This window comes from Zea mays, chromosome 8, assembly GCF_902167145.1.
Source record: "Zea mays cultivar B73 chromosome 8, Zm-B73-REFERENCE-NAM-5.0, whole genome shotgun sequence".
In the NCBI taxonomy this organism is placed as follows: Eukaryota; Viridiplantae; Streptophyta; class Magnoliopsida; order Poales; family Poaceae; genus Zea; species Zea mays.
The window spans coordinates 146,000,904-146,072,992 of NC_050103.1; the positions used below are offsets into that span (position 1 = coordinate 146,000,904).

The 72,089-nt window shown below is 43.6% G+C and overlaps 3 protein-coding genes and 2 long non-coding RNA genes across 6 annotated transcripts in view; 1 reads left to right on the plus strand and 4 right to left on the minus strand.

The window, feature by feature from the left end:
• The first annotated feature begins 14,646 nt into the window (after positions 1 to 14,646).
• LOC542589 (mitochondrial F1F0 ATP synthase epsilon subunit) lies at positions 14,647 to 18,409 on the plus strand. Its single transcript, NM_001112125.2, has 2 exons — positions 14,647 to 14,907; positions 18,184 to 18,409. The coding sequence occupies exons 1-2, from the start codon at positions 14,721 to 14,723 to the stop codon at positions 18,207 to 18,209; spliced, it is 213 nt and encodes a 70-aa protein (NP_001105595.1). The 5' UTR covers positions 14,647 to 14,720; the 3' UTR covers positions 18,210 to 18,409.
• Positions 18,410 to 37,570: 19,161 nt separating this feature from the next.
• LOC103636060 (ABC transporter G family member 36) lies at positions 37,571 to 45,055 on the minus strand. The gene is made up of 22 exons (XM_008658418.3): positions 44,360 to 45,055; positions 44,118 to 44,238; positions 43,927 to 44,015; positions 43,649 to 43,733; positions 43,275 to 43,434; positions 43,068 to 43,144; positions 42,900 to 42,953; positions 42,718 to 42,808; positions 42,327 to 42,628; positions 41,964 to 42,245; positions 41,554 to 41,870; positions 41,298 to 41,458; positions 40,948 to 41,214; positions 40,627 to 40,853; positions 40,211 to 40,543; positions 39,842 to 40,132; positions 39,611 to 39,694; positions 39,391 to 39,524; positions 38,786 to 39,013; positions 38,524 to 38,695; positions 38,176 to 38,430; positions 37,571 to 38,086 (listed from the first exon to the last, which is right to left on the minus strand). The coding sequence occupies exons 1-22, from the start codon at positions 44,704 to 44,706 to the stop codon at positions 37,829 to 37,831; spliced, it is 4,335 nt and encodes a 1,444-aa protein (XP_008656640.1). The 5' UTR covers positions 44,707 to 45,055; the 3' UTR covers positions 37,571 to 37,828.
• Positions 45,056 to 45,688: 633 nt separating this feature from the next.
• LOC103636061 (uncharacterized) lies at positions 45,689 to 46,507 on the minus strand. Of its 2 annotated transcripts, none has more exons than XR_002263980.2 (4): positions 46,380 to 46,507; positions 46,136 to 46,226; positions 45,893 to 45,925; positions 45,689 to 45,735 (listed from the first exon to the last, which is right to left on the minus strand). It is a non-coding gene; the product is annotated as an uncharacterized lncRNA (long non-coding RNA). The 2 variants fall into 2 exon arrangements; XR_002263979.2 differs by having other exon boundaries at positions 46,136 to 46,252.
• A 1,329-nt stretch (positions 46,508 to 47,836) lies between these two features.
• On the minus strand, positions 47,837 to 52,844 carry LOC111589995 (uncharacterized). The gene is made up of 3 exons (XR_002749084.1): positions 49,104 to 52,844; positions 47,928 to 48,996; positions 47,837 to 47,862 (listed from the first exon to the last, which is right to left on the minus strand). It is a non-coding gene; the product is annotated as an uncharacterized lncRNA (long non-coding RNA).
• Positions 52,845 to 71,519: 18,675 nt separating this feature from the next.
• LOC103636062 (ABC transporter G family member 37) overlaps positions 71,520 to 72,089 on the minus strand; it is a 7,217-nt gene continuing 6,647 nt past the window's right edge. Inside the window, exon 20 of the mRNA XM_008658419.2 lies at positions 71,520 to 72,089. This exon is cut by the window's right edge and continues 34 nt beyond it. Within this exon, the coding sequence (XP_008656641.1) occupies positions 71,857 to 72,089 (233 nt within the window). The 3' untranslated portion in view covers positions 71,520 to 71,856.

Genomic DNA, 72,089 nt, shown 5'->3' on the forward strand with positions numbered 1-72,089 from the left:
AACCTCGAGATAAATTCCTGCGTCTGTGTGCTTCGCTCTGTATTGTGTGCTGACTCTCTGTCTTACTCACTTTTTATATCTGCACTTCAACACTTATCTGTGGTACAAGTTATATTTGAAGTGCAGGGCATTTTGAGACAGGATCTTCTATTCCGCTGCAACCTACTCGAAGGATCTTTCATTCCACTGCGATCTGGTCTTTGAGTAGAGTAAGAACTAAAGTTTTAAAGTGATAATTTTTTATTCGCCTATTCACCCCCCCCTCTAGGCGACATCCAGATCCTGTTCCGGGCAAAGGGAACTTTCACAACCACTGTTCATGTCCGGTGTGCGATCTTCTTCCATATCGGGCGCAGCCGACCGTTGGTCCTCGGGACTGGTTGGCACACCGGTGAGAGCACCTAGAGGGGGGTGAATAGGTGATCCTGTGAAACTTAAACTTATAGCCACAAAAACTTGTTAAGTGTTAGCACAATAATCGCCAAGTGGCTAGAGATGAGTCTCAACAAAACACAATACCACAAAAGATCAACACAGAGAAGACACAGTGGTTTATCCCGTGGTTCGGCCAAGTACAAAACTTGCCTACTCCACGTTGTGGCGTCCCAACGGACGAGAGTTGCACTCAACTCCTCTCAAGTGATCCAATGATCAACTTGAATACCACAGTGTTATGCTTTTCCTTTCAATATCCCGTTTGTGAGGAATCTCCACAACTTGGAGTCTCTCGCCCTTACACTTGAGATTCACAAAGAAATACGGAGTAAGGGAGGGAAGCAACACACACAAATCCCCAGCAAAATGCGCACACACACGGCCAAGAATCGAGCTCAAAAGACTATCTCAAAGTTCTCACTAGAACGGAGCTCGAATCACTGCAAATGACAAACGAATGCGCAAAGACTGAGTGTGGATGATCAAGAATGCTCTAAGGTTGCTTGGTGTACTCCTCCATGTGCCTAGGGGTCCCTTTTATAGCCCCAAGGCAGCTAGGAGCCGTTGAGAGCAAATCTGGAAGGCCTTTCTTGCCTTCTGTCGTCGGGTGCACTGGACAGTCGGGTGCACACCGGACACTGTCCGGTGCCCGATCTCCTTCCTAAAATGTCGCAACCGACCGTTGCCCGCCAGAGAGCCGTTGGCGCACCGGACATGTCCGGTGCACACCGGACAGTCCGGTGCCCCCTTCTAGCCGTTGGCTCGGCCATATGTCACGCGCAGATCGCGCGGCCGACCGTTGGCCCGGCCGGACAGTCCGGTGCACACCGGACAGTCCGGTGAATTTTAGCCGTACGCCGTCGGCGAATTCCCGAGAGCGTCGAGTTCACGCCAAGTCAGCCTGGCGCACCGGACACTGTCCGGTGCACCACCGGACAGTCCGGTGCTCCCAGACTCAGCAGATTCTTGGCTGCTCGAGCCAAGACATTTCCAATTGGATTTTTCCTGTTTCCAGCACTTAGACACAATACATTAGTCCATAAAACAATGTACTAAGTCTGAGAAACATACCTTAATTCTTGATTTGTACTTTGTCCACCTTTTTACACTTAGGCACTTGTGTTGGACACTAAATCACCAAAACACTTAGAAATGGCCCAAAGGCACATTTCCCTTTCAATCTCCCCCTTTTTGGTGATTTATGCCAACACAACATAAAGCAAGTAGAACAAGTACAAAATCAAATCAAATAAGAACTCAAAATTGTTTTGATTCAATTTTGACATATATGGATCATCCTTTGCCACCACTTGGTTTGTTTTTGCAAATCAAACTCAAATCTCTATCTCTAAGTCAAACACACATGTTGAAGCATAAAGAGAGTCATTCCAAAAGAGATTGATTAAAGATTTCAAAAAACTCCCCCCTTTTTTCCATAATCAACACTTCTCCCCACAAGAGACCAACTTTTGACAAAAGAGACAACAAAAATGATTTGACAAACCAAAAGCTCTATTCTACTGTTTTCAAAATCTCTCAAGTGGTAGCTGATCCATTTATCACTTTGGCCTTTATTTTCTCCCCCTTTGGCATCAAGCACCAAAACGGGATCAATCTTGGCCCCTTAACCCCATTGCCTCACCAAAATCTTCAACTAAGAGCAAATAGGCAATAAGAGTATAAAGATGAACTTGGAAGAGTTACTCTTTTCATCGGAGTGCAGTGGAAGTCTTGCATGGTCCAAGTCCACCTTTTTCCCTTTCAATTCTCCTTGGAGACTAAAACAACCGAACTCAAGTACATGGTTAGTCTCAAAGGGTCAAGTTGTAGCACAGCTCCCCCTAAATATGTGCTTCACTTGCAAACAGGACTTGCGAGGTCCAGGGAGTGTTTGTACAACTTGAGCACCATTATTAAGCAACAAAATGCATAAGGAATATGATCAAAGGCATAAACACATGTATGCTACAAATCAATCCAGGTTCCGCGAATCTAAGACATTTAGCTCACTACGCAACCTGCAAAAGGTCTTCTCATCTAGAGGCTTGGTAAAGATATCGGCTAGCTGGTTCCCGGTGCTAACATGAAACACTTCGATATCTCCCTTTTGCTGGTGGTCTCTCAAAAAGTGATGTCGGATGTCTATGTGCTTTGTGCGGCTATGTTCAACAGGATTTTCCGCCATGCGGATAGCACTCTCATTATCACATAGGAGTGGGACTTTGCTCAGATTGTAGCCAAAGTCCCGGAGGGTTTGCCTCATCCAAAGTAGTTGCGCGCAACACTGTCCTGCGGCAACATACTCGGCCTCAGCGGTGGATAGGGCAACGGAGGTTTGTTTCTTAGAGTTCCACGATACCAGGGACCTTCCTAAGAATTGGCACGTCCCTGATGTACTCTTCCTATCGACCTTACATCCAGCATAGTCGGAATCTGAGTATCCAACCAAGTCAAAGGTCGACCCTTTTGGATACCAGAGCCCGAAACAAGGCGTAGCAACCAAATATCTTAAAATTCGCTTCACCGCCACTAAGTGACACTCCTTAGGATCGGATTCAAATCTAGCACACATGCATACGCTAAGCATAATATCCGGTCTACTAGCACATAAATAAAGTAAAGACCCTATCATTGACCGGTATGCTTTTTGATTAACGGACTTACCTCCTTTGTTGAGGTCGGTGTGTCCGTTGGTTCCCATCGGAGTCTTTGCGGGCTTGGCATCCTTCATCCCAAACCGCTTTAGCAGATCTTGCGTGTACTTCGTTTGGGAGATGAAGGTGCCGTCCTTGAGTTGCTTCACTTGGAACCCAAGGAAGTAGTTCAACTCGCCCATCATCGACATCTCGAATTTCTGCGTCATCACCCTGCTAAACTCTTCACAAGACTTTTGGTTAGTAGAACCAAATATTATGTCATCGACATAAATTTGGCACACAAACAAATCACCATCACATGTCTTAGTAAAGAGAGTTGGATCGGCTTTCCCAACCTTGAAAGCATTAACAATTAGAAAGTCTCTAAGGCATTCATACCATGCTCTTGGGGCTTGCTTAAGTCCATAGAGCGCCTTAGAGAGCTTACACACGTGGTCGGGGTACCGTTCATCCTCGAAGCCAGGGGGTTGCTCCACGTACACCTCCTCCTTGATCGGCCCGTTGAGGAAAGCGCTCTTCACATCCATTTGGTACAACCTGAAAGAATGGTGAGCGGCATATGCTAGCAAGATGCGAATTGACTCTAGCCTAGCCACAGGAGCAAACGTCTCCTCAAAGTCCAAACCTGCGACTTGGGCATAACCTTTTGCCACAAGTCGAGCCTTGTTCCTCGTCACCACCCCGTGCTCGTCCTGTTTGTTGCGGAACACCCACTTGGTTCCCACAACATTTTGCTTGGGACGAGGCACCAGTGTCCAAACTTCATTGCACTTGAAGTTGTTGAGTTCCTCCTGCATGGCCAATACCCAATCCGGATCTAGCAAGGCCTCCTCTACCCTGAAAGGCTCAATAGAAGAGACAAAGGAGTAATGCTCACAAAAATTAACTAATTGAGATCGAGTAGTTACTCCCTTGCTAATATCACCCAGAATTTGGTCGACGGGATGATCCCGTTGAATCATCGCTCGAACTTGGGTTGGAGGTGCCGGTCGTGCTTCTTCCTCCATCACATGATCATCTTGTGCTCCCCCTTGATCACACTCCTCTTGATGAACCTGTTCATCGTTTTGAGTTGGGGAATGCACCATTGTTGAGGAAGAAGGTTGTTCTTGCTCCAATTGTTCCTGTGGTCGCACATCACCAATCGCCATGGTGCGCATAGCGGCCGTTGGAACGTCTTCTTCATCTACATCATCACAATCAACAACTTGCTCTCTTGGAGAGCCATTAGTCTCATCAAATACAACGTCGCTAGAGACTTCAACCAAACCCGATGATTTGTTGAAGACTCTATATGCCTTTGTATTTGAGTCATAACCTAACAAAAACCCTTCTACTGCTTTGGGAGCAAACTTAGAATTTCTACCCTTCTTTACTAGAATGTAGCACTTGCTCCCAAATACACGAAAGTAAGATACATTGGGTTTGTTACCGGTTAGTAGCTCGTACGAAGTCTTCTTGAGGAGGCGATGAAGGTAGACCCTGTTGATGGCGTGGCAAGCCGTGTTCACGGCTTCCGACCAGAAACACTCGGGGGTCTTGAATTCTCCAAGCATCGTCCTCGCCATATCGATTAGCGTCCTGTTCTTCCTCTCTACCACACCATTTTGCTGTGGTGTGTAGGGAGCGGAGAACTCGTGCTTGATCCCTTCCTCCTCAAGGAACTCCTCCACTTGAAGGTTCTTGAACTCGGACCCGTTGTCGCTCCTTATCTTCTTCACCTTGAGCTCAAACTCATTTTGAGCTCTCCTGAGGAAGCGCTTGAGGGTTCCTTGGGTTTCAGACTTATCCTGCAAAAATAACACCCAAGTGAAGCGGGAAAAGTCATCAACAATAACTAGACCATACTTACTCCCTCCTCTGCTCAGATAGGCGACATGTCCGAAGAGGTCCATATGCACCAGCTCCAGGGGTCTTGAAGTGGTCATCACATTCTTGCTGTGATGCGCTCCTCCCACTTGTTTACCTGCTTGACAAGCTGCACAAGGTCTATCTTTTTCGAATTGCACGTTAGTCAAACCTATCACGTGTTCTCCCTTTAGAAGCTTGTGAAGGTTCTTCATCCCCACATGTGCTAAGCGGCGATGCCACAGCCAGCCCATGCTAGTCTTAGCTATTAAGCATGCATCTAGACCGGCCTCTTCTTTTGCAAAATCAACTAAATAAAGTTTGCCGTCTAATACACCCTTAAAAGCTAGTGAACCATCACTTCTTCTAAAGACAGACACATCTACATTTGTAAATAGACAGTTATACCCCATGTTGCATAATTGACTAACAGATAGCAAATTATATCCAAGAGACTCTACTAAAAACACATTAGATATGGAGTGCTCATTAGAAATTGCAATTTTACCTAACCCTTTTACCTTGCCTTGATTCCCATCACCGAATATAATTGAATCTTGGGAATCCTTATTCTTGACGTAGGAGGTGAACATCTTCTTCTCCCCCGTCATATGGTTTGTGCATCCGCTGTCGATAATCCAGCTTGAACCCCCGGATGCATAAACCTGCAAGGCAAATTTAGGCTTGGGTCTTAGGTACCCAACTCATGTTGGGTCCTACAAGGTTAGTGCAAATATCCTTAGGGACCCAAATGCAAGTTTTGTCTCCCTTGCATTTTGCCCCTAACTTCCTAGCAACTATTTTCCTATCCTTTCTACAAATTGCAAAAGAAACATTCAAAGCATGATATATTGTAGAAGGCTCATTAACTATCCTAGGAGTATTAACAACATCTCTTCTAGGCATATTATGAACAACATTCCTTCTACCAACATTTCTATCATGCACATATGAAGAACTAGAAGCAAACATAGCATGAGAAAAATTATCGTAAGCATTATAATTCCTATAAGCATTTCTAGTTTGTCTCCTATCATGATACATAAAAGCATGGTTCCTTTTAGTACTACTTGCCATAGGGGCCTTCCCTTTCTCCTTGGCGGAGATGGGAGCCTTATGGCTTGTTAAGTTCTTGGCTTCCCTCTTGAAACCAAGTCCATCCTTAATTGAGGGGTGTCTACCAATCGTGTAGGCATCCCTTGCAAATTTTAGCTTATCAAAATCATTCTTGCTAGTCTTAAGTTGAGCATTAAGACTAGCCAATTCATCATTAAGCTTGGAAATTGAAACTAGGTGTTCACTACACGCATCAATGTCAAAATCTTTACACCTAGTACAAATTACAACATGTTCTACACAAGAATTAGATTTATTTGCCACTTCTAATTTAGCATTTAAATCATTGTTGACACCTTCTAAAGTAGAAATGGTTTTATGACAAGTAGATAATTCACCAGAGAGCATTTCATTCCTTTTAATTTCTAGAGCAAGAGAATTTTGTGCACTAACAAATTTATCATGCTCCTCATATAAAAGATCTTCTTGTTTTTCTAGTAATCTATTTTTGTCATTCAAAGCATCAATCAACTCATTAATCTTGTCTATCTTAGATCTATCTAAGCCCTTGAATAAGCATGAATAGTCTATGTCATCATCATCACTAGACTCATTATCACTAGAAGAATCATAAGTGGAGTCTCGAGTACTCACCTTCTTCTCCCTTGCCATAAGGCATGTGTGACGCTCGTTGGGGAAGAGGGATGACTTGTTGAAGGCGGTGGCGGCGAGTCCTTCATTGTCGGAGTCGGAAGAGGAGCAGTCCGAGTCCCACTCCTTGCCTAGATGCGCCTCGCCCTTTGCCTTCTTATAGTTCTTCTTCTTCTCCCTCTTGTTCCCTTGATCCTGATCACTATCATTGTCGGGACAGTTAGCAATAAAATGACCAAGCTTACCACATTTGAAGCATGAGCGCTTCCCCTTTGTCTTGGTCTTGCTTGGTTGCCCCTTGCGGTCTTTTAGTGCCGTCTTGAATCTCTTGATGATGAGAGCCATCTCTTCATCATTAAGTCCGGCCGCCTCAATTTGTGCCACCTTGCTAGGTAGCATTTCCTTGCTTCTTGTTGCCTTGAGAGCAAGAGGTTGAGGCTCATTGATTGGACCGTTTAGAGCGTCGTCGATGTATCTCGCCTCCTTGATCATCATCCGCCCGCTTACGAATTTTCCGAGTACCTCTTCGGGCGTCATCATCGTGTACCTGGGATTCTCACGAATATTGTTTACGAGATGAGGATCAAGAACGGTAAAGGACCTTAGCATTAGGCGGACGACGTCGTGGTCCGTCCATCGCGTGCTTACGTAGCTCCTTATTTTGTTGATAAGGGTCTTGAGCCGGTTGTAAGTTTGGGTTGGCTCCTCTCCCCTTATCATTGCGAATCGTCCAAGCTCGCCCTCCACCAACTCCATTTTAGTGAGCATGGTGATGTCGTTCCCCTCGTGAGAGATCTTGAGGGTGTCCCATATCTGCTTGGCGTTGTCCAGGCCGCTCACCTTATTATACTCTTCCCTGCACAAAGATGCTAATAGAACAGTAGTAGCTTGTGCATTTCTATGGATTTGTTCATTTATAAGCATAGGGCTATCCGAGCTATCAAATTTCATTCCATTCTCTACAATCTCCCATATGCTTGGATGGAGAGAGAATAAGTGACTACGCATTTTGTGACTCCAAAATCCGTAGTCTTCCCCATCGAAGTGTGGAGGTTTGCCAAGAGGAATGGAAAGCAAATGCGAATTCGAACTATGTGGAATACGAGAATAATCAAATGAAAAGTTCGAATTGACCGTCTTCCTGTAGTCGTTGTCGTCGTCTTTTTGGGAAGAAGTAGACTCATCGCTATCATCGTAGTAGACGATCTCCTTGATGCGCCTTGTCTTCTTCTTCTTCCCATCTTTACGCTTGTGGCCCGAGCCCGAGTCAGTAGGCTTGTCATCCTTCGGCTCGTTGACAAAGGACTCCTTCTCCTTGTCGTTGATCATGATTCCCTTCCCCTTAGGATCCATCTCTTCGGGCGATTAGTCCCTTCTTGAAGAGAACGGCTTTGATACCAATTGAGAGCACCTAGAGGGGGGGTGAATAGGTGATCCTGTGAAACTTAAACTTATAGCCACAAAAACTTGTTAAGTGTTAGCACAATAATCGCCAAGTGGCTAGAGATGAGTCTCAACAAAACACAATACCACAAAAGATCAACACAGAGAAGACACAGTGGTTTATCCCGTGGTTCGGCCAAGTACAAAACTTGCCTACTCCACGTTGTGGCGTCCCAACGGACGAGAGTTGCACTCAACTCCTCTCAAGTGATCCAATGATCAACTTGAATACCACAGTGTTATGCTTTTCCTTTCAATATCCCGTTTGTGAGGAATCTCCACAACTTGGAGTCTCTCGCCCTTACACTTGAGATTCACAAAGAAATACGGAGTAAGGGAGGGAAGCAACACACACAAATCCCTAGCAAAATGCGCACACACACGGCCAAGAATCGAGCTCAAAAGACTATCTCAAAGTTCTCACTAGAACGGAGCTCGAATCACTGCAAATGACAAACGAATGCGCAAAGACTGAGTGTGGATGATCAAGAATGCTCTAAGGTTGCTTGGTGTACTCCTCCATGTGCCTAGGGGTCCCTTTTATAGCCCCAAGGCAGCTAGGAGCCGTTGAGAGCAAATCTGGAAGGCCTTTCTTGCCTTCTGTCGTTGGGTGCACCGGACAGTCCGGTGCACACCGGACACTGTCCGGTGCCCGATCTCCTTCCTAAAATGTCGCAGCCGACCGTTGCCCGCCAGAGAGCCGTTGGTGCACCAGACATGTCCGGTGCACACCGGACAGTCCGGTGCCCCCTTCTAGCCGTTGGCTCGGCCACGTGTCACGCGCAGATCGCGCGGCCGACCGTTGGCCCGGCCGACCGTTGGCTCACCGGACAGTCCGGTGCACACCGGACAGTCCGGTGCACACCGGACAGTCCGGTGAATTTTAGCCGTACGCCGTCGGCGAATTCCCGAGAGCGCCGAGTTCACGCCAAGTCAGCCTGGCGCACCGGACACTGTCCGGTGCACCACCGGACAGTCCGGTGACCCACCGGACAGTCCGGTGCTCCCAGACTCAGCAGATTCTTGGCTGCTCGAGCCAAGACATTTCCAATTGGATTTTTCCTGTTTCCAGCACTTAGACACAATACATTAGTCCATAAAACAATGTACTAAGTCTGAGAAACATACCTTAATTCTTGATTTGTACTTTGTCCACCTTTTTACACTTAGGCACTTGTGTTGGACACTAAATCACCAAAACACTTAGAAATGGCCCAAAGGCACATTTCCCTTTCAACCGGACACTATCCGGTGCACACCGGACAGTCCGGTGCACCCAGCCGACCATTGGAACTGGCCACGTGTCGCGCGTTGATCGCGCGGACGACCGTTGGCCGCTGACGCAGTTGGCTCACCGGACAGTCTGGTGCACCACCGGACAGTCCGGTGAATTTTAGCCGTACTCCTCTATCATTTTCCCGAGAGCAGCCGGTTCACCGTCGGCCAGCCTGGCGCACAGGACACTGTCCGGTGCACCACCGGACAGTCCGGTGTGCCAAGCCCGAGCTGATGTTGGTTGCTCACAGCCAATCCTTTTCCAAATTCATTTTCTCTTTTCTCTGCACTATTTCTAGCACTTGGACAAACATGTTAGTACTTAAAAACAATTCACTAAGTCTAGAAACGTACCTCGTCTTCGATTTGCACTTCTTGCTCACTTAACATATACAAGTTCAAAACATTTGTGTTGGGCATCTAATCACCAAAACAATTATAGAAATGGCCCAAGGGCACATTTCCCTTTCACTTATAACCCTAAATTCTTTGATCGATGGACTTACCTCCCTTGTCGAGGTCCAAGTGTTCGTCGGTTCCCATTGGCGTCTTATCAGGATTTGCGTCATTCATCCCAAACCTTTTGAGCAAGTCTTGAGTGTACTTCGTTTGGGAGATGAATGGTCCTTCCTTGAGTTGCTTCACTTGAAATCCAAGGAAGTAGTTCAATTCACCCATCATTGACATCTCAAATTTCTGCATCATTACCCTGCTAAACTCCTCACAAGACTTTTGGTTAGTAGAACCAAATAATATGTCATCGACATATATTTGACACACAAACAAATCAGCATTGCAATTCTTAGTAAAAAGAGCAGGATCAACTTTCCCGACCTTGAAAGCATTAGAAATAAGAAAATATCTAAGACAATCATAACATGCTCTTAGAGCTTTCTTAAGCCCATAGAGCGCCTTAGAGAGCTTATAGACATAGTCGGGATACCTGTCATCCTCAAAGCCAGTGGGTTGCTCCATGTATACCTCCTCCTAGATTGGCCCATTGAGAAAGGCGCTTTTCACGTCCATTTGAAACAGCTTAAAGGAATGGTGAGCAACAAGGCCAATAAAATGTGAGCCTAGCTACAGGAGCGAAAGTCTCCTCAAATCCAAACCTGCGACTTGGGCATATCCTTTTGCCACAAGTCGAGCCTTGTTTCTTGTCACCACCTCATGCTCATCTTGCTTGTTGTGGAACACCTACTTGGTTCCCACAACGTTTTGCTTCGGACGTGACACTAGGCTCCACACTTCATTTCTTTTGAAGTTGTTGAGCTCCTGCTGCATGGCCAACACCCAGTCCGGATCCTGCAAGGCTTCTTCTACCCTGAAAGGCTCAATAGAAGAAACAAAGGAGTATTGCTCACAAAAATTAGCCAATCATGAACGAGTAGTTACTCCCTTGCCGATGGCACCAAGGATTTGATCCACCGTATGATTCCTTTGAATGGTGGCCCAGACTTGAGTTGGAGGTGCATGTGGTACTTCTTCCTCCTTGTCTTTTTCTTCATGTGCTCTCCATTGATTCATGCCTTCTTCTTAAGGTACATATTCCTCATCTTGAGTTGGGGGTTGCACCATTGTTGAGGAAGAGGGTTCATCTTTTTCTTGTTGTTCATGTGGTCGCACATCACTTATCGCTATAGTCCTTATTGCGGCCGTTAGAACTTCATATTCATCTACATCATCAAGATCAACTTGCTCTCATGGAGAGCCATTAGTCTCATCAAATACAACGTCACTAGTGACTTCAACTAAACCCGAAGATTTGTTGAAGACCCTATATGCCTTTATATTTGAATCATAGCCTAGTAAAAACCTTCTATAACTTTTGGAGCAAACTTTGAATGTCTACCTCTCTTAACCAAGATGTAGCATTTGCTTCCAAATACATGAAAGTATGAAACATTGGGTTTGTTACTGGTTAGGAGCTCATATACCGTCTTCTTGAGGAGACAATGAAGTTAGAGGCGATTTATGGCATGGTAAGCTGTATTCACGGCTTCCGACCAAAACCGCTCCGGCATCTTGTATTCTGCCAGCATTGTCCTTGCCATGTCGATGAGCGTCCTGCTCTTCCTCTCTACTACACCATTTTGTTGTGGCGTGTAGGGAGCGAAGAACTCATGCTTGATACATTCCTCTTCAAGATACTCCTCTACTTGAAGATTCTTGAATTCAGATCCATTGTCGCTCTAACTAGGTAGAAAACACCCAATTCGTAGTCCTTAGAACTCACTACGCATAAGAGACTTGGGAGCTCCTCCCTCTCTCGTCGGCTTGCAACCACTACTACAAGCATTGAACAACAAGGTGCCAATAGCGCAGGTCACCGAAGACTAGAAGTAGAGACGTTCTACCTGAACCTGTATAAATCTTGCGTCCGCTGAGCACACCATTCGAATAAATTTTGCGCCCACTGAGCACACCATTCGAATCCAGAATGCACACAAACAAATTTACTTGTCGGAGCTAGTTCGAAACACTGACATGATACATTGAAGCTATGGAAGTTAGAGAAGGGAATTGGATTAGTTGCATTAATTAGGACAGAGAAGATCTATACTAATCTATTAAGAACCTAATGTGAGCACCTGATGATACCACAACTTCACCTTCCGCGCTACCACACCGTGCAAAAAATAGTGCAAAGCAAGCACTCAAACCCGCACCCCCTTGTTACAAACATTTGGGGGTAACCACCAGACTACACATACCTTAGTGTTTATAAACAAACACTAATTATATTTGAATAAATATCTCAATACCTATTTATCTATAATACTCTATTAAAAACCTAATGTGGGCACCTGGTGCTCGCTGATCTGTGGATCCCAGCGTCCATATAGCCAGCTATTGCGTCTGCTTAGCACCCGACCCCACCCACGCACTACCACACCGCACAAAAAAGTACAGAGCAAGCATTCGAACCCACACCCAGCTCTAGAAATTTAGGACTAACCACCAGACCACATATACCTTAGTGTTTAGAAATAAATAATAATTATATTTGAATATCTGTTTATATGACATATAAAAACCGTAGTAAAGCACGAGCAACATGCTAACGATTAATAAAAAGAAGAAGCATGAACATGTGGAGGTTTGCCTCGCAAGAACAAAAAAACAAACTTGATGTACTACAAAACCTAGCATGATCAGAGTGCATTGAGACAATCGATTATACAACCCTGTTGTTTCCTGGACAAAAGGTTCATCTGCTCAAGCTCAAGCATGGAAGCAAGTCAAAACTCTACCCCGCATACACAATGGGCTACCGAACTAATATAATACGGGGGCACAGGCCAATTCATCACTATCCTTATGAAAAAACAATCTTGTGACGCCAAATAGAGGAAAACCTAATAGAACCCCAAAAGAAGAGCCTTTTGAAATCAACGTGATTACCGATTAGTGAGGACATTAGAGACTCGATAACCAGCACTGACAATGTAGCTAGAATCCAGAGCATGGGCCTCCATCTCCTAGGCGGCTAGGTCCAACCGGCAGCCAGCCTCTCGCTCAGACCGCCGCCACGCGTGGTGGAGAGGGAGGGGACGACGTGCCCGCTGGAGAGTGGAGAGGGAGGGGCACCGCCACAGCGGACAGGAAAGACAGGGCGCGCGTGGAGAGGGAGGGGCGCCGCTGCCATCGAGTGTCATGGAGAGGGAGGGGATATGGGGAGTGCCACGTAGCGCTTCTGAGAGGATGACATTGATCACAACTCGACAGTAAGGCACGTTGGGAACACAAGCCATTATGCAGGTTTGGGATGTTCGGAAGCGTAATACCTTACGTCATGTGATTTCTATATGTGGCATCGTTCAAGCTTCTCTGTATGGTTATAAGTTACCTGCTGAGGTTGAAGATGAGTGCTATGTGTGTATCGTTTTTCGTAGGGTCCTCTCTTCAGCCTTATTCCCAACTGAATATGAGTTACAGAGAATGACCCGGGTGCATGATCTCCACGTTCCTTCTTGTCCACGCCACGTCGTGTCCAGTCGCAGTTAACCAGTAGTCCGCCGACTTTCATGCGCGTCGCATGCACGGGACACGATTGAGCTCTTTCGCATCCACACATAGTGGTTCCCATCCGATTGAGGACAACTGACCCACGAGATGTAACCAGGCCGCGGTTACCCGGGGATATCTATCTCCCATAGGGACGCCGCCATGTCCAAGATGTGGGATGCCCAGGTTGCAACGACACGTTTATATTCTACAAATTCGGCATGCGAGCGATGCGAGGTGGACGCCCGTGAACACGGTGTGCGGTTGGATGACGTCCTTGTCCACACCACTACACACACCTCACCACACGCACACACACGCGTGCGCATCCATAACACACACATAAATACATTGAGAGATCTAGACCTTTAGTGCGTGGCAACACACAACACCGTTGAACGCGCACGCGCGTGTGTACCCTAAAACCTGAGAAAATTCTCAGGTAGGTGGGAAAGTCCTGGGACGAGCAGGGCTCTAACTCAGACACACACGCGTGCGCGTCCATAACACACAGAAATATATTGAGAGGTCTAGACCTCTAGTGCGTGGGAACATGCACTACCGCTGAATACGTACGTGTGTGTATCCTAAAATCTGAGAAAAATCTCAGGCAGGTGAGAAAACTCTGGGACCAAATCCATAACCATCTGCTCTACAACAGGGAGGCAGACAAAGCGAGCTACGGTACTATTGAAAGTGCTGTATTGTAAATAGTAGAGATAGAGATTTTCTATTTTACACGATCGGATGTAGAAACCCTTGCTGTCAAACACCTTGATGGGTAGGGATGAAAGTGGTAATCCGAACTGTTAGAACAAATTTAATATTTTGAAATAGATATGTATAAAATTTGATGTTGATCTTTTCTTATGTTATCAAGCACATTAGTACAAATATGAATAAAATATTACATAAATTGTTTTATGTATTATTTGCTCCCTACGACACAAAAAGTTAAAAAAAATACCGAATTTGTTTCCGAATCCATACCGAAGTTTATATCTATTATTTGAGAAAATATAGGATGAATTTGAGGTTTACCTTTTATGAATCTTAACAAGCTAGATGTTAAAAACAAGAATACAAATTTGTATTGTATATTCTATATCACAATCAAAGGAAAACGACTAAAAAACTGATTACCGAATAAATACCGTTTCCGACCGTTTTCATCCCTATTGATGGGCTGGTATCCTTATTGGACCGTTGTTGGATTTGATCCTACAAATCCGACACCCGGCGACCCGGGCCGCACCACGCTGTGAGTGACTCGGTCGCATCTTCCCCATTCTCCATCGACCCACCGGCGGCGGCGCAAGTGAAGCGAAGAGGAAAGGAAGCTACGAGATGTCGGCGACCACTGCAGCGGTGCCCTTCTGGCGGGCGGCGGGGATGACCTACATCGGCTACTCCAACATCTGCGCTGCGCTGGTCCGGAACTGCCTCAAGGAGCCCTTCAAGTCTGAGGCCGCGTCCCGCGAGAAGGTTCATTTCTCCATTTCCAAGTGGACGGATGGCAAGCAGGAGAAGCCAAGTGAGTGATCTGCCCTTTCCTTCACCCGATCGTTCATGTCCCACTGTCCTTGATTAGATTCGACGCGATCTGCCTGGATGTTATGCGATACGATGCCGTCATTAGGGGCATGGATCTAGGTCTAGGTTTGTCTAGTGGTTCACTGATCCTTTGCGCTTCACGGCTAGTCGTAGTTGCTGATGGTGTAAATCTGATCTAATGTGGTGATTGATGGAGTTGGTCAGAATGTGATGAGTAGAGGCTAAATAATTAATTCGCGCATATGATGCCACCGTAGACGTCACTACTCAAGAATCACATTTTCAGGTTTTGTGAAGGTGGGAAACTCGGTAAATCGTTTATCAATTCTTCTAATTGTTTGTATTTATGTTCTGTTTGAACTTTGAAACTTTGAATGGCATGATCCAAGGTGAAAGCATTGTAACAAATGCCAACGTTCTGTAAAAGACAACCACCTGTAGAAATCCCTAATTGATAGTGAAGTTGACGATTGTAGTGCTTAACAATGTAGCACTGAAATGTGGATTATTTATCAAACCTGAATGCATCCCACGATGAATCATATATAAGTGCATCTTTGGATCCAACTTTAGAGAATATGACATATAAAGAGACTTTTGCACATTCAACTGTGTAATCTGGATTTGGAGATGAAACAGTTTGTCATCATAAGTAATTAAGGATGAAGTGTGATGTTAAAACTACTGAAACTGCCATGACATGTTTCAGTAGCATTACTGTTATGTTTAGAATGGGGATGCACTTCCTTGAAGAAATTGTGATCCTACAGCAAATAACCTACTGATGATAACTTAGAGGAAATGATTGATATGTATATATTGTTTAATTGTGCCAGAAATCCAGCTGAAGGATGGTGATTGATCATGACATCGTGTTTCCTGATCCGTGTGATCATGTTCCTTCCCTGACCTTGTTGTTATTCTGTTTCTGTTTTGTAATATAACAACAAGTAACAACCATTTAATAAGTTAAACTTGTCATTGCTCATACATACCGGTATTTTCTTAAACGATAGACGAATGATGAGGCTCTTTTTAGTGTTTAGACATGTTTAAATGGAATTAAACAGTTTGGTACTTTAGCAACATTTCAACAATATTAAATAGCTTTTTACTAATCTTTTGTGAAGTAAACATGAAGCTTCTGATGTCCTCTCCATCTGAGTCATGTACCTACAAAAGAAGGGATAATTGTTAGTATGTAGTATATAAATTTCAGCAAGAGTAAATCCATAAATATATTCGCTTCAGCGATAGAAATAGCAATAAAATGACACATTAGAGATCATCCACAAACATAGCCACATATAGTTCTTACAAAGTACAAACAAAGCACCACAAACATATCATAGTTCTTAGTTTCTTACAAACAAAGCAATGGTTCATAAATTGATAAATCGATGGATGAATCGATCGTTCTGCTACCTGCAAACATGCTTTCATTGAAGCGGCTGAGCCCTACTGAAATGGGTTTGGAGAGGTTGGAGACATCGACGAACCTGAGCTCCGGCAGGGAGAAGTCCGGCAGCAGGCCCTTGAAGCGGTTGTTGGCGAGCGATAGCTCCAGCAGTCGTGACAAGGTGATCGACTCTGGGACGGTGCTGGAGAACCTGTTGGAGGTGAGGTGCAGCTTGCGGAGGCTGCACATGGGCTCGAATGTGCCCTCGGGGATGGCACCGGACAGTCGGTTCCACAACAGCTAGAGCATCTTGAGCATGATGAGCGTAGACACGTTGAGGAACACGTCGGTGAGCGCGTTGTCAGAGGCTGAGCATGCGCAGGCCTGGAAACACTGCGAGGGCATCGTGGTGGAGCAGGGTTGGGCGTGGAGGAAGGAGCAGGGGGGCGGCGCCATGGTGGAGCAGCGGGGCGACGCCGTGGATGAGCTGGGTGGCCGTCAGAACTCCCAGACCTGGATGATGGTGACTTTGTGACCTAGAGTTTGGAGATGGGTGGCTACAGCTGGGTCGGGGCATACATTGCCCTAGTTACGACCTAGCCTGGCACATTTTGGCCCAATCAAGAAAACAGCCTGATAAACGGGCTAAACGCCGTTTAGCTCTATCCAGGACATGTTCCGTTTTGGCCATTTAGACCGATGGTTGACCGTTTAGACGGGTCAACCATTTAGGGGACTGCCGGCCCTAAATAACTTGGTGTTCCTCCGTTCACCGTTTGGACAGGTTTGAACGACTGCCTGAAACCGTTTAGGAAAGCACTAATTACATACAAGCATGCGTGCTCACCACACAAATGTTTGCAAAAGAAAATCATGCATAATATGAGGAAAATGCATCCTTGTATAATAGACAATCAATTATTATATGAAATTTGATGCTTTGTGTTTACGGTAGTTCCATGAAATTCAATGCCTTGCATTTAAGGTAATTCCATGAAGTTTTCTTATGTTTCTAGTAGTGATAAATCATAACCAGTTGCATGATGATTGGAGAATGCTTGTCCTCACTGTTTCAGTGCTTAATGCTTATGTGAAAACCTTGTTTTTTTTTGTCTTTGTGATGTAGAACTTGAACAATGGTAGTAGAGGGATGCATACAACTTTACATTTGTATATTGAACACTTCAGTAAAGCAGCTGACAGATCGCAGTACAATTTAACGGATGATACTTGATGCCTCAGTTTCATATAAGCATCATCCATAGCAATTACTGTTTGCAGTTTGCATATCCAAAGCAACAATTGTCAGTTGTCATATCTCTGTTAATGGATTGCATATAATGCGATTGCGTCTATGATCTATTTTATCCAAGTAAGGTTCTATTTGGAACACAGCAACACAAAAACACAAGAACAGGAAAAACATAGGAATTCGTCAGGAATATAAAACATATGAATGTTGAAGAAATGATCGTTTGGGTAGGCTGTAGGAAAAACATAGCAATTGTACCAAGAGGTTTGAGTGGATGCAAAGTTCTACATTTTCCCTCCAAAATAGAAAAAAATACATTATTCCTATGCTCCATTCTGTGAACCAAAGGCATGAATTAGCTGCCATGTAGAGCTGATGAGTTTTCTTTCATTGGCGCAGATATTTTTACCGGTATCGTAGAGTATGAACCTGAAGGGCTAGTTTGGGAGCCACAAAATCGGAGGGGATTGGAGGAGCTAGAATGGATGATTCTAGCTCCTCCAACCCCCTCCGGTTTTGTGGCTCCCAAACTAACCCGAATTGTGCTCAGTTTGCATGCATAGCTTTTGTATGTTTCTTCAACGCTAACATGGTTATTTCTGCAGCTGTCCGCACAGAATCGGATGACTAAGGGCTGGCGCCATGGCGACATAGTCCTTCCTACAGATGATTTGAAGCGTCGTTGCAAGTTTCTGGGACTTGTTATTTAGTTGGCTTGATTTGTAATCAATGCTGAAGAATAAATACTTTTTGCGACAATGGTCTTTTTACAATGTCGTGTTGTTTTCGTTGCTAATTGCACTTGCCCTACCCTAATCAAGCATGTGAACTAATGGAATGCTTCAGTTTTGTGCAGTTTGGTATATTGTGCTGTGCGGCAGATTCTGCCTAGTCCTTAAAAATAAAGGAATAGAGAATGTACTCGGGTGTTTTTGAAGCCACTTAGGGCTTGTTCGGTTCTACTCCAATCCATATGGATTGAGAAGGATTGAAGGGTTTTAATCCCTAGTATATGGATTGAGAAGGATTGAAGGGTTTTAATCCCTAGTAAGTCAAAATCCCTCCCAATCCGTATCAATCCCTTCCAATCCATATGGATTGAAAATAACCGAACAAGCCCTTACCTGATTTTTTCCACCGTTCGATCAAAGCATCTAAAATCCATCATCTTCCTCAAGTCACCTCTCTCTTCCCTATCTTCACCAATACGGTTGAAAATGGGCGGAGTCAAATCTCGTATTTTGAGGAATCTAGGATAGATCCAATATGAATCACTGCTCACGCAAACCTGTCTAAGTGCAAGGTTAGTAATACATTTGCTGCTGGCTGTATAGAAACTTACATCTATCTAAGTGCAAGGTTAGTAATACAGCTGCTTGTATAGAAACTTGCAAATCTATCAGCAAGTCACTCGTATAGTCAATCTACCAACAACTCACTCGGTATAGTAGTTAATTCATCGGTGGACTATTTGTTTGTCTCGTTTTTTTTTTGGTTTTTATGCATAAGTTTACGATTTACTATTTCTCTGTCTCTTCATCTTATCATATTACACTCTCTAAGCTGTGCTGCTACCGGTTCAAGATTCTTGCTCAGCAGATCGTGCATACGATGATACAAAATATTACTTTATAAATTGTTCACTAAGTTTGAAATAAGTGATAGGATAAAAAAACCGCTGGAGATAGTTTAACATGCTACATGTAGCTCACTCTCAACATGACCCGTGTGGACGTGTAGCCTAGTAGTTAGGTAAAAGCCATGCCCTTGCAAACGCAATAAGTGGGTAAGGCGTATGTTTTGTGCCTTTATATATGAGAACCTCAGGGGAGGGGCTAGAGGTGGTGTCACGAGAGAGCAGGGGTGATAATAGGCTCTAAATATTTTTACTAAAATTTAAGGATCAGATCAGATTAGGATCGAACACTTTTTAATCATTTTGAACTAAAATAGTTAATGGCTCAAACAAATTGTGAATAAACATTTAGATCGTGATCCATTACCACCCGTACTAGGGAGATGACGGTAGCGGCGACGCGAGTGAGAGGGAGGGGGAGAGGGAGGAGGAAGGATGATCCAAATGACATTAACTATTTGATTTGAGTAAGAGAGGAGAATTATCCAACGACCTGAACTGTTTGTTTTGAGGGTATGATATGTGTGGGTGCAATTCGTTTGGTGGATTTAGGGGATATTACAGGTGTAGGGGTGATTTGATTGAGTGGGTTTAACAAAGTTAAAACTGGTGGGTTATATATGGGTATAGATAAAAGGCAAAGGGATTCTTTGCTTTGTGCTATTGTAGACTGGGAACCTTGTCTAGTCTAGCGATCCGTCTGATTTAGCCATAAACAAAATAAGACAAGTGTATACTCCTTCCGTTCCAATTTATAATTCACTTGACTTTTGAAAAGGAAGGGGAAATTAGGCCATTTCTATAAGTTTTGGTGATTGAATGTCCAACACATTTTTGACTAACTGGTTTGCTAAGTGTATGAGCATATGTTCACTCAAGTGCAATTTGAAGATTCCAGGTCCAAATGAGCTAAAGCGAGGCCAGAAAGTGCAACATTATTAAAAGGGTAAAACATCAAGGTTTGAACCTTTGAATATGTTGCATTCACTTATTAGAATGCTTTTAGCACTTTGGTTTGCTCTCTAACCTAGTTTCTAGCAAAAAGTGCCTTTTGGACTTGTTTTGAGTTGGAACAGGAAATATGAAAGGTAGATGAGCACAAGGTATGAACCTATGGCTGAGGCATGTCGAACATAATTTAAATATGTTTGTCTAAGTCATAGAATAGCTCCCAAGACCAGCCTATGCAAAGTGGAGAAGATTTTCTCAAAAGAACAAAGTCTGGGCTGATCTACGGCTCATCGGATTGTCTATCCACGGATCCCCTTCAAAGAACTTTTATCTGAGGCATCAAACCTAGGTCTGGTGCATCGAACCCCCTCATATAGAACTACTCAGCTTCGGGAAAATCCATAAAATCAATGGATCGTCTATGTACCACCGGACCTCGCGGCAACGACCACTTCGGGCATGTAACAGTTACTTCAATGGTCGAGCGACACGTGGCAGTCCGGTGGTGGATGGGACCGGTCCGGTGCTAGCTCGAGATGGAAGGGCCCAATCAGGATCAAGATTGTGTGCTCCTGTTCCCGGTCCGGTTGTCGATGTTTAGAGTCCGACCGCACGCCCAGGGTTACCCCTTGCGGTGCTTTTGGGTAGGACGGTGCTGTCGATTGTAGCTGAATGGTTCGTGCTAGATGCACGGGAGAGGGACAGGCAATTTTCTACAGGTTCGGGCCACTTGGAGAGGCGTAATACCCTACTTCCTAGAGTGGATCTTTATGTGGTGGGTTACAAGTGAAGTCTCCTGAATGGAGAAAAGCTAATGAGATGGGTAGATGGTCGATGGAAATGATGGGGTACCCCCTAGGCCTTATATACTCGACCGTGGGGCACTCTATGCGTACATGAGGATCACATAGCTCCTAAATAATAATGAACCGACTGAACTGATCTTCCTACAATCTTGCCGACTTATCCCTAATCCACCTCGATATTCAAGGACGCCATGTGCGAGAAAGTCGAGCGGTTGCTGTGGATAGCGCATAAGCTGACGGGTTGCCTAGGCCTGAGTCTGCTGCTTTCTCAGGTTGGCCCACTCCGCCAGTAGTTCTAGCCTGGCCCACGAAGGGATGACCTTGCGAGGTAACTGACTCAAGGCCCCGCGCGAGGCCTTCTTGCCTTCTAGTGGACCCGGGGGATATCTGTCCCCCACACTGATGGTGTACCGGACTGGTCCGGTGTGCCACTGCGTAGAGCAATTTTTGGAGGAAACTTCAACGACTATTTTGAGGCTTGGGGATATAAATAGCTCCCTATCTCAACCTCCACAGTACACCAAGTTACTCAAAAGCAAGTACTTTATTTCTACGCATTAGTAAAACACACCATAGTGATCCGAGCGCCCTTTATAGTGAAATAGAGCTATGTTGCTGTTGCGCGCTTGTGTTCTTGATTTGTGGTGTTGTTCTTGTGCTCTTGTGTGCATTCTACTCCTCCCTCTTGCCGTTCTTTGGAGTTGTAACTCCGATCAACTTGTGTACGATTGCAAGAGACCGGGATATGTAGAGATACTTGTGAGGAGATATTGGTAAGGAAAATTTGTGGCCTCAAGTTGATCATTGGATCATTTGAGAAGCGTTGGCTACAACCCTTGTCCTTTAGGACACCACAACGTGGATGTAAGCAAACATTTGGGGCTTAGCCGAACTACGATAAAAATCATCATGTCTTGTGTGCTTTACTTTGCTCACGATTTATTCTTCCTCTCTTATTCTAAGTTCTTGATTTCACTTGTGATATTTCTCTAAGTTAATTCCGCATCTAAAAGAGCAATCAAGTGAAAGAATTTCTCTTCTCTCTCACTCTCATTTGATCTATATTTTTGCACTAACATCTAGTTTAGATTAGGTCTATTTTTAAATTGTGAATTTCAAGTATCACCTATCAACCCCAAGTTTGATCTATATTTTTTGCGCTAACATCTAATTTAGATAATCTAGGTGACTATCAACTTTTTACCCTAAGTTTGACTAGTTCTCCTTATTAAAAAATCATCATTATTATTAAGTTTTATTGTGATATCGTTTAACATTTAAAAAATGAAAACATCAAAGCCATACTCTAGTGACCCAAAAATATCTCTGCATAGTTTTTGAAAACCACCAGATCAATCAAATGTGATTAATTCGATGCTCATCAGGCTATACATTGTAAGTAAATTTTACTGTTGGACTCCAATGATCAGTTTCAATTTATGAATGTTGGGAAGTCATCGAATTGATTCGATGACAATAATAGAGAAGCACCAAACTATGTGTTGGCAAGATGTTTATAGGTAATCTAGTGGACATTGGACTAATTGGATGCCTACACATACTGCCCATTAAGGAGCACCCAATGTCTAGCTCTCAAGGGGCAAAGTTATAAATAGAAGTTGGTCATTTGGTGGCCAACTCTATTTGCACTCTAAGCACTATGACATCCTTGTGAGCAACTAAGAACACCTCACTCATCTCTGTCTTATGCTCATTCAAATTGAGATTATGAGAGATCTATTACATTTGCATTGGGTTGTTGCATATAATGGCACTAGTTGATCAATAAATCTACAGTTTTTTTGTTATTCTTAGTGGTTTCCACCACCTGTATGTCTTGAAGCAGCTTGTCATTGAGGAAGATTAGTGACTATTCTTCACATCTAACTAGTTGATTATTGTGAGAGGTTTTGATCCCACCTCCTAGAGTGTAAAGGGATATTCTATTGGAAAACACTTGGCTAGTTGGAGTGGACCATTTGATTGATTCTTGAGGCACCCAAGGTGTGGGTATAGCTTTCCATGCTAGTTAGCACTCGAGTCATCACCTGGTGACTCACCATAACATGGACTAAGTTGTCGGCAAGCAACCAAACCACATGGATAAATCATATGTTGTATCTTTCCCTTGCTAGATTGATCACCACTCTCACTTATATTTACATTCATATCTTTCTTATGAGTGTTAGCTTTTTGCCTAGCTGGCTAGAATAGCTTAGTAGTAGTTATAGTGATAGCTACCTTGCTTAGTAGTTCTCTACTATAGTTCTTTCTAATAGTAGACTGTTTGTTGTTGGGATTTAAAGTAGAAACCAATCTCTTAGAATTGGGTAGGAGCTTGCATTAGGTGAATTATATATATTGCAAAGTATTTGCTAGTAGGGCTTTATATTATACTAACCAACCTTAGCTCTAGTGATGTGTTTTTGTAGGTAAATTTTTATAGTATATTGCACACACCTCTAACCATCTAGATCCTTTAAAGTGGTAGCAGAGCCAAGCCATTATCAATTTCAAGGTGTAATCGACTATGGTGTAAATATGACCACAATAAACCATGTGGGTAAGACACTACACTTTGATGATTAGTTGAAGAGTAGAATGTGCTTGGACCTCAAGGCTATGAATATAAAAATTTGGGAGTTGTATCAGAGTTTGTGGTGCTTGACATCAATCATGGAGCACTCAATGTTATCTATGAAGCACTTGATCCCAAAGTGTTTAAGTCAATCAAGGATCTTTAGTTTGCATTTTAAGTGTGGAAGAGGCTTAAGGATTCATATGAGGGCACTTTGACAGTCAAAGAAGTCAAAGAAGCAAAGATCTACATCTTTAAAGACTAATTGCAAAGTTCAAGATGTTGGATAGTGATAGTGTGCCGAAGATGTTCCATAGTATCAATGTGATTGTGAATGACCTTAGGAACTTAGGACACAAGGTGAATTATGAGGATTTCTCCCATTAGTTATTGAGATTCTTGCCTCACCGACTTGACATAATAGGTCACAATTATTGTGAGAGGAGGCTTAAAAGAAATCACCCCTACCTAAGTACTAAGTGATGTGATCGCTGAGGACACGTATCATGAGTAAAGGGTGGAGGAGCAAAATGAGGAGACAAGAAGAAGATTATGGCATTCAAAGCCAGGAAAGATTAATCAAGTGATGATGAAGCTTGGCTCAATCTCAAATGAGGATGATGAAGAAATGACTCTTTTTGTGAGAAGATTTGGAAAATGCTTGAAGAAAAAGGGTTATGTTTGTAGGAGAAGCAGATCATCTTCGAAGAGAAAAGAGGAAGTTAGATGCTACAAGTGTGGTAGCCAAGACCACCTTATAGCAGATGGTCCTAAAATGATGATAATGACAAGAAGGAAAATTAAGGAGAAGAAGGGTGATAAGGAAGGCAAGAATATGACCTTTAATAAGAAGAAGGGCCATGCTTATTATGTTTAGTGGGACTATGATGCTTCAAGTGAGTGATGATAGTGATGATGACAAGAAGAGCACAAAGAAGGGAAAACACTTCCAAGTATCACCATCAATAAGATGCCTTCTATCTTTGATAGTAATACCTTTTCATAATGATTCATGAACATGTATCCAAAGGTTCAATTAGTGGCGGAGCTCCATAAAATTAATGCCCCGGGCCACTCTACAAATGTAATGATGTACTACTCCATCTTTTCATTTTTCACGCTTTAGTTCAAAAATAAACTAGCAGACGATAAATATTTACGAACGGGGTAGTAACATTTAAAACAATCTAGTGGAACTATGGCAGGTAGGGAAAGGGGATCCGACATTCGGGAATAATTACTCACAATAGGGGAGAATCACGAGCACATGGCAGCAGACAGTCAGCACACAGCGCTTGGCGCTCAGGTGGTCGCTACCCATTGGCTAGTGAGGCTCCGCCCTCGCCTATGAATAAGAAAAGAAAGGGAATTTGAGGAAGTTGTATAGCTTAGGAGAAGATGTAATGACAGAGGTGGATTTGAGCAGTGGCATGGCGCTAGTGCAGGCCACACGCGACATTGCTACAGGGTCGTAGGGAGGCTGGAGGCGGACTAGCGGAGGACTAGCGGTGGTGGATGCCTGAGTCAGAGCCCGCCTGGCCATCTCGGTGGTTGTTGTCTTGTGCCCTTGCCGGATCCGTGGAGCTTGAAGGCGTGGAGAGCGATAGAGGACTGGAGGGAGGCGGCCGCGCCGCTGGCAACATAGGAAGCGCAGACGCGCAGGTTTGCGAAATAATTGAAAGAGCCTATGTTCTCGTGACTTGAGCGACTGAGAGAGGTTGCCAGCGTCAGGCTCAATCACTGCAAGCAGGAGGTCTTTTGGGCCACATTTTTGGTCTGAAATGTATTTTGGGCTGAAAACATATATACAAGAGGACTTTTGGGCTACACCCTGGGCCACGGCCCAGGTGGCCTGAGGCCCAAATTTGCCCCTAGGTACAATATGATGAGTACTAGTGATAGTGATAGTGAGGATGAGGATCCCAATAAGGATAAACTCATTGGGCTATTGCAAGAGGCTTATTCCCTCATGAATAAGAAGAGGGAAGAATTCAAAGAGTTGCACAAGAGACACACAACTCTTGACAAAACCTTTGAGGAGCATTTAGCTACTCATGAGGCTCTTACTATAGATTCATGAGAAGTTAACGGGAGCTCATTCCTCTCTCCATGTTCAAAAGAAGAAGTCTATTAAAATAGCTAATGTAGGGGGTCACTTGTGATATTATAGATGAATATATACCCCTATTATTGCTGCTCCCACTAACCCTTGTAGCACAAACACATCTCCTATAATTTATGGTTTCTGAAAGTCGCCTAGAGTGGGGGTGAATAGGCGGAATCGGAAAATTATAAACTTAAGCACAACTACAAGCCGGGGTTAGCGTTAGAAACTTAAGCGAGTCCAAAAGAGAGAGCGAAAACAAATCACAAGCAAATAAGAATAGATGACGCGGTGATTTGTTTTACTGAGGTTCGGTTCTTGCAAACCTACTCCCCGTTGAGGTGGTCACAAAGACCGGGTCTCTTTCAACCCTTTCCCTCTCTCAAACGGTCACTTAGACCGAGTGAGCTTCTCTTCTCAATCAAATGGGACACTAAGTCCACTACAAGGACCACCACACAATTGGTGTCTCTTGTTTTGATTACAAGTGTTGTGGAAACAAGAATGAGGAAGAAGAAAAGCAATCCAAGCGCAAGAGCTCAAAAGAACACAAATGTCTCTCTCTCTAGTCACTAATTTGTTTGGAGTGATTCAGGACTTGGGAGAGGATTTGATCTCTTTGTTTGTGTCTTGTATTGAATGCTATAGCTCTTGTATGAGGTGTGAAGGCTGAAAACTTGGATGCCATGAATGTGGGGTGGTTGGGGATATTTATAGCCCCAACCACCAAAATGGCCGTTGGGGATGGCTTCTGTCGACGGGCGCACCAGATAGTCCGGTGCACCACCGGACACTGTCTGGTGCGCCAGCCACGTCACCCAACCGTTAGGATTCGACCGTTGGAGCTCTGACTTGTGGGGCCACCGGATAGTCCGGTGGTGCACCGGACAGGTCCTGTAGACTGTCCGGTGCGCCTTCTGGCGCCTACTCTGACTTCTGCGTGCGCAGGCGCACACTATAGCGCATTTAATGCCTTCACAGACGATCGTTGGCGCGAAGTAGCCGTTGCTCCGCTGGCACACCGGACAGTCCGGTGTTACATCAAACAGTCCGGTGAATTATAGCGGAGCGGTCTCCCAAATTCCCGAAGCTGGCAAGTTCAGCGTCGATCTCCCTGGTGCACCGGACACTGTCCGATGGCACACCAGACAGTCCGGTGCGCCAGACCAGGGCTGCCTTCGGTATACTTTGCTCCTTTGTTTTGAACCCTTTCTTTTGACTTTGTATTGGTTTGTTATGAACCTTTGACACCTGTAGAACATAATTTCTAGAGCAAACTAGTTCGTCCAATAATTTGTGTTGGGCAATTCAACCACCAAAATTCATATTGGAAAAGGGTTGACCCTATTTCCCTTTCAATCTCCCCTTTTTTGGCGATTGATGCCAACACAAACCAAAGCAAATATAAAAGTGCAAAATTGAACTAGTTTGCATAATGTAAGTGCAAAGGTTGCTTGGAATTGAAACCAATATACTTATTTCAATGGATATGCATGGATGGTTTTTCTTCTTATTAAAATTTTGGACCACATATGCACCACGAGTTTTGTTTTTGCAAATCCTTTGTAAAATTCTTTTCAAAATCATTTTGCAAATAGTCAAAGGTATATGAATAAGATTTGAAGAAAGCATTTACAAGATTTGAACTTTTCTCCCCCTGTCTCAAATGCTTTTCCTTTGACTTAAACAAAACTCCCCCTAAATAAAATTCTCCTCTTAGTGTTCAAGAGGGTTTTGCAATTTTTGAAGATACTACTTTCTCCCCCTTTTGAACACAATAAGATATCAAATTAAAAACATTATTTTAAAATTCGGTGATGGTGCGGTCCTTTTGCTTTGGGATCATACTTTCTCCCCCTTTGGCATGAATCGCCAAAAACGGATACTTGTGAGTGAGATATAAGCCCTTTCATTAAACTTTCTCCCCCTTTGGCAAACACATACATAAAAGTGAAGATTATACCAAAGTGGATATCGACAAATGTTGATAGAGTTGAGTGGAAGCGCCTTCTTTGCCGAATACTCCATTTCCCTTTCAATATCTATGACTAAGCATAATAATACACTTGAAAACACATTAGTCATAGACATAAAAGAGATATGATCAAAGATATATAAATGAGCAATGTGTGCAAAGTATCAATCAAAATTCCGAGAATCAAGAATATTTAGCTCATTCCTAAGTTTGGTAAAGGTTTTCTCATCTAAAGGCTTGGTAAAGATATCGGCCAATTGATCTTTGGTGTTTATATAGGCTATCTCGATATCCCCTTTTGTTGGTGATCTCTCAGAAAGTGATACCGAATGGCTATGTGCTTAGTGCGGCTGTGTTCAACGGGATTATCCGCCATGCGGATAGCACTCTCATTATCACATAGGAGAGGGACTTTACTAAATTTGTAGCCATAGTCCCTAATGGTTTGCCTCATCCAAAGCAATTGCGCGCAACAATGGCCTGCGGCAATGTACTCGGCTTCGGCGGTAGAAAGAGCTACGGAGTTTTGTTTCTTTGACGCCCAAGACACCAGGGATCTTCCTAGAAACTGACAAGTCCCTGATATGCTCTTCCTATCAATCTTACACCCTGCCCAATCAGCATCGGAATATCCTAATAACTCAAATGAGGATCCCTTGGGGTACCAAAGGCCAAACTTAGGTGTATAAACTAAATATCTCATGATTCGCTTCATGGCCCTAAGGTGAACTTCCTTAGGGTCGGCTTGGAACCTTGCACACATGCATACAGAAAGCATAATGTCCGGTCGAGATGCACATAAATAGAGTAAAGATCCTATCATCGACCGGTATACCTTTTGATTTACGGATTTACCTCCCGTGTCGAGGTCGAGATGTCCATTAGTTCCCATGGGTGTCTTGATGGGCTTGGCATCCTTCATTCCAAACTTGGTGAGAATATCTTGAATATACTTCGTTTGGCTGATGAAGGTGCCCTCTTGGAGTTGCTTCACTTGAAAGTCTAGAAAATACTTCAACTCCCCCATCATAGACATCTCGAATTTTTGAATCATGATCCTACTAAACTCTTCAAAAATAGATTTGTTAGTAGACCCAAATATGATATCATCAACATAAATTTGGCATACAAACAAATCATTGGCAATAGTTTTCGTGAATAAAGTAGGATCGACTTTACCGATTTTGAATCCATTAGTGATAAGAAAATCTCTTAGGCATTCATACCATGCTCTTGGGGCTTGCTTGAGCCCATAAAGCGCCTTAGAGAGTTTATACATGTGGTTAGGATACTTACTATCTTCAAAGCCAGGAGGTTGCTCAACATAGACCTCTTCCTTGATAGGTCTGTTGAGGAAAGCACTCTTCACGTCCATTTGATAGAGCTTAAAGCCATGGTAAGTAGCATAGGCTAATAATATATGAATAGACTCAAGCCTAGCTACGGATGCATAGGTTTCACCAAAATCCAAACCTTCGACTTGTGAATACCCTTTGGCCACAAGTCATGCCTTGTTCCTTGTCACCACACCATGCTCATCTTGTTTGTTGCGGAAGATCCACTTGGTTCCTACAATATTTTGGTTAGGACGTGGAACTAAATGTCATACCTCATTCCTTGTGAAATTGTTAAGCTCCTCTTGCATCGCCAGCACCCAATCCGAATCTTGAAGTGCTTCCTCTACCCTGTGTGGCTCAATAGAGGAAACAAAAGAGTAGTGTTCACAAAAATGAGCAACACGAGATCGAGTAGTTACCCCCTTATGAATATCTCCTAGGATGGTGTTCACGGGGTGATCTTGTTGGATTGCTTGGTGGACTCTTGAGTGTGGCGGTCTTGGATTTTGTTCATCCTCCTTATCTTGATCATTTGCATCTCCCCCTTGATTATTGCCGTCTTCTTGAGGTGGCTCATCTTCTTGATCTTCTTCTTCATTGTATTGAGCCTCATCCTCTTCTTGAGTTGGTAGAGATGCTTGCATGGAGGAGGATGGTTGATCTTGTGCTTGTGAAGGCTCTTCGGATTCCTTTAGACACACATCCCCAATGGACATGTTCCTTAACGCGATGCACGGAGCCTCTTCATCATCTAATTCAAGATCAACTTGCTCTACTTGAGAGCCGTTAGTCTCATCAAACACAATGTCACAAGAAACTTCAACTAGTCCAGTGGACTTGTTAAAGACTCTATATGCCCTTGTGTTTGAATCATATCCTAGTAAAAAGCCTTCTACAGCCTTAGGAGCAAATTTAGATTTTCTTCCTCTTTTAACAAGAATGAAACATTTGCTACCAAAGACTCTAAAATATGAAACATTGGGATTTTTACCGGTGAGGAGTTCATAAGATGTCTTCTTGAGGATTCGGTGTAGATATAACCGGTTGATGGCGTAGCAAGCGGTGTTGACCGCCTCAGCCCAAAACCGATCCGAAGTCTTGTATTCAACAAGCATGGTCCTTGCCATGTCCAATAGAGTCCTATTCTTTCTCTCCACTACACCATTTTGTTGTGGCGTGTAGGGAGAAGAGAACTCATGCTTGATTCCCTCCTCCTCAAGGAAGCCTTCAATTTGTGAATTCTTAAACTCCGTCCCATTGTCGCTTCTTATCTTCTTGATCCTTAAGCCGAACTCATTTTGAGCCCGTCTCAAGAATCCCTTCAAAGTTTCTTGGGTCTGAGATTTATCCTGTAGAAAGAATACCCAAGTGAAGCGAGAATAATTATCCACAATAACTAGACAGTACTTACTCCCGCTGATGCTTATGTAAGCTATCGGGCCGAATAGGTCCATGTGGAGGAGCTCAAATGGCCTATCAGTTGTCATGATGTTCTTATGTGGATGATGAACACCAACTTGCTTCCCTGCTTGGCATGCGCTACAAATCCTGTCTTTCTCAAAATAAACATTTGTTAGTCCCAAAATGTGCTCTCCCTTTAAAAGCTTGTGAAGATTCTTCATCCCAACATGGGCTAGTCGGTGGTGCCAGAGCCAACCCATGTTAGTCTTAGCAATTAAGCAAGTGTTGAGTTCATCTCTATTGAAATCAACTAAGTATAGCTGACCCTCTAACACTCCCTTAAAAGCTACTGAATCATCACTTCTTCTAAAGACAGTAACACCTGTATCCGTAAAAAGACAGTTGTAACCCATTTTGCATAATTGAGAAACAGAGAGCAAGTTGTAATGTAAAGAATCTACAAGAAAAATATTGGAAATAGAGTGGTCAGGTGATATAGCAATTTTACCCAATCCTTTGACCTTGATTTCCATCCCCGAATGTGATAGCTCATTGGGGATCTTGATTTTTCTTGTAGGAGGAGAACATCTTTTTCTCCCCAGTCATATGGTTTGTGCACCCGCTGTCGATGATCCAACTTGAGCCCCCGGATGCATAAACCTACAAAACAAATTTAGTTCTTGATTTTAGGTACCCAAACAGTTTTGGGTCCTTTGACATTAGATACAAGAACTTTGGATACCCAAACACAAGTCTTTGATCCCTTGTGTTTGCCCCCAACATACTTGGCAACTACCTTGCTGGATTTGTTAGTAAGCACATAAGAAGCATCAAAAGTTTTGAATGAAACATTATGATCATTTGATGCTTTAGGAGTTTTCTTCTTAGGCAATTTAGCATGGGTTGATTGCCTAGAACTAGATGCCTCACTCTTATACATAAAAGCATGATTAGGGCCAGAGTGAGACTTCCTAGAGTGAATTCTCCTAATTTTGTGTTCGGGATAACCGACAGGGTATAAAATGTAACCCTCGTTATCCTGAACCATGGGAGCCTTGCCCTTAACAAAATTAGACAATCTTTTAGGCGGGGCATTAAGCTTGACATTGTCTCCCTGTTGGAAGCCAATGCCATCCTTAATACCAGGGTGTCTCCCACTATAGAGCATACTTCTAGCAAATTTAAATTTCTTATTTTCTAAGTCATGCTCATTGATTTTAGCAGTTAATGTAGCTATGTGATCATTTTTTGTTTAATTAAAGCAAGGTGATCATGAATAGCATCTACATTAACATCTCTACATCTAGTGCAAATAGAAACATGTTCAATGGAAGATGTAAAGGGTTTGCAAGTATTTAATTCAACAATCTTAGCATGCAAAATATCATTCTCATCTCTAAGATTGGAAATAGAAGCATTGCAAACATCTAAATCCTTAGCCTTAGCAATTAATTTTTCATTTTCAGTTTTAAGGCTAGAAAAAGAAGCATTCAAATTCTCAATCTTAGTAATTAAGTTGGCATTATCATTTCTAAGACTAACAATTGAATCATCACAAACATCAAACTTTTCAACCTTAGCAATTAGTTTTGCATTCTCATTTCTAAGGTTGGAAACAATGTCATGGCAAGTGCTTAGCTCACTAGTTAATTTTTTATTTTTCTCTACCTCCTGAGCATAAGCATTTTTAACTTTAACATGCTTCTTGTTTTCTTTAATTAGGAAATCCTCTTGGCTATCCAAGAGTTCATCCTTATCATGAGTAGTGCTAATCAATTTATTTAATTTTTCCTTTTGTTGCATGTTTAAGTTGGCAAAAAGAGTAAACAAGTCATCCTCATCATCACTAGAATTAGCCTCATCGCTAGATGTTGCACATTTAGTTGAGGATCTTGATTTTACCTTCTTCTTCTTGCCATCCTTCGCCATAAGACACTTGTGGCCGATGTTGGGGAAGAGGAGCCCTTTGTTGATGGCGATGTTGGCGGCGTCCTCGTCGGAGAAGGAGTCGGTGGAGCTCTCGTCGGAGTCCCACTCCCGGCAAACATGGGCATCGCCGCCCTTCTTCTTGTAGTACCTCTTCTTTTCTCTCCTCTTTCCCTTCTTGTCGTCGCCCCTGTCACTATCACTAGATAATGGACATTTAGTAATGAAATGACCGGGCTTACCACACTTGTAGCACACCTTCTTGTAACGGGGCTTGTAATCTTTCCCCTTCCTTTGTTTGAGGATTTGACGGAAGCTCTTGATGATGAGCGCCATCTCCTCATTGTCGAGCTTGGAGGCGTCGATGGGGATTCTACTTGGAGTAGAGTCTTCTTTCTTCTCCTCCATTGCTTTGAATGCAACGGGTTGTGCTTCAGGTACGGAGGAGGATGCGCCTTGCTCGATGATCTTTTTGGAGCCTTTGATCATTAGTTCAAAGCTCACAAATGTACCTATCACTTCCTTGGGAGACATTAGTTTATATCTTGTATCACCACGAATTAATTGAACTTGAGTGGGATTAAGAAATACGAGTGATCTAAGAATAACCTTGACCATTTCATGGTCATCCCACTTGGTACTCCCGAGGTTGCGCACTTGGTTTACCAAGGTTTTTAGTCGGTTGTACATGGCTTGAGGGTCTTCTCCTTGGTTGAGCATGAAGCGACCGTGCTCCCCCTCGATCGTTTCCCTTTTGGTGATCTTGGTCACCTCGTCTCCTTCGTGCGCCATTTTGAGCACGTCCCAAATCTCTTTGGTGCTCTTCAATCCTTGCACCTTATTATACTCCTCTCGACTTAGAGAGGCGAGGAGTATTGTGGTGGCTTGTGAGTTGAAGTGCCGGATTTGGGCAACTTCGTCCGAATCATAGTCCTCATCCCCTATAGATGGTACCTGTACACCAAACTCAACAACGTTCGAAATACTAGTGTGGAGTGAGGTTAGGTGATGCCTCATTTTATCACTCCACATGTTATAATCTTCACCATAAAAAACCGGTGGTTTGCCTAATGGAACGGAAAGTAATGGAGTACATTTAGAAATGCGAGGGTAGTGTAGGGGAATCTTACTAAACTTCTTGCGCTCATGGCGCTTAGAAGTTACGGACGACGCGTCGGAGCCGGAGGTGGATGGCGAAGAAGAGTCGGTCTCGTAGTAGACCACCTTCCACATCTTCTTTTTTCTTTTCGCCACTCCGATGCGATTTGTGTGAAGGGGATTCCTTCTCCTCCCCCTTGTTGCGGGACTCTCCCGATGGAGCCTTCCCGTGGCTTGTAACGGGCTTGTCGCCAGTCACCATCTCCTTCTTGGCGTGTTCTCCCGACATTACTTCGAGCGGTTAGACTCTAATGAAGCACCGGGCTCTGATACCAATTGAAAGTCGCCTAGAGGGGAGTGAATAGGCGGAATCTGAAAATTATAAACTTAAGCACAACTACAAGTCGGGGTTAGCGTTAGAAACTTAAGCGAGTCCAAAAGAGAGGGCAAAAACAAATCACAAACAAATAAGAATGGATGATGCGGTGATTTATTTTACCGAGGTTCGGTTCTTGCAAACCTACTCCCCGTTGAGGTGGTCACAAAGACCGGGTCTCTTTCAACCCTTTCCCTCTCTCAAACGGTCACTTAGACCGAGTGAGCTTCTCTTCTCAATAAAATGGGACACTAAGTCCACTACAAGGACCACCACACAATTGGTGTCTCTTGTTTTGATTACAAGTGTTGTGGAAACAAGAATGAGGAAGAAGAAAAGCAATCCAAGCGCAAGAGCTCAAAAGAACACAAATGTCTCTCTCTCTCTAGTCACTAATTTATTTGGAGTGATTCCGGACTTGGGAGAGGATTTGATCTCTTTGTTTGTGTCTTGTATTGAATGCTATAGCTCTTGTATGAGGTGTGAAGGCTGAAAACTTGGATGCCATGAATGTGGGGTGGTTGGGGGTATTTATAGCCCCAATCACCAAAATGGCCGTTGGGGATGGCTTCTGTCGACAGGCGCACCGGACAGTGTCCGGTGCGCCAGCCACGTCACCCAACCGTTAGGGTTCGACCGTTGGAGCTCTGACTTGTGAGGCCACCGGATAGGTCCTGTAGACTGTCCGGTGCGCCTTCTGGCGCCTACTCTGACTTCTGCGCAGGCGCGCACTGTAGCGCATTTAATGCCTTCGCAGACGACCGTTGGCGCGAAGTAGCCGTTGCTCCGCTGGCACACCGGACTGTCCGGTGAATTATAGCGGAGCGGCCTCCCAAATTCCCAAAGCTGGCAAGTTCAGCGTCGATCTCCCTGGCACACCCGACACTGTCCGGTGGCACACCGGACAGTCCAGTGCGCCAGACCAGGGCTGCCTTCAGTATACTTTGCTCCTTTGTTTTGAACTCTTTCTTTTGACTTTGTATTGGTTTGTTATGAACCTTTGACACCTGTAGAACATAATTTCTAGAGCAAACTAGTTAGTCCAATAATTTGTGTTGGGCAATTCAACCACCAAAATTCATATTGGAAAAGGTTTGACCCCATTTCCCTTTCAGTTTCACTTATGATTTCACTCTTATTGTTGAGAATGAGACTTTCAAGAAGGAGGTAAATGAGCTCACATATATGCTTTGAAAGGCATATGGTGGAGATGCCCACCTGTTTAAGTGCCTAAGTAGCCAAAGGTTCTCCCTTAATAAATTTGGCTTATGATATGTTCCAAAGTGTGGCAAGAAGGCATGTGCTTCTCACAAGACTCAATTTGTGAGGAGTAATGGTACCTATTACAACAAGTGCAAGCAAGCGAGGTATTTGGAAATAAATTTCAAGAACAAGAACACTACCATATCCTCCATTAAGTTTGATTCTTGCTATTTACTTTACAAGGGTGCTAATAGTGTTCATGCTAAGTTCATTGGTGTATCGATTGTGGGTTCAATGAATAAGGCTATTTTGGTGCCCAAATGCTTAGTAACTAACTATAAAATTTTTGACCTTGACAATACATGATCAACATATCACACTATAAATAAAATTGACTGAGGCTCATTTGATTATAGAGTTTTGGTGTTTGATGATCAACATAACCATTTGGACAAACATTATTTGGTATTGTTTTTTGTTATAGTTCAAAGGGTGTAACGTGGACTTGGACGAAGGTGAAGTGATGATCGAGAAAATCAACACCTCAAGCAAGACATTAGAAGACTCATCGAAGACCTATAAAGATAATTCAAGATTCCAAGGCACAAGATGAAAGAAGCCTAGATGAAGGGATATGAAGAAACAAAGAAAACATGCTACACATTAGACGTGTCCAATGATGCACTGAATAACATATTTGATATTGAGTTGCACTATATAAAAAAGGCTATAGAAATAGAGTATACTAAGCATGCAGGTGTGCACCAGACATGTAGGTGTGCACCAGATGGACACCAACTAGAAACTCAGAGGTCTATAACATATTTTGAAAAATCCATAAGACACTTGAAATGTCCGATGTGCCATCGGATACCCCATTTAGCAAGATACTCATAGAGGTTGCACAACAATCAATTAAGGGCTACAATATATTAGACGTGTCTGGTGTAACATCGGCCAAAACACTAGATGCTCTTACTGAAACAGTTAACAATGGCTAGTTCCAACAACTAGCTGACGTTGACACGTATCAGCATGTTCATTGCCTTTACCGGGGTGTCCGATGAGTACACAAAAAATTGTATTGCTTTGAATGGCTAGTTTTGGTCTTGATTGGCTATATATACCACCCCAACCAGCCATTTGAGAAGTGTAGAAGCTGAGAAACATTGCTAGAGAGTGAAGACTCCATTCTATAGCTCTAGACACCCGAGTGCTTAAAGATCATATGATGATTAGCCTATGTGCTTTTGTCAAGTGCATAATTTAGTTAGACCGCTTTATTAGTGCTTGTTCCAAGTTTCGCATAGTGATTAGAATTGAGGTTAGACACCATCAAATCCTTGGTGCTTGCGCACCATTGTATTTGTATTGAGTGGGGCTTGTAAGTCTTGCAAGATCACATACCAACTGTGATTGTGGTGTGGCTATTACCATATACCAAAGGGAACAAGGTCCATGATGTTTCAGCCAAAAATTCAATATTGGAGACGACGAAGAGCATCCGAGAGAGATAGAAACCGGAGCACCACTTGTGTGTAAAAGGTCGGAGGCTATCCACAGAGTTATCTGGCTGAGAGTGAAAGGAACGACGACATCTAAGAGAGATGAATTGGGCAATCTATTTTTTACACTAATCTATGACCTCTATTTTTTGACTAAGCTATGAAGATAACTAAGCATTCATATGTACAACTAAAATTTTGACTAAGTGTTGTTATTTCTACAGCAAAAAGAAGTTTTGCAATCTAGATTCCAGACCTATCTACTAGCCTATGACTAATAAGCTAATAAGATGAAGCACACGGCCAAAGATCACAATATAAATACAGAAGCTTTAATATGATAGAAATATAATTTTTAATTGACGCGCCGATATTTTTACCGATGTATCAATAAGCGTGAAAGCTTTTTTAATCCTCGTAGGAGCCCACGCAAGAGTAGCCCACACGGGAGCTAAGCTCCCGAGCAGGTAACTCTTGTAGATAGCATCAGGTCTTCTCTACGCGCAAGCGGTCTTCCAGTTTTGACGTCTCTCGGATACACCCCGTTGTCTCCAGTTTTGACGTCTCTTGGATACACCCCGTTGTCTCCGCTATAAGAGTCCGGCTGAAATTCTGTATGGACGTGAGATGGAGAACGGCCGCAACCATTGTTTGAAATGAGAGTTAAGGAGAGGATTTGAGGGGGCCTTAAATTTATGGGCTCTACTAGTAGAAGCCTTACTAGAAGAAAAAATATCTGACTCTTACATTTATTTAGTTTTGAGAATCTAAATAAAGGATTGCTAGAGTTGCTCCATTTGATAACCTAAAAAGTATATGTAGACAGTTAACTGTACATGGTTGCATGCATAATTGAGCAGCAGCATAGCCACTTTAAATATACTACTTGCATGCATAGTTCCTAAGCTGGATATCTAATGAACTGAAGTTGTGTTTTTTTACCTTTATATGCTAATGAGCTAATCAGCAATTGTGCTGAAAATTCTGTAATAATTGGCTGTTTATAAATTATTCCCTTTGTCCTAAAACAGTACTTTTTTCGTTTTTTTATTTGTTACAGTTTAGTTAAAAAATAAATTAACGAGCGATAATCAAATATTCGAGAACGGAGGTAGTACTTGTACGCTTAAGTCAACAGCAACGCACGAGGTATTTCCTCGCCTTCTCCAACTGATCCTTTGTAAGGGACTACACGCTTACAGAATTTACTAGATGCGCAAACTATTCTTTACAAAATACTACACCATCATCCTCCCAGAAAAGGAGCAGAATATGCACAAGCCCAATCTACATGCACGACCCAACCAATGCAAAATCACTTATCCAGGAGGTGATTTCCGATCTCCTATCGTCGTTATCTCTTCTGGAAGTTAAGCTTCATGATGGCAAAGGCAAACAGGGTAGCAAAGAGCACCCCGAATGCCACCACCACGGCGGCCACCCACCCCAGCCAGCTGTGCTTGAAGTCGAAGTAATCCTCAACGAACACCTTCACGGTCCTTTTGTCGTCCATCTCCGTCATGATGTCACCGTACTGTGACACCACAAGCCCGTACAGCGTCCACGCCACGGGGCATATCCAGCAGTACCACCTCCACCAGATCGGCACTTTCTGAAGGTAGCGGCAGGCAAGAACGGGAATGAGCTCTTGGCAACCATAAAGAAAAAGTTGCAGTGAGGCATGAGGAGGTCTTGTCTTACCGGTCGGGGGATGACGAATCCGGAGAAGAGGTTCCAGATGGCGTAGAATGCCGCGGAGACGATCGCAGCGATGTGGTAGTTAGGCGTCAGCCCGACGGTCATCATTCCATAGAATGTGAAGTAGAGCAGCGTGAAGTACCCAAAGAAGAGGTACCAGAAGAACTTAGCAACTGTCCACTCAAACCCGATCATGGAGTACACTATGACAGCGTATAAGATATCCTGAGCCAGTGCGTATGGGAGCTCAATGACAACCTGCAAGGAGACAGCTTGGTTAGATCAGTGGACTGCTCCAACAAGCAGCAGGAAAAAAGACGTGTGAAATTGATTTCCAGGAGAAACATTCACCTGGCCAAATGCATATGGGAAAGCTGAGTACATGCCGGCAGCTCTTTCACGGTAAAAGACTGTCCGCTCCACGGCCACCACTGGCTGAACTGAGGTACAATTCATGACCCCGATGAACAGCACCGCAGAGTACATTGATCCCATGGCATTTAACAAATCTTGTGATGTATACCTGGATTAAGAAGCAAAACGCGAATTTTTTTAAAAAAAATGAAGGCCAAGCCACTTGTTTGCCATGAGAAATGGTACAGCTATGACTTACACTTTGCTGCCTAGGTCCCAAAAGATGGTGCCAAGGAGGAGAGCAATTATGCCAGTGAAAAAGAACCTCACGGTATTATAAGGAGGGTTCCTCCAGTATGACAGGTTCTGCTTCCACAGGCAAGCCACGCATTGTGTATTGAAAGACTGCGCGTACTTGCTAGAGAAATGCAGGTCAGTTGAACCTGGTGCTGGTTGGCTCAATTCCTTTATCAAGGCCTTGTTCCTCCTGTAAAATGTAACAAGCAACACATCATCTACTGCAGAAATTCCCTGGAGACAGTAGCCGAGCCAAAAGCTTTGAAGAGCCCGGGCAATTCCCATTATGCAAAAGTATTTAGCTAGCAAAACACAATGTTCTTCTTTAGATACAAAGAAAATTTTCTTTTACATTTCTCTGATGAGCCCAGCTGGAGAAGGTTGGTTAATACTAAAAAGTGTAAAGCGCATTGGTGTGTACAAACTGGTACTCCATTTTGCTGGGTAAGTTTAGTCTGCTGTAATTAGTTTTAATTTAATTGATCAGAGTTTTCCCTAGTTGTTAATACAACCACCTATCCTTATGCTCAAAGATGAAGTGACTAGTAAGGCTTGTAAGTTACTTACTGGTAGAGTTCAGATTTCTTGTATATGTCACTGAAATCAACACCTAGAATCTGTTCCTGAGAAATTGTGGTCACTTCCAGCATCCATGTTGCTGGATTGTAGCCATCTTTAATTTTGCTGACCCCTTGAATCTCCTGGATAAAATGAAACCACATGATCTTCTCAGTAATTTTGAAGGAATTTCAGCGATGCATTATCAGATTCTTGTAATATCACTTACCTCAAAATACTTGATTAGTTCTGAAGAATTATGTCCAAGTGGACCAGCATAGATCTCTTCCCCACCACGCTTCATTAGGAAAAGCTGGATGCATAGATCAAACATTTTAGACACTACAGGTTGCAACATAGTTCAAGGTTTGGAAAACCAGCCACAGAAAACAAGTATGACCAAACGCTGACTAGAATGTAGAGGGTAGATGGAAGTAATCTTATGCGAAATCTCACTCACCTCATCAAATGCTTCAAATATGTCAATGCTAGGCTGATGTATCGTGCAGACCACAGTTCTACCAGTATCAACAGTGTTCCTCACCGTCCGCATCACAATTGCAGCTGCTCGGGCATCAAGCCCTGAGGTTGGCTCATCCATAAAGATGATTGATGGATTCGCAACAAGTTCCACAGCAATGGTAAGCCTTTTCCTCTGCTCAGTTGACAGACCATTCACTCCAGGAAGTCCAACCAAAGCATTTCTCAGTGGTTTGAGCTCCACGAGCTCCATCACCTCCTCAATGAAGATCTGCACATATAATGGTGAGTAACTATCTACCAAGTATCCTTCTAAGGGTGGAAATTGCAACTATTTCGTGGTGCAAACCTTTCTTTTGTTTGAATCGACGTCCTTGGGAAGCCGGAGCCATGCTGAGAAAAGCAGGGACTCATAGACTGTCACCTGTGGCGAGTGGATATCATTTTGCTCACAGTATCCTGATACACGTGCAAAGGTCTCTTGTTTCTTCGGGTATCCTGAAATGCGGATGTCTCCTTCAATGTAGCCACCTGTCTTTCTCCCAGCTAACACATCCATCAAAGTAGTTTTTCCTGCACCACTGACGCCCATCAGTGCAGTCAGCACACCAGGCCTAAAAGATCCACTGATACTTTTCAGGAGCTCCAAACGATCTTCTTGTACACCTTGTCCTTTCATTTCCTGAATTTAATTTCATGACCATGGTTACAAAATAGTTATAAAATTGCATTTCTTGTGTAAGAGATCAACTTTCTATATTTCACCTGTGGCATGTCGACAGAGTATTTGATGTTGTCAAAGGTGACCGAGAGCGGGACAAATGGGAGGATCATTCCCTTTTTAGTCGAGGCAGAATCATCTTCCATGATTGCTGAATCAGTTACAGGGTTGACTGATACCAAGTGATTGCCATCCACAACCTCCCCTTTGATGTTTGCATGCTTCTCCTTCAGCTCTTCTTTGGATACAGATGGCCGGGAGTTGCCATATGCTGGAAATTAACAAGATGGAACCATTCACACTCCACAGGTTCAAATACTTTGAAATCCAGGATCAATGAGAAAAACAGTTTGGGAGTTACTCACGCTTAAGGTATGTAAGGGCAAGAGTGAAAAGAGCGTTGAAGAGTATGGTGAACCCAACCATAGCACCAAAGCCAATCCAGTACCACTTTGCTTCTGGGAATACTCCACGGGACTTAAGGACTTGCACACCTAGGGTCTCGTTGGATGCAGTGCTATTCAATATTTTGTCCCAGCTGTGACCCAACATCTCATTCACTGAAATTGCATTTTGTGCATACATCATTGGGGAGATCCAGTAGCCCCAGATCCACCATTTTTTCACTTTATCTGCAAGACAAAATACAGAGAAGCATTTGTTTAAGAAGCTACGTTGCAAAGAATTACAAAGATAGAGAAAGATGAGTTCTAACCTCTTTGTAGAATAAATCCTCCCAACACCATGACAACCAGCAACATGAACGATGCGAAGACATTAGCAACAATCATGTTCCTCGATACCCCACCAACAAACCGGAAGAGTGCTGCTGTCATCTGATTGACTGCTAGCAGAAGCAGATACTGCTTGAAGAACCTGGGGGCAACTATTACTGTTAGAACATTCATAGTACATTACTAGTTTAATATGAATGGCTAAGGATAAACATTTAAACAATCAGAAAATCTCACCTGCCGACATTTGGGTCGAACCCAATGACATAGTATGTCAAGAATACATAACCGCCAACCTCGATAAATGTGATGGGTACCTTGAGGATCCATGCAGGTATAGTGTAGGACCATGCCGGAAAGAAAAGGAGATCCCTCTGCTTGAAGAATACAGGCAGCTTGAAGACAGTTAGCGCCAGCTCAGATAAGCCATTGAACATGATCATAAGCACACCAAAGAAGAGTGCGCCCATATAGATACCCCCGTCATTCACTGTGTCATGCTTCATCTTCGTACGGAAGAAGAGAGTCATTGCAATGATTGACATCACCATCAGCTATAATGCCAGAGCAGCAAAGAGTCAGTTATGTTTCAGTTATTTTTTCCCTACATGCCAACGATGATACTATTGTTTGGTCTTGTGAGTCACCTGGAAGGTTCTGAACATGTAGACAAAAGAGTTCCTCTTCATGAGAAGGATCTCCCGGTCTATGTTTGCTTTGAGCAGCTCCTTGCCACTCACACCATACCTTGTGGTGGTTAGTGCGGCTGGGTGGCTTTTGCTCTTATCGAACGGAACGGCAAGCTCATTTGCTAAAGCTCTCCCTGTGTGGGATGACTTGAATGCAGTCGCAAGTTCCTTCACAGACACAAACCTGTAGGGCTCATCAGGTCGCGCCCAGTACTGTTTCTGATCTTTTTTCGAAGTCACCTGCCCAGCATTTCAAAGGAGATAAGATAACAAGAACTTTATGCGGTTATGTATACTTAAATATGGTGGCATGGTACATACTTCTTGCAGGAAATCAGCGACACCCTTCCTCTCAGGGCATCTGAAACCTACAGACTCGAAAAACTCAACCACTTCTTCTCTGGGACCCTGATAGACAACCTGACCATCTGAGAGGAGTATGATGTCATCGAACAAGTTATAAGTCTCAGGTGCCGGCTGCAGTAGGGAGATAACAGCTGTGCCACCGAGGATGTGAATGGACTGCCTCAGCGAGTTCACAATTTGAAATGTAGTCGAACTATCAAGCCCAGTTGAGATCTCGTCCATGAAAAGCGCCCTGGCTGGCCCAACCAGCATCTCACCTTTATGAAACATTCAAATGATATAATTCAGAAATAACTTCAGCAAAGCCCATGTTCTTGACCTATATGTGTATAAAACAAGGTTTTACCAGTTGTAACACGCTTCCGTTGTCCACCAGATATGCCCCTGAGCATCTCATCCCCTACCATTGTGTCTGCACATATATCTAGTCCTAATATCTGCAGCAAGTAGAGTATAAATAATTAAGACAGATTTGAGTATGTCAAATCTAAAATTGCTCGATTTGAGGCTAAAAGTTGCAATTTATACCTTCAGAATATAGTCAGTGACCACATTAGCATCTTGCCCACCCAGTGCAGCCGCCTAATTAAATTAAGCAGGAAAACCATACTTAGTTTTAATTATGATAGGCCAATTATTCATGGAAACATAGTATACGATAAAAAAAAACAACTGGATTTATTCAGGACTGCATGCCTTCATGAATGCATCAATATCAGCATCAGGCTTGATATTGGCAGCCTTCTCTCGCCTCGACAGCTCAGTCAGCATATCTAACAACATAAAGGAAAGAAGCAAGATCCGATAAGAATATCAATGAATAAAGTAAATCCTACTGTACATGGTAGGCAAGCAGAACAAATGCATACGCATGTATCGTGTATTAATTGGTTGGAATTGTACCCAAACGGGAGCCAACACCCTGGCAGCGTGCAGAGAATGCAAGCGTCTCCCTCACAGTCATCTCTCCTATGTGGAGGTCATGCTGACTGATGTATGCGGCCGTCCTCTCAGGAACAAACTCTGTCATCTCGTGACCATTATAGGTCACTTTGCCTGAAAACTGCACCGTGTTTCACCACAACATTAGCCAGTGTATGTTTCATTAAAGTAGTTCGTACAAAGCATAAAGCAGTTGCCTATGAAAGATGTCCTGTTTCTAGAATGCCGAGTTTTGCGCACAAGTTCATAACAAATTAAAATAGATGTCGATGAAATGCATGTGATGAACGAGATAATGCAGACTGTTAAGTATATAAGGATGCATTTTGTACTACCTTGAGATCTTTGTCAAGCCTTCCGGCCAAAGCGAGCAACAAAGTGGTCTTCCCAGATCCAGGCGGACCCAACAAAAGTGTTAACCTGCATCAATATAAAAGAACGTGAGGTTGACTGGTCGAGGAAGCGAAGAAATCGAATCCTTGTAGTCCCAAACTAGTAGACTACCAACTCTCTCTCTCTAAAAAAAACATATCGACTCTGTAGATGGAAAATAATTTGACGTTCTTGAGGACAAAAAAAAAACAATAGAAGAGCGATTATTTTACTGAACTACCTGCGAGGCTTGATAATCCCGCTGACGTCGTGGAGAATAGGCATGATCTGCTTCCTACTGGGCAGTATGTGCAACGCGTTCGCCGCTTCCTGCGTCGAACAAAGAGGCGCACGGACCAAAGTTCAAAATCGATCGTCTTTCGCTATCGGATATATATAGGCTGGAACTAACGGGTGCAATGGCGCGCGTACCTCGACCGTGTTGACGACGGAGTTGAGGACGGTAGGGAGGCCGCTGCTGCCGACGCGCACCTCCGCCTCCGCCTCAAGGTTCTGGAACCGCACCTCGATCGTGGGCATGTCGATACCGACCCTACACCAATCAAACACACGCGCGCGCGCGGAGATCGTTAGACACCCGGCGAGCAATACGAATTCGAGCGAGGGCAACCGCGCGCGGCGCGGCTCGTCGCGGAGCAGGTGAGGAGGGGTACCTGTCGATGCGGTCCTTGAGCTTGAGTAGGAATCGCTCGTTGTCCTCGTCGGCGACGCGGACCAGGCGCTCCAGCAGCGCCCGCCTCTCGCGCGGGCCGAGGCTGAGCACGTCGACGTCCACGAGCCCCTTGCTGCCGGGCGCCTCGTCGCCGAGGCCGAGCGGGACGATTGCGCGGCGGATGCGGTCGTAGGTGGGCAGTTTCTCTAGCGCGGCCCAGCGGAGCGCCTCCTCGTCGTCCTCCTCCCTTGACGAGCGTGAGAACACGTCGTCGCCTCGCCGCCACATGGAGCCGCTGTCCCCTCGCCGCATACTCGCCACCTTCTGAATGTCCCCCGCCGCGTCCATCTCGCTATCCCTGCTGCTGCCGCCGCCTCCTGCACCCCTACCAATCCGCGCCCCGCACCACAACGCCGAGATGCCACTGGGTTGCCACTTACCAATGGGATTCCGGTGCGTGCGTGCGCTTGCGGCTTGCCCCGCTTAACGATGGAAGAGCGCTCAGGCGTGACGGGAGGTTTTTGTAGGGGTGGCGCGTTGGGAGTTGGAACGGGGGAAAGAGGCAGGGGTTTGCCGTAAGAGACCTCTTGCCGTAATGCCGTTTGCCATCGGTCGTGGCTGGTAAGTCGTGACAGACGGTCAGAGGCTCAGCTTGCTTCCTCCTCCAGTTGGCGCCGAGAAGACACCTCGCGCCCCTGGGCCTGGCGCGAGTCGCTGCATGCCTGCATTGTTGGACCGGGCTGGGCCGCTTGTCGCTTCTAGAAGGTCACCTGTTTTCTTGTGGGAATTGGGGAGGAATCGTTAATTAAGGGACTTAAATTTAATCGTAAATTGACCTGCCTTCTAGAAGGTTTCGGTTGCACCTTTTTAGGGCACTAGGTAGATGCCCGTGCGTTGCAACGGTATACAAAATATTCAACAAATTGTTAATGCACAAAAAAATAACACCACATATTTCAGTTACACCAAAAAACGATACATTCCCCGCTTGCAAGGTTAGGGCCACATTTTCTTCCTACTTTGCACCTCAGCGAACAACAAAAACCAAAGAACCATACAATCCATAGATGCACTTGCACACTTAAAGAGCACTACACATCTCGTTATCCTCCCATACACCTCCTGAACAACATGAGCCTGATTCGTACGCATCTATTCCTCGATGTTGTTCACATTAATAAGGGTCTAAGAGTGGGGATGGGTTGCAACAACATACAAAATATTAATATATAATGGTTACATAGAAACTAAACATATATACTATCATCAATCTCAATATCCTACAATTCCTTTGTCAAGAATCAATATCTGTTACTATAAACAACAGTGAGGGGCACCGGAGGCCTGGGAACCGCGAGCAGGCGCGGCAGCGGTGGACTGCATTAAACATTGTGACATCAGGATCAATGTATTATGTTGCCTACTTGTATGTAGATGAAATTCTAGATACATATATTTTACTATGTACTTAGACATGATGTATATCTAGGTGCATAGCAAAACCTATATGCACATAAAAGTCAGAACGACTTACAACTTGGAATGAAGTAGATGGCTTGTCACCAACCTGCAATATAAAGGATGCCCGGTACAATTGGTTAATAAAAAACTGACAAGGGATGATGCAGGAAACAAATACACTACTTATGTAGCAACAATCAACCAAAAAACATTTTCAACAGATTCCTCTACTGTATTTGCCTGTTTCCCCTTTGCATTGTTAAATGTAGAAAGTATAACCGTATAATAATAGAAGAAAACCAAAACAGAAACCCACCTAAAAAACTTTCGAGACTTTAACCTTAGCTGGCTCGCTCAATGTAGTGTCCCTTGATCTTGCTATCACGTTTTGCAATATTTCAGTAGTGCTGCCCAGTCAGAAGCAAATTTTAACCTTACAAATTTAAAACTAACATCATCAGATTCGTTGCTGACCAAAGAATTGTTCTAATGAAACAAAATGAGCATCATAATTTCAAATAGGAGTACACTGGAGAAAGGTGGGTGGGTGTATTTCATACCAGACAAATTACTCAGGTTCAGATTCAGTGGCAACTTATCATCCATTACATTAGATGAAGAGACCTGTTTTGCACGGAACATAGCAGCATAAGAGAAGAGGTAACAACACTATAGCCTATAGCAGACACAGAAAAACCAATAGCAACAGTTCTTGGCATGCTGTTAATTGTTTAGAGACAAACAAATACAAATTTACTATATTTTATGTTTTAGATACACACTTAGATATATGCTATGTCAAGACATGTAATAAAAACAATGTATCAAGTAATCAAGTAAAACAAAAAACGTCTCATAATTTAAAATAGGGTACTGACGATCGATACAGGTGCGCTTCCTAAAATAAATCCTCCACCCAAACCACTACTCTATGTAGCAATCTACCCATGGATTCTCTGCTTCCTTGTCGAGTTCTAGATCATGATATTTTTGACCATTGGTTTACAAAGAGAGGCTAGCCATACTGTTGCAGGTAATGAAGAAAATTTCTGGTTTCTGGTGAGGAACACTGGAGGACTGATGAACCAGAGTTGCAATTTCAGAAAAAAAAACCTCTACTTCTATAGAGCCCCTCGCAACCACTACTATTGGTGCTGTAGCTAAAATTCTCTAATATGTTTTTATTGTGATGTGTTCATCTAATATCTGTGTGATTCGAATTGAACCCTCTTAATACCAATCCATCTCTTAGGCTAGGTTGGATAGAGTAGCAATTTTCCTTGTTTGTCAATGCAAGGGATGCTACAATTATGAAGACTACATTTGTTGTGCAGGTGCATTGTATACAGCTCAGCTCGCATTAGTTACACGCCACAACACAGATCAGAATCCATACCAAACACAAAACAACCGTACAAACAACTACCCAAACCACATTGATGGAATGTTGCAATTTGTAGCCACTCTAAATTAGTGAAGTTTACCTAGTTCCTTTGAAGAATGGAAGCAGTCGTCGAAGTGACTTCCGAATTCTTCTTTCGCTTTCTCAAGGAGGCCTGAGCCCTTGTGCAAGATCTTTTCAACGACTCACTTCATATCCCCTTGAAGCTTCTCAGTCGTCATTTCAGCATCTATATATTAACTCACCGGCCAAATTAAGTTCAGGGAGCAGGAAAATGAATTAAAAGTACATCGTGCATTGGTTACTTAAGACAACAAATGTGCAAGTAATATGCAAGGCACGATCTGCAATTACATCTAAATTCATCTCTAAAACCTTCCTACAAATAGGATTGCTTCTTCTCTATGCTTTCTAGAATGTGGTATATCTGTCACATATCAGAGCCAACAGTTCTAGTTTCTTTACTTTGACCAAAATGTGTGCGGTCCAAATCAAGGCAATACTGAGGAGAGAGACAGTAACATACTGCTTTGGAATTTGTACAAATAGCATTATGAAGTAAAATGTTAAGTAATATAATGGAATGGCATACACTTTTTGAATTTGTACTACTTCCTTCAGAACTCCCGCTTCCACTCTCACTATATTAGAGATAGTGGATTCAATAATTTATCTGTTAGTATAACAAAAAAATTAAAGAAATTACCTTTGTGAAGAACCTTCATTGGAGGAAGAAGTTGAAGGCTTTGCCGGTGACTTGTTATTTTTTACTGCAACAACATCCAGACTACCTAAGCTTCCTTTTGATCTCTTGAGGGGAGCCTTCCGCTTATTTTTATTTGATTTATCTGTCGCTGTACCACCAGCACCTGATGTCTCACAACATAACCCAATCAAAAAGAAAATCTTATCTGCTTTGAGGAGACAGATGGCATAAACATAACTCAAACAAATAATTTCCTATGTAATAAATATAAATGACAGATAACAGATGAGATGGAAAGCTTTAGAAAGGAAACAGTGAAATAATGCATCCATTCTGCAACAATCAATAGATCAAATAAAAGGCGCCCATTAACTTACTGGAGTTTGAACTGTCCCGTTTGCATAGGATAAGGAATGTATGGGTGTTACTGATTTAACTGTCCCAGTAGGCGGGGTCGTTACTGACTTACTGTACATCTCGACCGCCCTCGCAGCGGCCTCTGCTCTCCTAGTCCGGCGCGCCACCACGGCCGCGGCCGCGAGTCCCCAGTCGCGCTCCAGGCTAGCCGCGGCACGCTCCTCCGTTGAGCCGACGCGCGTGGCCCGTTCCGCGCGGCTGCGACGCGTACGGTTGCCAAAGCAGACGCGGCCCCGGCCCCAGCTGCACTGGTGGTTAGGCGTGCCTTCTTGCCTGGGGTCCTGGTGGACACACCGCCATGCACGATTCGGTGGAGCAGCTCGGGGAGGTCCTTGAGGTAGCCAAAGTCGGCGAGGGTGCAGCGTTGAGGGCCAGCGTGCGTGGGTGCCGCGCGTGGAGCCAGAGTGCGGAGGCGTAGAAGCCCTCGCGGTCGGACTTGCCGCTCCCACGCACGCCGCGAAGATAGCCTAAAAGAACTCATGTTTCTGAAAGTAGACTCCAATACCTAAACTGGCATGGAACTGCATGCTCAATTATGAATTTGTATCCATAGTAGCATTAGAAGTAGACATAATGCAATAGAAAAAGGAACTGAACAAACCTCAAGAAGTAGTAGATCAACAAACATGTTCACTTCCCTCGGTTCCTTGTGCTGTTTTAGTTGAACATACAAAGAAAAAGGAAATGCAAATTTGAGCAACAAAACCTGAAAAAGCAAAATCACTGGTTACAAATATCCTGTTGAATACAAAGGCTAACCTTAATCCAAACCGGTGTTGTAAATCGCTTACTAAGAAGTTTGGAGATCTTCTGAGTCTTCATATTTATGTACTGCTCCAAGGAACACAATATTCAGTTATTGACACTGTCAGATCAACTTTAAAAAATGTACAAAGCAGAAAAAGATTAAACTATTTCAGGTTACAAGCAGTGGAGCTTCTGATTATGCTCCCATGGCACAGAAGATTCACTTCACATGCAAACTGAGACTTGGCTGCTTAGAGACTGAAATTGGTTGTGGTTTTGGAAACAAACTTCTAGAGAAAGTAATGGTATGGTACTATAGATACTATGTTTTCATGACACAAGGTACCATGCATGCATGTACTAACATTGCTTACCAAGTTAAACGTATCTAGTTATCCAAAATGCAATAAATTTATGATTCTCAAAAACTGAATGACTAAACTGTGCACTGTTTGCCTATTACAAGAGTGCACCCAACTTTTTGTAAAAAGAAGATCCAAAAGTGCAAAAGAAAATACTACTCTGCAAGCCTTCTTTGCTATCTTCATGTGGTTATTTAATTCCATACTGCAGTTGATGAGAAGCAAAGAAAATAAACCACCATGCGGGACAGTGAGATAAAACCTCTACAAAAAGGCCAGTAACAATGAAAAAATTCCCTAGCGTTTTCTTCTTCTGAATCGCAATATGTCTTCTTCTGAATCACAAAAAGTTGGCGTGTATTTGAATCATAGTATGTCACTTCAACTCTAAATCACAGTAAAGCAAAAAAAGAATACAATAATTTAACTATGTGATCCACAAAACAAACGTTAGAACTGAACATCATGTACAAACTTTAGATTGATGTATAGTATTCAAATTTTAATTATACTACCATCTAGTAAAATGTAACTTACAGAAGGCGCAAAAAATATCTTTTTTATATTGATATTTTTTCCTGTGTCTATCATGCAATCTAGTGCAGTTCATATTGGTTTTGGCATGTTAAAAGACACGGTAACCATTAAAAAGAATCTAGAAAACTGAAATTCAAAGTGCAAACATAAGGCTACTGAAAAACCAATAGTAATGATCTTTGAGTGTGTGACGACAGCTCAAATCTGGGCTTCCCTTACCATATAGGAAAATTTTGGTTAAGCAACAGAAAAAATGGTATGCTAAATGTGATTTCTGCATCTCCTATTTTCTGTATTTGGATACTTAGAAATGATATTTGTTTTCAGAGAATAGATGGGTGTAATGAGTTCTCTGCGTGATTCTAAGTCAAAAACAATATGTTCATATCTGAAACAAAATAGTATAATTAACACCTAATGAACAAGCCTCATGAGCAAAACAAAAAAATGATGAACCAAAAAAGAAGTAAAACAAGTATAGTGCAGATTTCAGAAGTAAAAAAGAAGTCAAAATTATTCTAGGTTAAGATTTTAGAAGTAAAATACAAGGGCGGCTTATTTTGATTTGCAAAGAAGCAAACATGGAAGCACCTGCTGGTTTGCACTCCAGCGACAAAACAGACTTCTCAGGAGAGAGCGCTCTTTATCAGAAAGAATATACTGCAAAAGGCCCTCCCCAGTCCCCCAGTACCAGGGGTAGCACCACCAGAAAGAACATACTACGAAAGGGCGCTCTTTATCAGTTACCATGACCAGTCACCAACAGTCCATCATTGTGGTAAGAACACAAGAGGCCAAGAGACCGTGCCAGGCAGAGCGACGTCCGAATAACTGGTCATCATAGCAGCCCATGGCCATCACTATCAGATGGTGAAGAAAGATCTTGAGACACATTGAAGACTCCTCTAGTTATTGCAGATGCTACAAAATGGTAAGCCCCCACAAGATTTCTATTGCAGGATACCGATGGAAAGTCATTTGTAACCTCACAAATGCCAGAGTAGTGAGCAGGTACTCGATAACTATCAGTTGATTAGCATCAAGAGCCTATTGCAGGATCTATTCCTGTGCCACTACAAACACTATTTAAAACATAGGACATGAAAAGGACAACAGTCTACATGGAGCTGATCTGTACTGTATTAGTATAGAATACCGTAGTAAAACTAATTAGATTTCATGGATTTCAAATGAAAGAGAATTCATGGTCCAATAACCAGGGAAACAATATAGGTAAGATATAAAAATAGAACCATAAAACCATACTTATAGTTTAAACAAAACCCTTGGTTAGTTCAGACGAATAGTTCAACCTACAGATTCTTGCAAGAAATAAGTAGCAGCATGCCACCATACAGCCCATGCATAGCTCAGGCTGCTCTACCGCTCCAGACCATATATGTAAGCAGCAGCCTTTGCAATCTTGATTTGGCAAACCTGCACACACATGGTTTTCAAACTGTGCTAGCAAAATTCTAATACGCTGGTACTGGTAGGCTAGGTACGACCTAATGAAGTAAACATGCTTGAGGGCTCGATAAAATTGCCATAATGTTATTCCTAAAAATAAATTGCCAAACTTGCACAATGGTCTCCAAATTTGCACATGTGGCCTGCCGAGTGTTCAGTCCATGTTACCATGGAGAAAGAGCAGTTTGCCAATGTAGCTAGCTGACTTCACAGGACACGGTCGTCTTTGGTGTCAAACATTATCAACAAGAAGATCCGACAATCCAACTAACTCATGGCAACGACATTCTGAAAGACCATGTAGCTAGCTATTTTTTCATCAACAGAACAATGCTGTTACTTTTACTTCCTTTCAGCCATATTGTACAAATATACCTGAAAGACTGCAATGCAGAACTCAGTATGTTAGCTTAAACTGTATGATTAAATTATAAAGTTTATCTACAGTATGAGGTGCATTTTAATGTGACTACAGAAGACATAACTTTTCCTTGGATTTCTCTATTCCAGTAACCATACCAGCAAGTAGGCAACTGCTAACGAAGTTAGAGGAGGAACTATTTAGTTCGCAGGCAAAGAATGACAAAACTGCCACAGACACAGCATGGTAAACTATGTACGACCTCACAAATTAGTTTGTGTTTGATCCACAATTTTCATGATATATATCACCCAACAGAAAATGCAATAGCAGATAAAACTCACCAGCAAGCAATTTTCATGCCCTTCACCACTTAACAAAAAGAATACAACAACAGATAAAACTCAGTAGCAAGCAATTTTCATGTCCTTTACCACTTATCAGAAAGAATGCAACAATAGATAAAACTCACCAACAAGCATATTAGCAGCAAGGGTATGTAATTAATGAAAGGTGTCCAAATCCCTGAAAAATGTGACCACACATTGGTGAACTGAATAATATTTCAACAGGAGCAGTACATAACAATAAATTGCAGAATACTTAATTATGATGCCACATCAAGGAATTTAAAAAAGCAAGAACTAATAAGGATAATACACTATACACATCATCCAACCTTACATAACTAATAAGGATAATCTCTGCAGAAATCCAAACCATGACCACAAAGGCTGAAGCAGAGAAACGGGCTAAATCCAAACCATGGCCACGACTAATCTCACTACGGCCATGCTGAGATTTGGATATGTTTGTAAGGTGCTCGTGTGCTAGATGGAGAAAAGCAACACAACCTGAACCCTGTAGCTACCCCGGAATCCGCCGCCTCCCTTCGAGACGAATCTAAGATCGGAGAGGCAAAATAGTGGAGGTTCCAGATCATGGAAGAATCCTGCACCCTGAAGGCAGCTCGAGAGAGAGAAGGGAGGGAGAAGAGCTATGGATCCGGCGCGAGAGGGGGGACTGGAAGCAGCAAGATCCTGTGCCACTGACCTCTCCGCCGATGTGGTGCCTCACATCTTGGATCCTTGAGAGCTGATTACAGCTTGAAGCCACCGACGGCGGCGACGTGCAGACCCGTGTGGATGCAGGGGGACGGAGGAGCAGTGGGTGGGGAGGTGGGAGGCGGGGCGACGATGGTTGTGGAGGGAAGAGCGAGAGGTAGGGTTGGTAGGCGAAGTGGCGCCAGAGCATCTGGTACTCGCGGGCGGAGGTGATCCCCATGGCTGACTTCACCACCACCGCCCTCCAGTCGATGCGCCGGCCATCCACGTGCTGCGCCACCTCCTGCAGCGCCGTCAGGATCGTCCCTGGATGGTACCTGCGGGGGGGAGAAAGGTTGCAAGCGACACAGTGAAGTAAAACCCTAGATGAAAGCCAGCCGCCTGGGGAGAGAACAGGAGGACGGGCTAGGGGAGGACGGGGGCACCTATGGAGGAGGAGTCAGACGTCGTCCTCAAAGAGGTGCCGCTTTCGTTTCCCCTTGCACGCCGCCAAAGCCGCAGCTGCCATCTCCGACCAGGCACACGTGCCGCCCCACCTCCACGGCACGCGCGTGCGCGAACACGGCGCCGCCGCAGCGCGTGGGCAGGGGCAGCGCGACGACCTCGAGCGAGGACGAGGAGGCGGAGGCGCGCGGGTGGAGGAGCAGCTCGCGTCGCGCAAGGAAAGGGGGAGCGAGACGCCCAACGCGCTGCGGGAGTGGAGCTGTGCGAGCGGTTGGGCGCGACGTCGCGGAAGGCGGAGGTTACCGAAGAATGAAGGGAGACAGCTGGCGTCCGTCGCTGGAGTATGGGCTGCTCCAAACATAGCTGGAGTATGGGCCGCACCAAACATTCAGCCCAGGACACCGGTACTGTTGTGTTGTTTTCTTTACAGATATGGTTAGTACCATACCGGCTAGTAAAGTAGGCATAGTGCGGTTTATAAGCGTTGGCCCTTGCCATATGAGCAAGAGATTGGTTGTTGCATTGTGTTGCGCGTGGTGGCTGAAATGGCCAGGGTTTGATCCTCGCGGCCCCGCTTATTTTTGCTGGGCGGGAATTCGCAGGGGCGTTGGGCGGGAATTTTGGAGATTTCGCAGGGCGCTGGGCGGGAGTTCGAGTGGCAGAACCAAAAGTGGCAGGCTACTCTTAGAGCCTTAATAAGTAGTAAAGATTAAGCAATAACTAGCCAGTTGTCCGTGCTTTCCTAGGATTGTTATATATCATATAAATAGATATTGAGATATTTATTCAAATATAATTATTGTTTATTTCTAAACACTAAGGTATGTGTGGTCTTGTGGTTAGCCCCAAATTTCTGGAGCAGGGAGGTGTGGGTTCATGTGCTCGCTCTGCACTATTTTTTGTGCGGTGTGATAGCTGCGCGAACGAGTCGGGTGATAGTAGCTGTGCGAACGCTGGGTCCACAGGGTAGTAGCTAAGAGAGCGCTGACGCGTGGGGTGGACCCCGAGTGTCAGCGTAGAGGGTGAAGCCGTTGTAGCACCAGGTGTCCACATTAGGTTTTTAATAGAGTAGTATAAATGTTTCTTCAAATCATAGTTTTACAATACTATATTTTGCAATCGTTATGATAATACAATCGTTATGATAATACAGTAGTTTTGGTCAGCTATAAAAATATCATGGTACCACTAAGCGATGGAATCATATGCATTTCTCATTGGCCTAAGTGGCACACACAATAGAAAGTGAAAATGTTTATTGGAAACATTTTGAAAATGCTAACTAGGCTCCCAAGTTATTAAAACGGTAAAACGTTGGAACATTTATGGGTGAAATTTTAACTTTTAAACGTTTAAACTTTGTTTAAACGTAGTTTTAAACAACACAGGAAAAATACCAATACATCATAATTTCAGACAATAATATGAAGTTAAATACCAAAATAGAGAGGTTAGTGGCTTACCAAAACTTCACCCATGAGCTGGATTGAACCTCAAAAGTAACTAATAGACTGGGCCCAAAAGTAGCTAATGGTCTAAAATGCATAAAACACTGTGTTTTACAGTTTAGAACGCCAAAACGATAAAACGTGGTTTCAACCTCTAATTAGAGTTTTGACGTTTAAACGTAGTTTAAACATCGTTTAAATGTAGTTTTAATAACACTGCTAGGCTCTAATATGTTTGAAAACATATTTGAGGGTTAGCATACTGAAGAAGAGGAGAAAATGCTCGCAATGTAGATTTTCACTCTACACTAAACATGTCATCAGATACAAAGTTGGCTTGTATTTACTTCACACTTTTGACTCGAGCATAATGGTGTTTGGTGTGCACTAGACATGGAGCACTAGACACCGGTGAGGCACCAGATAGGGTACTCAAAGAGCATGTCAAACACCCACTTTAGCTCTATAATGCACATGACGTGTTTGATGTAGCATCATACACCACACTGGACATGACACTTAGAGAGCATGTAAATTGCACATTTTGCCCCAATACTCACCAGATGTGTCTGGTATCTAACAATGTTAATGGCTATTTTATAGTTGTGCTATGAATCAATCTAAGTTCTGCGAATCTAAGACATTTAGTTCACTACACAACTCACAAAACCTCCCACATATAAAGGCTTTGTGAAGATATTGGCTAGCTAGTGATTGGTGCCAACATGGACTATTTTAATATCTCCCATTTGTTGGTGGTCTCTTGGGAAGTGATGTCGGATTTCTATTTTCTTAGTGCGGTGTGCTCAACAGTATTATCCGCCAAGCGAATTGCACTCTCATTATCACATAAAAGTGAGATGTTGCTCAAATTGTAGTCAAAGTCCCTTAGAGTTTGATTCATTTAAAGCAATTGCACACAACAATGACTTGAGGCAATGTATTCGGCCTCAGGATAGGGCAACAGAGTTTTGCCTTTTGGAGCTCTAGGACACCAAAGGCCTCCCTAAAACTGACATGTCCCTGATTTGCTCTTTCTATCTACCTTACACCCGATATAATCGTAATATGAGTACCCAATCAGGTCAAAGGTAGACCCCTTAGGATACCAGAGCCCAAAGTGACATTCCTTAGGGTCAAATTGAAATCTAGCTCACATACAAACAAAAAGCATTATATCCGGTCTAGAAGCATAAATAAAGTAAGGAACCTATTATAGATCGGTATACCTTTTGATCTATGGACTTACCTCATTCATCGAGGTCCAGATGTCTATTTTCTCCCATTGGTGTCTTGATGGGCTTCACATCCTTCATCCCAAATCAATTGAGGATGTCCTGCGTGTACTTGGTTTGGGAGATGAAGGTCTCATCCTTGAGCTATTTGACTTGGAATCCTAGGAAGTAGTTCAGCTCGCCCATCATAGACATCTCAATCTTTTGCACCATTAGCCTGCTAAACTCCTCATAGGACTTTTGGTTAGTAGAACCAAATATTATGTCATCGACATATATTTGGCAAACAAATAAATCTTCATCACAAGTCTTAGTAAAGAGAGTGAGTTTAGCTTTCCCGACCTTAAATGAATTAGAAATTAGGAAATCTTTAAGGCATTCATGCCATGCTCTTGGTGCTTGCTTAAGCCCATAGAGTGTCTTAGAGATCTTATACACATGGCTGGGATACCTGTCATCCTCAAAGCAGGAGGTTGATCCACGTAGACTTCCTCCTTGATTGGTCCATTAAGGAAGGCACTCTTCACATAGATTTGAAAAGGCTTAAAGGAATGGTGAGTAGCATAGGCCAATAAAATACAAATTGATTCCAACCTAGCCATAGGAGCAAATGTCTCATCAAAGTCCAAACCTGCAACTTGGACATAACCTTTTGCCACAAGTCGAGCCTTGTTCCTTGTCACCACTCTATAATCATATTGTTTGTTGCAAAGCACCCACTTGGTTCCCACAACATTTTGCTTTGGACATGGCACCAAGCTCCAAACTTCATTCCTCTTGAACTTGTTGAGCTCTTCCTGCATTGTCATAACCTAGTCTGGATCCTTTAAAGCATTTTCGGTCCTGAAAGGCTCAATAGAGGAAACAAAAGAGTAATGCTCACAAAAATTTGCAACATGAGATCGAGTAGTTACTCCCTTGTTGATGTCCCCTAGGATCATGTATTACCGGATGATCTCTTTGGATGGTGGTGCGCACCATCTTCTTCATCCTTGTCTTCTTCCTCATATGCTCCCCTTGATCAATGCCATCATCATGAGGTACCTGTTCGTCACCTTGAGTAGGGGGTTGTGCCATGGTTGAGGAAGAAGGTTGATATTTCCCATTCGTTAACAAGGGGTCATACGTTGAAAGCTATATGTTCTTGGACCAAATCTCTGGTGCCAATGTAGCTGCACACAATGTTGAAGGCCACCAGGCAAGCTTGAGCCCTGTCACTATTCACGATCGAGGGCCTTCGGATGCCAAAGCAAGATCGTATTGGACGCTAAATTATATCCTTTACATCTTCCCTTTCATCCAAATCATTCTTAACATAGAACCATTGCTTCATTCAAGATCCTGGCCATTTTTTCCAAAACGTGTGAACATGGTGTCTTGCATCAGAGCGGTCACGAAGGAATAACAACCAAAATTGTTGTGATATTGTTCCTTCCCTGTTGCCTTCGTCTGATAAGACAATTCATGTATATTATAGAAACAATCGACGTCGGGTTCCAACCCATGGCCCTCATTGCCTAGATGAAAACCCCGATTTTGATCAAAGCTTCGGGGGTGAGTTGATGAAGATGTTGGGGGCCTTCGTCTTCCAAAGGTCCTCAAAAACATGATTAACAATGTCTTCCAAGTGTGATATATGTACAAGAACCTTCCGACTCGGAATAAAGCTGTACACAATATGAAAAGCATGGTCGGGACGAAGGTTCAACCAGTTCCGAAGCTACGCGCAAGGAAGCTTCGGCTCAACAGCAGAAAAAGGAACCGACTTAAAGAGGAAAAGGCTATCTAGTCCTCGATAGATTGTCCTTAAGTCAATAGTAAACATAAAGGGCATGAATGTAATTTTACACAGGCTGCGCCCTATGCCTATAGATAGATGAACAGTACTCTTGTACTGTTCACGCTGACTGGTATTCACTCGTGCGTCACGTTTGGACTTTTACCTTTTGTCAAGCCGAAGGTACAAATGTAATTCAATATTGTTCATGTTCATTCATGATAATATAATAAATATATATTAATGGTGTTATATGATTATTCATGTTATTCTTCATGTTTTATATGCTTCTACTTCCATTAATATACATTGTGATTATGAAGGTACGTCCTTCATAACCTTCGTCTGAAGATCATTATATCCTAAGGGAGATAATGCTTCGAAGGACAAAGGACTTTAACTATTAACATTCTTGTGTTGCCTTGTTCTTAACTCATAGAATTTGAGAACAAGTCCCCAACAGAAGATAAAGGAGTGTGTTTAGCGAGTAATAGGAGAAAGGAGTGTGTATGGCTAGGTAATAGAGAACAATAAAGGCGACCAGCATTATATGCAACAACCACTTCATCAGCTTTGGGAAGAGTAACCATATTCTATCCTCCAGCCCTCACTATAGTTGTGTCACGAAAATATTTACCTTTTAGTGCTTCAATTTGTCCTCTCTTAACAGTGGATTTTCCAAATACAACATGACTTGGCCTCCACGGCCGATCTTCGGCGTCATCGTTGTCACTCTCCACATCAAAATCCTCGCTGTCACTAGAACCCCCAGACAACCCAGCTAACATCTCATCTGTAATTTTCTCAACATTGGTCCTCTCCATGTGGCTTCGTAGAAACCAGCGAGTGCGGGATCCACGCTTTTCTTCCTTTCGGCCATTTCAGCGATGATTGCAACAAAAAGCCAAAACTCAGAAGCAATTGTGGTTGCAGAGTCAGAAAGCTAAAACGACAAACCCAACACAAAGCTTGATAGCACAAAAAATATTTTCAACGCAAACCCTCGTATATATACGCGAAGCATCACTGAGCGATGGGTCCCACAATACAGAATGTCTCACTATTCTAGCGAAGGGAAGGTGTTTTTTCGGACCTGCGGCTAAAGGCCTTCGTTCATTTCGCAGTCTAAAATTGTTATAAAGAAACAAACTAATACTGCAAGGGGCTACTGTTGGGAGCCTTCGTCTTCCGAAGGTCCTCTAAAACACGGCTAACCATTTGCTTTCAGCATACTACTAAACATTACAGGAGCTTCGTCACCAAAAAAGCTTCGACATAACTCAAGAGAAGTACGACAAAGCAAGCTTCATCACGGTGGAGCAGGAAGACGACGTAGGGAGAAGGTGTTGTTCAAGTTATTGAATACAAATGACGATATTGTCCTTGTGACATTTGTAAACCATGTATGTAATTGTTGAGCGCATGAATGTAATAACGTGCGAAGCTGTACGATTTCCTATAAATAGATGAACAATACCATCATACTGTTCACGCTGAAATTGTAATCGCCCTCGCGTCACTACCTTCAAACAAGGCGAAGGTATCAATGTAATATAATCTTTGAAAATACTTTTATATTCATTATGAAATGAATACATGGTATGATATTACATCTTGCGAGTATATTTTTATATTTGTGAATAATGTAGACTTGTTATTTATGACCTTCGTCTAATATTCATTATACCTAAGAGGGAATAATGCTTCAGAGGACGAAAGTCTTTAACATATAACAAATGTGTTGCCTTGCTCTTGATTCACATCAATTGAGAACAAGTGACCAACACTATGTACTCTGTGTTGGACCGTCCGGTTAGGTATGCGGACCGTGCGGCTGCGTGCGCGGACTGTCCGGACATATAGGCGAACCGTCCGGTGTTGTATTCAAACTATCTGGCGCTATACGCGGATGGTCCGAATGGGTCGTTTAGGGTTTGCGCAGTACATGGCGGCTCGGGTGTAGGTCTCGGTAATTCGTTTCAAAAAATAGGACCGACCACCGGTAGCCCAGACGATCCGCGCTCACGTGCGGACGGTCCGGACATGCGCAGATCAGCGGATTTACCGCTGATTTGCGTAGGAGGCTGTGGTTTCCTAGGGTACGTGTCTATCGGTATCCCGTACAGGGGTTGTGACTGGTCATGACAACCTGTAGCCGATGAATCACACGTGTTTTCCTCTGATTCAACCTCATGCGAAGGAAAATTTGTGATGGTAGATTTATCAAAAGCACGTACTAGTCTTTATAATCATTTTGCATACCCCCTATAATCTGTTGCATTTGGTCTCGCTGCTCATCTATGTAAGCTCTTAGAGATTGGATTTCATGTGTTTCGCTTACCTTGGGGGGTAGATGCAGTAGGTCGAAACGAAGCCAGATCAGTCGTCCATTGCCGAATAACCTTGTTGTTCCTGTCCACTTTGAAGTTGGCCAGGAACTTTGCCTTCGCTTCCTTGACCAGCTGCTCCTGGTGCTCCTCGAACTCGAGTTGTTCTTCAGCCATCAAGGTTTTCCAAGTTGGCTCGATGATGTTGCCGGGGGAGACGTCGGAGCTATCTTTTGAACCGACCAATGAGGACCGATCTGATAAGTCTGCACGCGATGTCCCAAGTGGAGTCGCCAAAGAGTGTGTTGGCGCCGATCCGAGCGCCAATCATTGCAATGAAAACTGGCGGTGGTGCTCTCTACGCGGCGTGGACGGTCCGCGACCTGGTGCAGAGGCTAGGGTCATGCCTGACGAGCCAGACGGTCCACACCTGGTGGCCGGACGATCCGCGCGTGCGTAGGGGCGGTGGAGTTCACCGACGACGCCTGTATCTCGCTCCCGGGAGGACCCCATCAAGGAGGAGGGATCCTAGGCTTTGTATTGGGATCAACAGGCCATCCAAAACGCCTCTAATCGATTTAGAGCCAGAGAGAGGTGAAGATTTAGAGAGAGGAATCTAAGTTACTGTCTACTCCTAGGGCAAAATGTAAAGAACTATATGTATATTGATTGATTGATCGATTGCTGGGGTTTCAATCGACCGTAGCCCTTCATATATATAAAGGGAGAGGTCTGCACCCGTTATAAGTTGGTTCTCGAGTTAATCGCGCAAATTGAGCTAACAAATCGCGCAATAAACTTAGAATCCTATCTGATTCTGCGCGCGCGTGGACCGTCCACGCCACCACCGCGGACCGTCCGCTCAGTCAATTTGGTGCTCAACAGTTCCATTGGTTTGATAGGGATGCTTGGTTTTCCCAACTAAAGTTTAGTATGTGTCACATCAAACATTTTAAATGTCAACTACAGTCTACGATATTAAATATAGTTTAATTGTAAAACTAATTACAGAGACGCAAACTAAACGAAGGACAATATTCTGCCAAATTCTTTTACTTTTTTTGTTTACCAGTTTATTAGCATATACAACTATCCTATCAGCTAAGAGACAAAATCACATGTGTAATGCTGCAACTGTGACATAAAAGGTACATTTCATGTAAAGTTATACTCCCTCCGATATCAAAATACAAGTCGTTTAGGACAGAGGCACGGTCTCCAAAATAGAGCTTTGACTAATGTTTTTTCTTAAAATAAAAATAAACTCTTAATATATTTATACTTTTTGACTTAAACCTTTTCGAAAACGACTTGTTTTATAGGACTGTAGGGAGTAGGTGATAGTCTGTAAAGGTACTTAACTGAAGAGATGTCATGACTTCTGATTTTTTGTACCCCTCGTTATCCCCATCAATTTTGGCATGATTGTTAATGTGTATTCACTTCAATGCTTTTTTTAATTTATCGTATTGTTAGTATGAGTACCTCACTGGTATTACCTTAGAGATAAATTTGGTAGAATGATTATAACCTATACATATTTATATTATGATCTGATATAGTAATCTTCTAATGCTTATCTTTAGCACCTTATTCATTTTCATACCTATATTAAAACGTAACTCTACGAACAGTGTAATCTACGGTGTAAAACAACGTTTTTTTTTACAATAATCATATTTTTTACGGCGGGCAGCCATAAAGCGATTGAATCTCGGGGGTCAGAGCGCGAACGCCCTTGGCTCGTCCGTTGCTTTTCGAGACGCCATCCAAAGTCCCGAGCTCGGTCCAGTTGCGTCCTTGGAACCAATCAACCAAACGCTGCTGGGTAGCGTAGCGGTGAATGGAGGAGGTTCCGCCAGCACAGCTCATGTCACTTTCCTCACCCTCGCAGCGAAAACCATAATACCCCCGGGCGGGCCACCATGCATGATTCACGCGCGGCGGTGGGCGATGTGAACGAAGCCCGTAGCGGAGGTGACAGCCGCTATCGATCGGTAAGCACGAGCACCACGTGCCGCCAGCGGGTTTTCATGCTGAACACCTCTTCTGTGTCCGTCGCCGCGCTGATGCTTAAGGCAAGGCGCGCGACGCATGTTGTTGGGGAGGACGACGCCGACGCCGACGCCGACGCTGCCGCCGCGCCGGCACGGGCAGTAATTGTTGCGGCGGCCGAACCGAACGGGTAAGGGGCGGGCGGGCGGTCCTGCCGCTGGGCTAAGTGACGCCTTGGCTTGTAGAGGAGTTGACAACCCGCCCCGAGGTCCAACGTGCCGAGCCATATGCAAAACGCTATCTAGATTCTAGCATTAGAAAAGTCTGCTGCATTGCGGAGAGCTGTTGTTTCTCCGGTAGTTTCCAGTTGGACAATGAGAATTGATTGAATAAAGGGTTCTGCATTAGTATTTTATGACATAAAAGCTCTCTCTCTCAATGAAGAGTTTTTATATGACTTCTTTATATAATTTGTACTAGTAAAGTTGTCTTAGGCTTATAAAATCGTGCTAGATATGTGTTTTTATAAAGACATGGTCTCTTTGTTTTTTTAACATGTACAACCCAATTAAATAAGAAGTGTCTTGAAGTGTCTCTAGAAGTGAAAAAAAACCAAGAGATGAGCTCTTCGCAAAGAGCCTGTCTCTATACACAACTCTCTATACATGTTGTGTCTTGACTGCATTTATTATTTAGAGGCTCAGAGTTGTATCATTCCATCTCTTAGCTATCTGAAAACCGAGTCAGAGTCTCAGGGTTGTACATGCCCTCACTTACTCTTTAAACCGAGTCGGAGTTTCAGCTAGCCTGTATGAGAATCATTTTGGTGAAAGTCGTCCAAAATCAACTTGAAAACATAATCGATCGAGTCACTGTGATAGAAGGAATCTATCACTTTCTAAATCATAAATCTTATGAACCCTGCATCTTCCTTTGTATGTAATCCCATGATACTCAGATTGTCCCTACAGCCAAATTCTCAAAAAAACTCATAAAAAAAGCTAAATCACACATGCCCGAAGTCATTTATGTGGTGGATGCTCTCTCTCTCTCTCTCTCCATCTTAAAAAGATTGAAATTCTTGTTTTTTAGGAGTCAAACAATTCCAATTTTTTTGAATATTTTAAAAAATATTTATAACGTGTAATAAATATCACCATATTAATTGTGAATATACTTTTATGATATTATTTAAAAATATAAATATTGGTACTGTTTTTTCAATCTAATCAAACTTAGGATTATTTGACTTGGAAAAAAATATTTATATTTTGCTGCCAGCCTATAAGTTACAATTAGAAACGCTGAAAACATTGCCGGAGTCCTCGCTACGGGAATTCCGGGGACGGGGTGGATGATGGATTGACGTGCGCGTCACATTGGTGGTCAATTGCCGGTGTGTTACGTCTCTTCTTGGTACACAAACCGTTGGTTTGTGAAAGCACGACAATTTGAGGGTCGTATGTACTGTGACATTTCACATCATTGAATTGTTCGTGCGCGATTTCATTTTTTTTCTTTACATGGAAAACATGTTCCTTTTCTTTCTTGACAATTTGCTCGGAGACCGTTTTTGGCAGAGACCAGAGATAAATGAAACCGCCATGATGCTGATCGGAGACGTGCATGGACTCCATATTTTATTTGGTCGTTTCCCAGACGTGCATGTGCTCCGGACTATAGATGGCCAAACAGGCCGCCCGACTTGTCACTAGCATTATTAGGCACGGCACTATTAGGCACTATTAGTAATCGTGTCGTACCATGCCGGCACTAGTGCCTAACCAGCGACTCAGGCACTACACTATAGTGTCTAATCGTGACGTGCCGTCACTATACGGCACTAATACCTAATAGTGCCCGTGCCAGCCCAAACACTATTTCATTTTAAAAGCTCAAAAAATATAGAAGATCCTTAAGATTATATATATAATTTTAAAACTTTAATATTTATATCATTATAAAGTGAATTCATTATGTGTAAATTATAATAAATAACAATGTACAACCACGTGCACATATCACAATCATATCTATAAATCACATGTTGGTCTAAGTCATGCCTAACCGTGCCGGCCAGTTAATCGTGTCGTGCTCGTGCCAGCTCATCGTGCCGAGGTGGCGGCCCAAGCACGTCACTAGGCTCGTGTCATGCCGACACTGGCACTATATGAATCGTGCTCGTGCCGAGCCAAAGCACTATGGGCCGTGTCGTGCTTAGTGTCGGCCCATTTAGCACGGCCCGTTTGGCCATCTATACTCCGGACTCCGGTAGTGGTTTCGCTCTGCCTTCGAGGCAACTTAACACGAGTTGCCTAGTGCTAGTGGAATACAGATGATTTGATAAACTGCTATGCCTGCGAATGTTGTGCGCTAACATTCTAGTTAGAAACATTAAATATAATCTAATTATAAAAGTAATTACCTAAATAAGTACTAAACTACAAGCCAAATTTATTAAGTCTAATTATTTTGGAGTACGGAAGATAGTTTTTCTTGCTTATAGTTGCTCAGTCAATGCGGATAATTTTTGGGAGCAAACTCAAATTAATATAAGTAAGGGAACTTTTAGAGGGAGGCCACAAAGGCCGGATCTATTCCAACATTTTCTCTCTCTCAATTAGTCACACAGACCGGTCGAGGCTTCTCCTTAATTACTTGGGTCACTAAGACCCCGCAAGATGACCACACACTTAGGTGTCTCTTGCTAACTTTATAAAGCACTTAGAGAAATAAGAATAATAAGGAGAAAGTAATCCAAGCAACAAAAGAACACAAAACACCATCTCTCAAGTCACTAAGCGATTGAGTTGATTTGGAGGCTTGGAGAGGATTTGATCAATTGATTATGTCTTGAAGTGTAGTATTTTGCTATTGTATTGAATGTGAAGTTTAGAAAACTTGGATGGCTTGAATCATGCTGGTTGAGGGGTATTTATAGCCCCAACCACTATTCTAGTCGTTGTTGTCGATAGCACACCAGACAGTCCGGTGGTGCACCGGACATGGCACTGTTCAGTGTCCGGTGCGTGCCACGTCAGCTGCTTGTTGGGGTTTGGAGCGGTTGACCGTTGAAGTCCTTTGTCTTCTAGTTGCACCGAACAGTCCGGTGCGTTCTGACTTTGCTGCTCTGACTTCTGACTGCGCACTGTTCACCTTTTCACTGTACACTGCAGTCGACCGTTGGCGCATCTCACCATTGCTCTGTTGGCTCACCGGACATGTCGTGCATACCGGATAGTCCGGTGAATTATAGCGGAGCGACTATCTGAGAAACCCTAGAGCGGTCAGTTCGCGGGGTGCTCGGCCTGGGCACCGGACATTGTCCGGTGCGCCACTGGCAACACCATTGCTAGTGTTTGATCCAAACTTGGTTGAGTCCTCAACTTAATTTTTTTCTTGGTTTATGTTGAACCTTATGCACCTGATATAAATGACAACTAGGTAAACTTGTTAGTTCACGTGGTTTGTGATAGACGTCAAACACCAGAACCGATTATAGGAAATGTTTTAAGCCCATTTCCCTTTCAATCCTCAATATATCTTATAATTTAAATGTATAGACTTGAGGACACGATTGTAATTTCGTTGAAGATGTATCATTGTAGTGATGCGTAAATTATAAGTCGAACTCTATCTCTACTAGCCCTATCAGGGGCGGACCCAGGCCCATGGCCGCCTGGGCCATGGCCCGGGGCGCAGGCCCATTATTTTTTTAGAAGATCATAGATCCTGGGCCAGCAGAGCGCCGACCGCCGAGCGCGTGACGGCTCGCCGCGCGCGAACCCTAGTTCGCTACTTCGCCGGCTCACCGCGCGCCGTCCGGCCGTCCGTCGCGCGCCGCGCCTTGTCCCCATCCGCCGTGGCCCAGCCCCCATTGTGCCGCCGCGCCACGCGCCACTGCCCGTCCGCCACGCGCCGCACCACTGACCGCCGTGGCGCCGTCCCGTCCGCTGTCCGCCTGTCCCGTCCGCGTCCAGGGTCCGCCGAGGCCGAGCGCTCGCCCAGCGGCCAGCGCGGCAGCGGCCCAGCCGGCAGCCCAGACGCCCAGTCCGCGTCCACCGAGCCGGCGCCCGCCAGCCAGCCGCGCGCGCCTAGCAATTGGGATTTGGGCGCCTCTCCGCCGCGCCTCAGCCCAGTCCCTGCAGCCTGCATACTGTATGTATGTAGCTCCTCGCTCGGCTTCGCTTTCTTGATTAATTCGCTCAGCTTCGCTTTCGGTCCGGGTCTTAGCTAATTTCTGGGTCCGCCACTGAGCCCTATTGTATTATTTTCATCTCTAACAATTAGTCAAAATTAATTATAGTGATGCGTAAATCTTCGGCTTATTGAAGAAGAAAAAAAAAGATTTGCAACCACGTGCGCTTACAGCTGCCTCGGTCTCTTGAGATTTGAGAATGCGCGCTTCTTGGTTGTTACTATAAACCTAGCTGTTTCTCGCATTTGATGCTGTCATCAGTGACGGCGTCAAAACCGTTGCTTGACTTATCGTTATGACCAGCCGTAGACGGTTAAGGATCTGTCCCCCTTTCGGATCATTATTATTACGTCGATTATTGTGCACAACTGCCTGTCAACGCGTGCCATTGTTTCTCTAAAATGTCCATGCTTTTGGCTTCCAGGCCAAGGCTGGCAGCTAGAGACGGAGTTGAGAATTTTATGCGCCGGACTGATGCGTTGAAATGAAAACGCGGACGATCTTTGATTTGGCTGTCCTGAAACCGAATGGACCCGGGAGGAAAGTTGCTTGGATTTGTGGACGACGGGACGGGACGGGACGGGACGGCGGCGGCGGCGCGGCAGTCCGTTAGGCACCAGGAGATCTTCTGTGTGCGTGTTTTTGTCATTCATAGATTTTTGAGAAGTTACAATAAAATACAATGTAAATCTTGTTATCAGTTTTATACTGACACAGAATTTAATCGAAAATTTTTATACTGTTCGGCGAGATTGTAAAGACGAGATTTTAAAAAATGAGGTACGAAACAGACGGACGGGCGACGACGACCCGAACGAGCGTGGATGGGAAAGTGAGCCGCACCTGCACGCACCGCACCTACTGTCTCGATCGCGACAGGACACTGCTTGTACTTGGGGGGTTGTAGCAATGGCAATTTTCTCGATCCCGTCGCAGTCATGCCTGCTTTCTCATCTTGAGAATGGAAGAAGAAACATAACGTAACGATACTGTTTTTCTCTCCCTCCTTCCTCTTTTAAATAAATAAAATGAGATATAACTAAACAGCTAATAAACAGGATCAATGCCATCTTTTTGTACTGTGATGGCTCAGTATTTCCAGTCTTTAGATTTCCTGACGCCACAGGTGTGTAATGTAATGGTTGCTATTCTGTACTTAGGCTAGGACTCCATACTATGTCAGAACTTAAATGCAGCATTGCATTCCTTTAGAAGTACGTGCTTCAGGAAACCGATAGGAGTTGCAAGAAATGCGACACTTGGATAGGAAACCATTTGCATCTAGCAGATTGATCAATCGTTCCCTTGCTTGTCATGGAGGCTTGGTCGCTTTCATCATCATCAGATTCCAATAGACACAGAGTATGTCAAACCATCTTCAGAATCTACTCTGTCAAAACCATAGTATCCTGCTGGTCTATCATTTTCCACCTTAACGACTGCTCATGGGCTAACATTGCTCTCCACTAACTCTAATACCCGTACCTGCTAGAAAGAATTTAGCTCAGATGAGAAATGAAAACGCTATGATTTTTCTTCTCAAACACGTACAAGCAGGGCCTCTGTATCATTTCATTAAAAAAAGAAAAGAGGGCATTCAGTCTCTCACAAGCTTACTCGAGAAGGATACACCATCAGACATTTCATTAAAAAGAAGCAGCAGCTCGCTGCAAGGACATGGCCTCTTTGATGAGAAAAAGCAACTGTCAAGGCCGGCTGCTCCGTAAGCACTGAATTTGTTTAGAAAATTACCTCAGCATTTTCTAGGACAAAGTCTGTTGCACCTGCTTTCTTGAGATCTAACAAATGCGAGAGATCTTGAGGTCTATCGTATATTGGAACCTGTTGAAGCACAAGGTATTGGCAATGGAGTGTTCGTTAATTTGCATGTCCTTCACTCTCTCTTTCTCTCGAACTCTAAAAAATAGTGTTCTTGCACAATGCTGCTACCGTAGTGTCGCCGGCAGCTCAGCCGACCCTTGTGGTCGGCAGCTCCAATTACTCCCGTGGGGTTGGCTGCTCCCCTCCTTCTTGTGGTCGGCTGTGTAATTATAATACATCCTAGAATTAATACACCTCACACTCTTTATAGGATTCATGAATAACTAGGTCAGTACCCGTGCGTTGCAACGGGAACATATAATACCATGATAACTTATATACAAAATGTGTCTTATATTGTTATAAGAAAATATTTCATAATCCATTTATGATCCTAGCCATACATAAATTTTGTTATTTTAATTTAGTTATTTCACTACTACATTGCAACCATCAGTATCATTCAGACTTCGATATATGTCATGATTTGCATGGTCTCATTATTGGAGAGCACGTGCCACACCTGCCGGTAGAAGTTCCATCGTACATCGTTAGTCATCAGGCACGCACCACCATACACGCTTGCTTAAACAAAAAATGCAAGTGTGTTTGCGAAGAGAATTAAAGGCAGACCGGCACAAAAGGTACCCCGACGATGGCGAGTGGTCATTGTTGTCGGTCCACCTCTGCTCACCTCCGGTGTCGAGATGACGCCACAATCCTTGATATAATAATCGTCGAACGCGCGCGATATGGTGAGTACCGATCACTCTTGGCTGGGCTGCCAAATGAAGTGCACCTCGGGCTCATCAGCGAGGTAGTACACCTGGTCGTTGCACCACCGGATGTGCTATTCCTCTACATACATCTTGTTCGAGGAAACTCACACAACAACAACAATGGTCATCATTCCAGCGCACAAGAATTCATGGTCGGTCAGTAGCGACTTACGTGGCAGGTTAGGCTTCAGGTGGATGATGAGCTAGACGGCGTGATGGCGTCGTCGTAGGTTGCGATGCCCAGAACAACCCGAGAGTCGTCGACATTGGCGACGACCATGAGGTCCCCATGTTTGACGATGGACAGCGCGGTGCAGCCGCTCTAGACCACGTCCAAGCGGCGGCTGCGCCGGAGCTTGCCGTACACAGCGGCGCATGGGCCATGTAGGACTGCTTCCAGAGTTCGAACTGGCAGTCGCCAAGTTTCTTCTCGTCGTCGGTGAGCGACGCCAACGCGAGCGCCTCGTGCTAGTGGTGTTTGTTCGGGGTTTCCAAGTAAGAAACATGGATTCATCTTTGGCATTGGTTTATGAAAATGATTTATAAGTTAGATCCATGGAAAAATATTATGGAGAATAAATGTTACACATGCAAAAAAATATTTAAGTTGAAAACATTATTCAAACAAAAGAAATTGCATGCAAGACTCTTCTTTAAATACTACTCTCTCAATCCAAAAATATAATTTAATAATCTCAGTGATACTTATCTACTACTACACATTGTGCAAGGGTAGCAGGTGGGCTTCGGGAGAGATGTATTATATGTTTTTACTATAATAGATGTAGACATAAACACACATATGGTGTAGTGGTAGCTACAAACACATTTATTTGAGAGGTCGCGTGTTTGAATCCCCTTGAAGCCTGTTTTTTTAATTTAATTTTAGCTAGGCGTGGGATGCACGTGGGAATGAGAATAGACTTTGTGGGAGGGGGAATGAGAAAGACACGTGATAGCCGGGAATGGAAATGTGAATGGGGCAGCTGGGAATGAGAATGAGCTTTGCAGTGAGGACGGAATGAGAATGGCAGAACACGGAATGGGGCAGCCTACCCCTTACCGTCTTAATAGGTAGTAGAGATGACAATTTTAGAGACATGAAAATTTGTAGAACTTTGATCGAACACCTATAGGAGAAGAAGAAGGATGGAATTAAACAATCAGAGGGGGTAAATGAAAGCCAATTAAACTTTTTTTGTGCTGAAGCAATATCGACTTGCTTCTCAAGCTATACCCAAACCTTCAAAACTCCAAAAGACACAAAAGAGCTACTTAAGCACCAACTGCTGGTTGAACGTTCTTTGTGATGACCAAAGAATACAACGAAGCGTTCAAAACGATAAGAAATAAGTTTGAGGGGAAAATTCTTCGAAATAAAAAAACTAAGCTCTTAACTTAAATGGAGATGAAGATAATGGTCAGACCAAAAACATCTAATGACCTAAACCAACTAGTACTTGTATGTTTTGAAAAAAGTTCCTGAAGCATACACGAGTCCAACGTGACAAACCGGTTGTAAAACTAACACCAAAAATCCAAAACTTCCCAAAACAGTGCCACTCAGCCTGTTTTCAACTGTCCGATCAAGGTTCCAAAATGCAAAATCGATCCAAATGGACTCCGGTGGAGCTAAAATTTTGCACAGACCTTAACAAGTGAGTTTCAAAGGTGCTCACAAAATATGAGGTAAAAAAAGATTTGAACTTAAAAGTCAGATAAAAAATACGAATTCAAATCGAGGTTTTCTCAAAATGGCTCAAGAGATTAAAAAAAAAATCCGTGCTCTAGGTGAATCAGCCATTACCACTTGGTGGAAATGATTCTACGAGGTCCTAGCACCTAGCACGTTCTTATCCATCCCAAATGATTTCAAGAACTTACATTCAATACGAGTACATTGCTTGTCGCTGCAGCCAAACACCCAAACCAATAGCAGGAGCACAATCTAACAAATAAGTTCATAAGTTAAAACATTATAACCAGAAATAAGTTCCTAACTAACAAGCCATAGCAGGAGAGGCTAGTATTTCATAAGTTCAAATATAACAATCATAAATATGTCTGGTTTCCATTATCTAAAAAAATCAAACAAGTTTCCCCAAAAATCTACAAGTCCACAAAAGTCCATATCACAAACACTCAAACATGATATAGGAAATAATTAAAGTTTCCTAAAAAAATCTACAAGTTCATAGAAAGTCCAGATCATTTGCACGAGGCCTTGGGCTGAGTATAGTTGGTGGGCTTTAATGCTTGGACGAGCTTAATTTTTTATACAAACAAAACAGAAAGTACTGGCAGGTTTTGCGGTAACTAATTTCCCTTAGAAAAATAGAAATCCCTTGAAAAAATGTGTTTCCCAAACTAGCCCTAAATCTAGGTCCGTAAAAACGGATGGGAAAATGCCTCAACCGTTTGTGTTCCCGACGCTTTTCCCCAGCAATTTTCCTGTTCATGTTTGTTTTTGCGGATACAGTATAAGTCGGTTATTACGGTATACGACTTGGATCGATACAGGGTTTTTCCATCCTAGTTTCATCCCTACGGATACTCAACGAAGACATGAGCACCAATCTGATCTTCTCAAGACATCTGCGGTAGAGGTACTTGGTCAAAATTCTGCTCCCACTGATTCGTCAGAATGGCATTATACGTTTTACATTCTCTGACAAAGCGCTCCGTGCCTCTGACAGGTAGGCCAGGGAAGCAGGAGGCTCAACTCTTTACAATGTTTCTGTTTGCCCTACAACTTGTAGTGTTTCTATACGCTTGAAATACAAACTAAACTCTACAAGCCATTTACATGACAGCTACTTCAGTCTAATCGATGGGCGCCTCCGATGCTACACGTACGCACAGCAGGTATGCATGCTGGCCACTGCCAAATAAATAAATAAAAAAACCTAATGCGAAACTACCAACGGTGTGCGCCTCCTGCCTGCCCTCATCTCTTCTGGAAGTTGAACTTCATGATGGCGAAACTGAACAGGAACGCGAAGAAGACGGCCAGGCCTACGTGCACCACCGCGACGACCCACAGGAAGTCGTGGTGGAAGCCGAAGTAATCCGTGATGAACTGCGCCACGCTCTGGCCCGTCACCGAGTCCTCCAGCGGTTCCGTGATGTCGCCGAACTGGGAGGCGACCAGCCCGTAGAGCGTCCATGCGACCGGGCAGG

Coding starts and splice junctions, on each gene's coding strand:
- LOC542589 (NM_001112125.2), top strand. CDS start 14,721: ATGTCGGCGACCACTGCAGCGGTGCCCTTCTGGCGGGCGGCGGGGATG. Junction 14,908..18,183: donor TGGCAAGCAGGAGAAGCCAA/GTGAGTGATCTG, acceptor TTATTTCTGCAG/CTGTCCGCACAGAATCGGAT.
- LOC103636060 (XM_008658418.3), bottom strand. CDS start 44,706: ATGGACGCGGCGGGGGACATTCAGAAGGTGGCGAGTATGCGGCGAGGG. Junction 43,145..43,274: donor GGGTGTTGGCTCCCGTTTGG/GTACAATTCCAA, acceptor TTATGTTGTTAG/ATATGCTGACTGAGCTGTCG. Junction 39,014..39,390: donor AAGAAATCTGAACTCTACCA/GTAAGTAACTTA, acceptor TACATTTTACAG/GAGGAACAAGGCCTTGATAA.